Source organism: Ictalurus punctatus, chromosome 3 (genome assembly GCF_001660625.3).
Source record: "Ictalurus punctatus breed USDA103 chromosome 3, Coco_2.0, whole genome shotgun sequence".
Classification (NCBI taxonomy): domain Eukaryota; kingdom Metazoa; phylum Chordata; class Actinopteri; order Siluriformes; family Ictaluridae; genus Ictalurus; species Ictalurus punctatus.
Window position 1 is genome coordinate 7,881,720 of NC_030418.2, and position 72,089 is coordinate 7,953,808.

Consider the following 72,089-nt stretch of genomic DNA (forward strand, 5'->3'; position numbering starts at 1 on the left):
TTCTTTATGTATTGAACACACTTGTGGTTTTGAATGTAGTCTCGTGCTGCAGTCTTGTGATGGGCCTCGAGAAATCCTGCGTCATCGGTGTAGTTCCTGTACTTATCCACTAGAGGGTGTGTTTTCATTATTAATATACTGTATACAGTCGATTTGCCTCAAACTGCGACGTGGAAAGTTTGAAAGTGTATGCTACGTGACAACATCACGAGGGCCTAACGTCCACATTATACATGCTACACGCTGTTCACTGGACCATGTGTGTGAAGAGTAAGACTCTTGAAGTGTATAATAAAGGTTAATGCACTGAAGTACAGGAGAAAGAAGCGGTGAACGCGATGGACGGAGCAGTGGCTGTTCTTTTAATCTCTCTCGCGATGTTTGTGGGATGTTTTCTCCTCGGACTCATTCCATTACTGGTCAACTTTTCCCAGGTAAGTACAAACATGTCAGTCAACATTTCTATCTAAAGCAGTAGTGTTTCTCAGAAGAAGGCGCTGCTGCCGCTGTGGTCTTGTCTATACTTTCATACTAATATGACTTATTATTCAGTGTGCATTTCTGGACACGGTCTTAAATTAAACTTCATCCTCACAAAATAGCAACAATTTTAATGCTTGTGTATTTCACAATAAGAGTGTACTCAAACTCTCGAGGTCTCTAGGCTCACAGGAATTTGGACTTTTGGCTTGGTTTTTTGTTGTTGTTTTTAAATAAAGTTTGTACATGATCTCTAATAATCTATGTAACGATTGGTATATATCTCAGGAAAGAATACAAATTTATATGAATTGATTATAAATATAATGAACGTGCTTAACATTAAAAAAAAAAATGTATCCACACCCTAACAGGAGAAACAGCAGTTTATTACTGTGCTGGGGGCGGGGCTTTTGTGTGGCACCGCCCTCGCGATTATTATTCCGGAGGGGGTGGAGCTACTGGAGGGGTCATCCAGAGGTGAGGAAATTCTACTTGAACTCAACCGCAGATCCAGAATTAATCCAAACTTTTACTCAGGTGCTACTTATTACTGGAAATCCACTTGTACTCGAAGAAAACTGAGAGAAGTCTATATTTTTGCTGCTGCTAAATCAATGTTTTGATCAACCTGTTAAAGTATCGCGTTGATTCATCAGTCATTTGTGCCTGTGTTTAAAACTATCTGATCCCACCTGCGAACTGATACTCAGTATGGTCCTCTATGTGTTGTTCATTGTTATTTCTAGGGATGCATCTGAACTGATGCTGGTATTATTTGTATCAGTCCAGTACTCTGCTAAATTACTCCTACTTTTAAAAAATGCCCCACTATCAACATTTGATACTACATGATACTGTGTGCGTGAGCCTGGTTTACCTTGCAAACTCCATACTGTGGTCTACGATAGAGGTCGACCGATAGTGGGTTTAACCGATACAGAGAACTAAGTCGGGTGGTACCTGCCGATAACCGATTAATCAACTGAAAGTTTTTCAAATTGATTTTATTGCAAATATAAAATTTGTACCATGAAAAGGTATTGTACATGTTTTTTTAAAAGAAAATTATATATATATAATTAATATATATTAAAGTAAATAAAAGATATACACTCAAACTGAACCAAAAAGTAACACTCCAGATAACAAATAAAAATAGACACATCCAAAATGAATTTAAAAAAAAAACGTTTTGAATAACACAATAATATTTGTTAGTGATGGTTTTTATTTTGCCTCTAGAGGCCACTCTCGTACTGTATAATGACAGCGGATCTTCTCAGCCGCAATGGACACCACTGGGAAAAACTATTGGTGTGGATTTTTGCCCATAACTGATAGGTACAGCAATCAGTTATCAGTGCAGATTAATCGGGAAAAACGATCAATCGGTTGACCTCTAATCTACAAAACTATAAAGAGGACCTACTCTAGCATCCTGCAATAGAAGAAACCTTATAAATCATCTTGTGGTGTTTAAACAGTATTTTGTAGAGAGCGTAAGGGAAACCGAGCACTCCGAGCTGTATGAGTGAGCGTGGTCATTTAAAAATTAACACCACGTGACATGAATTGTGTGTACATAAAGTAGGGCTGCATAATTAATCGAATATCAATTGCGATTACATTTTTGACTGCCCACGACTAAATGAACATGATCGACTGCGATATTGATGTTTAAAGTTCGTCCTCTGCTAATAGAAAACTCTGCTGCAGATCAAATCAAGTGCTTCCTACACTTACAGCCAATCACCATAGAGTGGCGCAGGTATGACGTCATTTTGTAGTGCCAAAACCCCGAAACGGAGTTAGCATTTTAGCCCTCAAGCTGCCAGCTTCACCTCGAGCTCCAGCACTTTGTGTGAGGGGAAATCATGACATTAACATGATGTTAAAGTGGCATTATAGAGGTTGTCAGGGACATTAACATCATCACACTGAACAGGAAAAAACTTTGCAGGTAAACTCAGGGCTTTACAGTGCGACCATTTCACTCGCATTTACGACTGAAAAGTATTTTGTGCGACTGTGAATAAATATTTATTCGCACCAGTGCTAGTGACCTGTTCGGAGTTGTATAATACAATCGGAATAAAAACTACAGGAAGTCCAAAATGCATCTACAGTTACTTTCACACTGCTTTTCATCACCTCAGTCAACCGAACAAATATGGAAATACTACAAAGGAGCCATTATGATGACAAGTAACTCTGTACATCATCTGCTTCTCTCAACTTCCCAATCTCACAAACCGCCATCTTTTATTGATCCTGCAAAATGACCTGAACTTGCACCTGCTCATGTAGACACAGCGGCTTCACGCGGAGTAAATTAATAATAAAGCTAACGCTACAAGGTGGGTTTAATTCAAACTCTTCATTAAAAAATTCCTCACCAATCATAAGCAAGAGTAGCAACTGTTCAGTCTGTAAACATACAGTATGCTGCAGCTCTCCTTCACCAACTCTAATTCACTTCATTTAAACTCACGGTTGCCAGATATCACTACAAAAGATTGGTATCTGGATCGGTATCAGCTGTAAAAATCCTGATCGGTGCGTCCCTAATGAACACCATTAAACTAAAGCGCTTTGCATCTGACGGGTAAATGAACTCAACCCAATCACATCCTATATGAGATTATTCAGACATCTACACAATATACACAGAGCGGTTGGAGAACTGACTCCAGCCCAGAACCATGACAGTGGAAAATGTCTAATAGTGTAGCTTTAAATATATTTAAGAGGAGCAAACTTCAAACACTGAACATTGATGTTTATTGTATTTGTTTACAAGGTGGAACAAGTTAACGGTTGTTTTTTGCATACAGTCTGTAAATTAACTGAAAATATTAAATTTAGTTTATCGGAAGGTAAATTAATGTGTCATGGCTCACACTATGTTCCTAAATTCTGTCATAATTGACCAGCTCAAGTTTTCTCATGCCTACTTGTGTGTTATATTGTGACAGGAGAAAACCTAATAAATGTGAAAGTGCAATAAAAATATGTTGTCACTAAAATCAATTAATAATCGTGATAAATAATTGAGATCTCAATATTGATCAAAATAATCAGGATTATCATTTTGACCATAATCGTGCAGTCCTAACACAAAGGCATTCACTAACATAGAGCAGTGAATTGAGCAGACAGAGAACCTGTTGCATGTGAGAGCATTTAACTTCTGCGAGCACTGAGCACCAAGACATGCACTTTTTTCCCCATTCACTTTCCCATCATCTACTCTCAGGGTGCAGTTCATGGCATATTTCACACATTTTAAATGACCATGCTTACAGATTGCGCTTCATGCTCAGGTTGTGTCCTCACGCTCTCTCTTATAGATACTGTTTAAACGTCATGACATCTTGGATAAATCTCAGCATAAGTTCATTGCTAAATAAAATGTTCCATGATGCTCCTGATTGATTAATACTAAGCTATAATATGTCTGTACTGCATCTAGAGCCACCTGCTGCTCCAACTATGCATTATTAATAGTTTATTCATGTTTTTACGGTTTCACCCTGCAGATTCATTTTGCTCGGTTGTAACTGCTAAGCTGAATGCCTCCGATTTGAATTCTACTCTCAAGTCTTCCAGAGAGAAAAGATTGCGTCCGCATGTCTTCATTGGAGCATCACTGGTCCTGGGGTTCACGTTGATGTTTGTGGTTGATCAGATTGCTGACTACTACTCTGCACACGGTAAACAGCACGAGTTACTACTAGTTTCCTACATGTCTGTCATTGAGATTTTTTTTTTTTAAGAAGCTTCTGCTACATATTCATGTTTATCTTGCTATAATACAAGAGCGCTAAGTGATCATTAGGTCATTTTTAATAGGGATGCACCGAAATGAAAATTCTTGGCCGAAACCGAATATAATGAAAAACTTGGCTGAAGGCCGAATACCGAACACGTTTTTTCCCATTAATTTTGCCATTTTTTTCACCATTGCATAAATTAAATAGTCAAAATGTGCTTTTTACTATTTTGCCTTCTTTTCAAAGAAAAAAATTAAATTGCAAAAACTACAATTTCAAAATATTTAACACTGAACATTTTTTTTCATTCCAGCAGGCATAGGCTACCAACAAGGCACAGTATAACTTTAAATAAATAAATGAGTAAAATAAAAATATCTTGATGTGGTCATCTTTGAGCCCCCCTTGAATAGCCTATGTTAGGCCTATAACTGACTGCTGAAAGACTGTAACACTCTGTAACCTACAACAAAAAAGTGCATTGACGAGTGCAGAAAATGGTTCTATCCGGTTCTGTACGGCTGATTACATTGAGGATATATACGGCTCGCGTCCCTGTACACCTCGCGGAGTATTATAGTATATATAGGATTTGTCTGACTGCCCTTAAATAAATACGTCTTTACCTGCTTCCGTACTCTACTCCCTTACGTCTCGCGACGTAACAGAAACAAAACAAACGCACAGTAAACATCCGAAGAGCACGCAGCTCATGCATGCGCGCGCCCCCTCATCGAAGTCGTGACATTTGTGCGTCTCACTCTGGTTGCTAGGCTATTTGGTCGCGTCATCAAACACGTCATTGTTCGGTCAAATTTATTCGGCCTTTTCACTTATTTTCGGCCGAATAATTTCGCTTGCCGAACATTCGGTGCATCCCTAATTTTTAAGCCTGTAAGATCAAATGTATTTAAAATCCTCCTGTATTAGATTTGAGTGAAATGGTTGAACCATTACCTACAGCATCTAAAACATTGAATCAATTTAATAACAGGACATTGTCAATATTTATGTTTTACTAAAAATCAGAGTTGGTTTCCTTAATGTAGTTTCAGTTTGTTTATTCTTGATCCAAATCGTTTGAGAAACCAACAGATAATACAGGCAGTACAAGTATAACAGTATTCCTTCTATGCCTCCCTTTCTAGTTGCCCGTGCAAGTGTATACAGTGGCAGTACCACAGCAACTCTGGGTCTCCTCATTCACGCAGCAGGTACTGTCAACAAATATTTCATTTCCTTTTAGACCTGACAAATAATAATAATAATAATAATAATAATAATAAATAAATAAATAAATAATAATAATAATAATAATAATAATAATAATAATAATAATAATACACTTCCTGATAATATAGCGATTTATATGGACGGTGGGTTGGGTTTCCAGCCTGCGTGTGTTTCTTTGTCCCAGACAGAAAGTTCCAGGCCACAGGAGATAAGCAATCTTCAGAAATCTGACACTTTCTGGATACCAGGACTCGATCTTGCTGAAATATATTCCCTATTTTTGCTTTACATTTATTAACCATATTCTTATTGTGCGCTGATATATCAACCTGGGTTAGAGAGAAATACACCCCAAACAGTCTCGTACTTGTTAGAACATCATGGAAGAAATCCTTATCACTAAAAGTGATACTGATGGAAACGACTTAATTTTTTATATCTCCTTTGTCTTTAACCCGCTACGTACTGTAGAGGAGAAGAAAGCCCAATGAGCTCACCTCCTTTACCCACAGTATGCTACAAGCTATTAGTTATAGCACCTGCATAGAATATAGTTTGCCACAAACAATAATAAATTAAAAAAAAGCAAAATTATGAACTCTTGATATATGTAAATCTTTTATATGTTTATATATTACTTTAATAGGAACACCTGTACACCTGCTCATTTGTGCAATGATCTGATAATGTGCAGCAGCACAATGTATAAAATCATGCAGATACAGGTCAAGAGCTTCAGATGATCTTCACATCCGACATTAGAATGTGGAAAAACGTGACTTTGACCATGGCGTGAGTATTTCAGAAACTGATTTTCATGTACGACTGTCTCTAGACTTTATACTGAATGGTGAAAAAGGCGTCCAGTGAGCAGCGGTTCTGTGGAATTGTTGATGAGAGAGATCCGAGGACAATGGTCAGACTTGTTTGAGTTGACAGGAATTCTATGTTAACTCAAATAAGCACTCTTTACAACTGTAGTGAGCATAAAAGCATCTCAAGAAGCACAACACGCTTGAGGCAGATATGAAAACGACAGCAGAAGATTCGAGTCCTATCAGCGAAGAGTCACTGAAACTGGCCAGCTGAAGATTGGATAAGACCAAGCAACATTTTTCCAGTCTTCATGTCAGATACTCAAACCATGCCACGGTTAAAGTCACTGAGATCACGTTTTTTCCTTCATTCTGATGTTTGGTGTGAACATTACCCGAAGCTCTTGACTTGTATCTTGATGATTTTATGCATTGCGCTGCATCAACATGATTGCCTGCAGGTGTTCCTATTAAAGTGGTCAGTGATTGTATATTTGTAATACGTTACGGACAGGCCAATTTCCAGTTTCAGTGGTTAATGAGGTGTATACCTGTCTGTCTCTCTGTAGCTGATGGTATATCTCTAGGTGCAGCTGTTGCATCGTCTCAAGTGTCAGTTCAGGTCATTGTCTTCTTTGCTGTGATTTTGCACAAGGTAAGACTACCTTAATCATTATGTTCTCCCAGGGGCAAAAAAAAAACTTACAGTTTTAACTACAAATACTTTTTCTTGCTTAATTTCTCAAAAGAACTCAAATACCTATTTTCTATAAACCATATTTACATTTATGCTTCGGGTCATTTAAGCAGAGAGAAAAAGTAATTCATAAATATAGGATTTCCAAATAAATGCTAGGAGATTATTTCTATAAAATGAGAGATGGTGTGAGTCAGCATGACCTGGAAATCAGGACATACTCATACTAGTCACTAAGTAGTGAATAGAACACCAGAGTTTTGGTTTTGTCCATATTGTAAGAATTTCACAAACTCATCTCTACCTTGCTAACAAAGCTTTTCTGTCTTCTGAACTTATTCAGAGTTGAGCTAGTGCTCATAGTGAAACTTTAATACCGAAACTGTGCACATCGCTATTCAGACTTCAGGTGTAACTTTAGAATTAAGTGCAATTCAGAGAGTTACGTACACTGCTTAGAGTTTCTGATGCGCTGGATCAGATCTGTCATACTGAAATTTGTTTTGGACTGTACATGCACTCAAATACTGTGGAATGCCATTTGAGAGTCTATAGAAAATTAAACATTTCAACTTTGTACGACACTTATTCTTTCATTAATAGTGTTGTAAATCACACCGAGGAGACAGCATCTTATCTCAAGGATAAAGAAGTGAATTAACTTGAAATGTAGCAGATGAATGCTTGTTCAGGTCATCCTTCTAACCCTGGTTCCGTTTTCTTTACAGGAGAGTGTATCACGTTAACCATTGACATGACTTGACTACGTTTACATACACATCAATATTCCCATATTAATCGGAATATTAGCAGCATTCGAATTAGTATCGAGTCACGTAAATGCTGCAATCCGATTCAGATTAAGACAACATTAGGATTCCCACACCTGGGATATGTGTGTTTTAATCGGAAATTTGTCGCATGTGAACACCTTATTCAGAAAATCTACTGAAAGGAGATACAGTATCTCACAAAAGTGAGTACACCCCTCACATTTTTGTAAATATTTGATTTCAATCTTTTCATGTGACAACACTGAAGAAATGACACTTTGCTACAATGTAAAGTAGTGAGTGTACAGCTTGTGTAACAGTGTAAATTTGCTGTCCCCTCAAAATAACTCAACACACAGCCATTAATGTCTAAACCGCTGGCAACAAAAGTGAGTACACCCCTAAGTGAAAACGTCCAAATTGGGCCCAAAGTGTCAATATTTTGTGTGGCCACATTATTTTCCAGCACTGCCTTAACCCTCTTGGGCATGGAGTTCACCAGAGCTTCACAGGTTGCCACTGGAGTCCTCTTCCACTCCTCCACGACGACATCACGGAGCTGGTGGATGTTAGAGACCTTGTGCTCCTCCACCTTCCGTTTGAGGATGCCCCACAGATGCTCAATAGGGTTTAGGTCTGGAGACATGCTTGGCCAGTCTCTCACCTTCACCCTCAGCTTCTTTAGCAAGGCAGTGGTCATCTTGGAGGTGTGTTTGGGGTCATTATCATGCTGGAATACTGCCCTGCGGCCCAGTCTCCGAAGGGAGGGGATCGTTCTCTGCTTCAGTATGTCACAGTACATGTTGGCATTCATGGTTCCCTCAATGAACTGTAGCTCCCCAGTGCCGGCAGCACTCATGCAGCCCCAGACCATGACACTCCCACCACCATGCTTGACTGTAGGCAAGACACACTTGTCTTTTACCTGTCTCCTCACCTGGTTGCCGCCACCCACGCTTGACACCATCTGAACCAAATAAGTTTATCTTGGTCTCATCAGACCACAGGACATGGTTCCAGTAATCCATGTCCTTAGTCTGCTTGTCTTTAACTGTTTGCGGGCTTTCTTGTGCATCATCTTTAGAAGAGACTTCCTTCTGGGACGACAGCCATGCAGACCAATTTGATGCAGTGTGCGGCGTATGGTCTGAGCACTGACAGGCTAACCCCCCACCCCTTCAGCCTCTGCAGCAATGCTGGCAGCACTCATACGTCTATTTCCCAAAGACAACCTCTGGATATGACGCTGAGCACGTGCACTCAACTTCTTTGGTCGACCATGGCGAGGCCTGTTCTGAGTGGAACCTGTCCTGTTAAACCGCTGTATGGTCTTGGCCACCGTGCTGCAGCTCAGTGTCAGGGTCTTGGCAATCTTCTTATAGCCTAGGCCATCTTTATGTAGAGCAACAATTCTTTTTTTCAGATCCTCAGAGAGTTCACTGCCATGATGAGGTGCCCTGTTGAACTTCCAGTGACCAGTATGAGGGAGTGTGAGAGCGATGACACCAAATTTAACACACCTGCTCCACATTCACACCTGAGACCTTGTAACACTAACAAGTCACATGACCCCGGGGAGGGGAAATGGCTAACTGGGCCCAATTTGGACATTTTCACTTAGGGGTGTACTCACTTTTGTTGCCAGTGGTTTAGACATTAATGGCTGTGTGTTGAGTTATTTTAAGGGGACAGCAAATTTACACTGTTACACAAGCTGTACACTCACTGCTTTACATTGTAGCAAAGTGTCATTTCTTCAGTATTGTAACATGAAAAGATTGAAATCAAATATTTACAAAAATGTGACGGGTGTATTCACTTTTGTGAGATACTGTATATGCGCACGCTCATTCTGCAAGGAATTGTGGGTGCTAACAAATGCTTAGCTGTAGGCTTGATATTTAGGAATGGCAACATAGGCATACTTATGGCAACAGTGTATACAGGAATATTCTGATCCCCGTACGCATATAAACATCATATTCGAAATATGGCTGCAACTCGAATATAGACCTTAAACGGAATTTGATGTGTATGTAAACGTAGTCATTGACTCAAAATGGGAAATTAAAAGTGTGATTAAATATCCTGTGTGCACATTATATAATTTCACAACCTAAATTTGTATCTCACAGCTTCATTAAGTTGTGCACACAATTAACTGCCAACGCACAATATGCTTAAATAATAAGACGCGCTGGATCGAGTGCTATTTTAGAATCTACCCAGTCATGACGGTGGACGTCACAATTGTTAAACTAAACCAAATTTGCAGTGATTACTGTGAGAATGCAATGTTTATTTCAGTGCTTGCCAACTTCTTATTTATATATCATCTAATTAGTCACTATTTCATCATCTCGTATTCGGTCCTCGTTTACTATCCCTGATAGAATGGTTTAAAGGCATGCGCTTTTGCTCAAATCTGGTGGTTTATGCACTAGTGAAAAACCCCATCTCAGACACCTCTACTCAAGAAAAATCTGGCAACCTCAGAAAGCGTGGATTACACACAGTTTATTTGATGATCTGATCACCGCACCCAGGATGTTGACTTAAAGCGGCTGCGTAACCTGGTGCTGAATACGAGTAACTTTCGGACTTGCACCAACTCGTTCTTCCCTTTCTCTCCAGGCTCCAGCTGCGTTCGGTCTCGTCTCGTTCCTCATGCACGCAGGTTTGGAGAGAAGCACAGTTCAGAAGCATTTGCTGGCGTTTTCATGTGCAGCTCCTCTGACTGCGATCAGCACTTACTTCATCCTGCTTGCGGTAAGACATCTAATGTGGCATTAATATGTTCTGGTGGGGTTTTTTCTACATGTGTAGTCTATGAAGGAGAGCTGGCTTCAGATAAGCAGGTCTTTTGGTATTAGACAGAAATTTAGTTTGTCTTTTGCGATATCTTTAGTTATGTTAGAAATAAATGTATAATATAAGTAGTTTTTCTACATTTTTCCTTTATTCTTTTTATGTGTGGCTCTGCACATAACGCATCATTACCAGTCTAGCTCACGGTGGTGAATAATAATAATAATCTTTTTTGTTTTAACCTGTGTAGTCGGGTGGATCGACAGAGCACCGTCTCAGTGCGACAGGAATTGGCATGCTGGTCTCCGCTGGGACTTTCCTTTACGTGGCTACGGTGCATGTACTGCCTGAGATTAACAGCAGAGGACAGCAGCGATCCAGTCACACTCACCACCATGCAGGCACAGGAATATACCATCACGCAGGACTCGGGTTAATGGAAAGCATCACTCTGGTCGCAGGAGCTGGACTTCCTGTGCTCTTAGCCCTCGGCCTACCTGATGAATGAAGAGTTGTTACGTTGCCAAACGTTATTTCTGGGATGGAATGTGTTTTAAATGCATTTTAGACTTGATAATGCTCAATGAGTATGAATATTTATGATTCTTGTCTTTGGGTTTTTTTCCCCACTTTGCCAATCCCTAAACCAGCATTACAGGAACATGGTACTGAGTTTTTTTTATTTATCAAGTGCACTAGCCCTATTTATTTCCACTATCAAAATCATTTGCACTGTTGTCCAGGAATACAAAAACAATAAACACATTATTCATATTTATTTGTATCCTGCATATTTTACAGGATTGGTCATCATTTAAAACTGTGTAGTGATTCCTGAGTCTTCTTTTACTACTTTTTTTAATTTCACATTAAATTTCCATAGCTGAACTCCGCTCCACAGTGCTATACAAAAGTACAATGAAAGTTTCCTGAAGAGTTAATGTACTGCATTTAATGAAATTAACCAAGAACGAAGAGGCACAGTATGCAGTAGAACACGTGAAAACATTGAGCTTGAACCCAAACACTATAATTGTTTTGTAGATGTTGAAGAACCTTGTTCTGTATAGTATTTCAGCAATATTCTGGACAATTTTGCACAGCTGGGACTGTGTTAATATAAATTATATTTTAAAATCTAATGCAATGATAATACATTATGTTCTTTATGTAAAAAAAAAAAAAAAAAAAAGTTGAATTCATCCATCCAACCATTTTCTGTACCACTTATCCTACAAAGGAACTCCTGGTGCTTATCGCAGGGCCCTCAGCTCACAAGGCAGGGGACACACTAGAGGGGGTTCCAACCCACTGCAGGGCACAATCACACATGTACTACTACAGACAATTTGGAAATTCCGGTCAGCCTACAACATGTCTTTAGACTGGGGAAGCACAGGGGAGAACATGCACACAGGCCAGACGTGGGATTTGAACCCCCAACCCCAGAGCTGCGAGTCAAACGTGCAAACCATTAAGGCACCATACCCCTGTTTAATTCATTTGAATGCTTGAACATTCATTCATCTTCAGTAAATGCTTTTCCAGAACAAAATCTGGAAAAAATGGACATGAGGCAGGAGTACATGCTGGATGGGACATGTAGAAGAGGAAACCCACACGGGGGGAGAGGGCATGGGGACACTGCTGTCTCTAATTCTTCCCCACGTGCAATTTTCATATCAGATAGGGCTCTGTCCTGTCTGCTTTGATTTTGGACTAAACAGTTTGGCCACATAAATGGTTTTGATAGAAAGAAGACTAGATAACCAAAGCACCAGTTTGTATTAAATACATGACTCAAGTATATGGAATAAGGAAGTGTTCAGAATACCGCACTCTTCAGTACACACCACGTAATACAAACAAATAGCCAACTCGGGACAACCTGAGATTTTCTTCAATGCATTCCCATTCATTGTTATTTTTTGTTGTCCCCCCCCTCCCAAGCTTCTCAAACACTGTCTACATTCTAGATAAGTGAGTAAATTTGTCCCACCTACTGGAAGAGCATATGAGATTTTCCTAAATTGTATGACCCAAATAGATGAAAGCTGTTTATTATTACAACTTGATTCATAAGTGTTTACGCTTGCACAGTTCCTCTCTCTGACATCAAGGCTTTCCTTTTCCATGCTTCCTGATTTAGATGCTGCTGGGGCTAAGAGATCAACAACGCATTTGGTGCTTGAATAGTTTCGTGAAACGCTTTCTATTTCCAGCCTGAACATGCACGCCTGTATAACAGCTGTACTACAACCAGCTTTAACATTCACACCATTCATGCACCATGTGAGATTACATCAATAGCTTCAACAGAAAAATGACTGGACAAAAGGTGAGAAGGTTAGGCGTTAATGCAAGGTCAGTTTCTTCAACTATATTCATAATTACTGTACAAGCATAAAGATTTTAGCGCCCTTAAGCCAGGCAAAGTTGTTTTAGGTAATGGGTCACATTACACTTTATCCATCGTCAAGTAGGCTGCAACAAAGAGATTTTATGGATTGAACATACAGTCAGGTCTAAAAATATGTGTACACTGACAAAGGTAATTTTAAATTTAGCTGTCCACCACAGTATATTGGACTGAATGATCAAAACAAATCCATCAGAGAGATGAACACACTCGAGGCGGTAGATGCATCTGTGTCAAAGTCAACAATCAACAGAAGGCTTCACTGGAGGAAGTGCAGAGGGTTTACCTCAAGCTGTAATCCACTGGTAAGCATCAAAATCAGAAAGAAAAAAAAAAAGACTTGTACAACTTGTACCAGAGTGACTTTAAGAGAAGAGTATGGACAAGGGGAGGTTCATGATCTGAAGCATAACGTTATGCATGAGCATGTATCTCTGTCAGTGGAACTGGTTCCCTTGTATTTATTGATGAGCCCAAGACTTATTTAAGGCAAATAAATTTAAGTGGAATGTTCTGCAGTGGCCAAGTCAGTCAACCTGACCTGAATACAACTGACTTGCATTTCAATTGCTGAAGGCAAAATGAGGCCAAGAACGAACCGGAACTGAAGACAGCTGCAGTAAAGACCTGGCAGTGCATCACCAATGAAGTAACCCAGCATCTGGTGAGGTCTGTGGGTTCCAGACAGAGTTCAGGTAGTTACTGACTGCAAAGGATTTGCTACCAAGTATTAAAAATGGCGATTTAATACATCATTATGTTAGTCTGTTCAATTAGTTTTGCTCCCTTAAAAAAATGGAGAACACGCGCACACACACACACACATATATATACATACATACATATATACACATACATACATATACATACATATATATATATATATATATATATATATATATATATATATATATAAGAGAGAGATACATAGTATCTCACAAAAGTGAGTACACCCCTCACATTTTTGTAAATATTTGATTATATCTTTTCATGTGACAACACTGAAGAAATGACACTTTGCTACAGTGTAAAGTAGTGAGTGTACAGCTTGTGTAACAGTGTAAATTTGCTGTCCCCTCAAAATAACTCAACACACAGCCATTAATGTCTAAACCGCTGGCAACAACAGTGCCAGCGGTTATATATAATATATATATAAAATAAAATGACCTCCCTCAGACAGAAAACCAAAGACCCTTTTAGGCTTCCTAATTGCCTGTGTACAATAAACATATCTTCATAATTAACACCTTGTAACTTTTATAGTAATACAAAGCTACATTCAGTTATATATAGATCATATCCACATGCCTGCGTGTGATTACATGGACAGTAAATGGATATTGAAAGCAGCCATCTGTCTCATCGTACCTTAAGCACGGAGTTTGTCTGCACTTTACTACTTCTTCCATTCTATCAAACCCCAGTCACAGCATGACCCCCTGCTGTAAATCTCCAGATGTGGAAAGTTGCTCTGGAAAGGTTTTAATACATCAGCTCTGCTCTTGAAATCTGTTTAACTGCTTAGTTTGAAGGGTTCGAAAAAGATCATAGCTTTCATAACTACACACATCGACATTAATTTAGCAGACAATTCAGCTCAGCTTTTATTGAAGACACTCAGGCCAAGCGCCACCAAAGCAGCATGGCCATCCAGTGTGCTGAATCACTGGCAAGATTAAAATAAAAGTCATTATGACAAAAGTTGTTACATTATCATGCTGACATTTTCACCCTAATCCTCACCCATCACCTCTATAGAGCATGTGTGCACACCACACACAGGAGTACAAGAGAAGAACAGAAACTTTACTCATAATGGCACTTGTTAAACCACTTGTCTCATACGTAACTCCGATTCAAAACAGCAATCTTGGCACGCTAACAATAAAGGTCTGGCAGACATGAGACAGAAGGTCTTACCAAAATAATTTCAGGGAACAAAGTCATTCTGGTTGCTTGCATGCACTTTCCCAAAACTGAGACACTTTCATTTTAACTGTGGTATGCTGACGATGTTGGTAATGCAGAACCAAATGTCCCATCTCTTAAAATTTTATTTACTAATTACATAAATGTATTTACCCCAAACATTACTGATGTAATTGGGGGAAAAAAGAAAAAAGTTCCAGTACTCCGTTAAAGCTTTATGCCCTTCATTACTAAACCAAACAAAAACACCTATACTAAACCAATATGTTATACACGTATAAATTAAAGAAAAAAAAATACAATTTTAAATGCATTAAAAATAAATCTGTGGTTTCAACTGACCACATGCAGTTACAGGACAAATATACATGTTGCCTGTTTCTTCATCAGCACAAGCATGACTCCTGTTAAAAGTAGTGTAAGAAACTACTGATTTGCTTGTATTTCCTCATTTGTAAGTTGCTTTGGATAAAAGCGTCCGCTAAATGAATAAATATAAATGTACTGCCCTTGTTGGGTTTTTTTTTTTAAGCGGGGTTCTACATTAATACCATCACTTCTTAAAAATAACAATGTTAAATATAAAAGACTAAAATACAACGGAACACATTCTATAAAACAAATGATTCCGTGATCCTTCTATTACTATTTCAAACTGAAGAAAAGTACTAAAACCAAAATCGATAACCAACCCCAGGAAGAACGAGTGGAAAAATACAAGCTAATAAATTGCTTTTTTGGCTTACACGATGGCTTTTTGATTGAACACTCTGTGGTGAAAAGTTCTCTTTCCATCACCATGTCTGTCCCAGGTTTCCATGAACACATGGACGCCAAGAACATGTTCTTCTGAATAAGTGATATTTTTCTCTGTATAGGCAGAGCGGTAGTTCTGTTGAACTCCGAAGCTTGGTTAAATTCGAAATCTGCGCGTTTCCAAATGGCAGTTTAGCAGTCTGGTAATGTTTCTGTCCTTCCCCACAGAAAGTGCTATACCGAGTAAAAGGTTCTAGATCATTGCCCTGAAGCCAAAGGACAGCGCAGCTCCCAGCGCCAGACCCAAAGACAGGAAGAAGGCCATGATGGCTCCGGCTGTCTCTGCTTCATGCTGGGCCACTTTCCTGTGGGACAAATTCAAAACAGCAAAATAATTACTACACATTCCACTTCCTGTGTATGTATGTATGTATGTATGTATGTATGGTGCTCTGTGGTGGAAATGGTGTTCCAGGCAGGATGTATTCCCAAGGCCTCACGCCTGGTGTTCCTAGGTGTCTGTCTAGTGTGTAAAACGGCCATTCTGAATTTGAAATCAGATGGCAGTGTGTGATCTATAATTCTAGTATAGTAAAATAAGTAAAGGTGGCCTTTCTTATTGGCCTAACACTTTCTACCAGTACGTTCTTTCTGTCTTGCTGCAGTAACTGCGCCTTCTCTCGGCTGACTGTTCAGACGGCTGTTAAACCTACTTGCCACTATTATATATAAAAGTAATTCAATTATAATTCTAATATTCAGTAGCTCTGACGTGAAAACCAAAGCTTTACTGCATATAACAGTGACGGCAGAAAACAATTACATCCTCAGAATCTTTTACAGCAGTACAGGTCATTACTGCTTTCACAAACGTTTACGTGCAAAAGTCTGCACACCTTTAGGCTACAATAAAACCGAAAACTGTTAGTTTTCACAGGTATTTCCTCATTATCCCAAGTAATAAAACTAGCATCTGCTAGCATATCACTTTTCTCTTTCTGAATGCCTTCTCTAAGAGAGTGTACACCTATTCTTTGCTTTTATAACTGTGTCTATATTTTATGTCCATTGAGCATTTTTTGGATCCTCTCAGCCTGCGGCAAATCACTCCTGCAAACCGAGATGGTCAAAGCAAACCTTTTCATCCCGTCATCGTCGTCGTCGCTATTGTGTTGCAGGATGCACTAGCACTTAATGTTAAAACTTTTTGGAATTGATTTCCCCGAAGATAAATTTGAGGATTTCCATTTGGTAACGAACCACCATTCAGGTCTTTCAGGTGTTGCACACAGCTGAACTACTCTGTGCATAGTAAGTGCCTTGAGATGATGCCTTGAACACTCCTTGAATGTGTACAGACTTGCCTCTGAAGTATCGGTGCTCATGTGGCTCGTTTTTATAAAACGAAAACAATTATGTTTTTGTATAAATAATATAAATATAAATAATTGACTAATAATAGGCACAATATACAAATTTGCCAACATGCAATGTGGCATATATATTAACAGTAAATTAACAGTAAGTAAGTATGTTAACAGTAAGCTTTGGTTGCTAAGCAACATAACAGGAAAAGATTAGGGTAATTTTATGGATAGATCGCTGACTATAGTGTAACTGGTTTTAAAGCCTGGAGCATTAATATAGTATTACCTTATTGTGATGCAGTCACAGGTGTGTCCATCTCGAGGATTTTACAACTGCTTTAAAAACGCAGTTCATCTAATCAGATTTTTGAAACGAAACTATCCGTTTTTGTAAAATAACATTTCTGACCATGAGAGTTCCCCGCAGTCTATAATTTGTTGTCTGTTCTTGTTTGTGTTTTTTTTTTTTTTGTAAGACGCTGCACTAGATCATGTATACGAGATGGTGTGAACTCTGCATACTCACTTAGGTCCAAAGCACATGCACAGGCTGGCCAGATAGCCGTTGCTGAACGAGAAGATGATCATGAAAACAATGTACCACGCGTCATGGGCGAACACAACGGGCAGGTTGCTCCTGGGTTGCACGTTACACAGAATGAAGAAGGGGACGAATACGACACGGAGGATCACCAGCACAGGCAGCAATTTGCTGTCTTTACCAGGCTGAGGAAACGGAGCACACAACCAATATTAAGACCACAGAGACACGGTGCTCTACAAAGTCATGCAAAGTCATCATTGATGCATACAGAATCTCTCGGCATAGAAGAAAATGTGCTCAAATGTTTAACGGACTGGATGAAAGTTATGTTAAAAAAAAAAAAAATTAGATATATTATTTTATTTATTTATTTACAAATCTAGAATAGTACAGAATTATCAAACAATTTTTGGGAAACACAATTACCACCCATTCCATTAAATATCTGAACATATAGTTTTCTCTGCAGTATTATTACAATCTCAACTAGCTTCTAATATTTAACTGAATGTATTTGTCTAACTGAACAAGATTCTACCACTCAAATTTCTTGGATTAAATTACTTTAAATGTCTGTGCAAACTCTACGGTCTGCTCACCATACTATCCATAACGGTTGCTCCTTGCCTGGCATTGGAGCCCTTGTTGTCCACCCCCCTCCGAGCCTTGACGCAGATACATGGCATTGTTTGGTGTGGAGAATAGGGTTTCCCTTTTGAGAAGCAGAGTAAAAGCTTTCCTCTTAACACTGCATCCTTAGTCTGCTCAGCCAAGTATTCTCTTCAGTCCTGCTCCTGGAGGTGTTACGGACTTGGGCATCAATATTACTCGCACATTACTTTATGCCCATTTTGCCCCGTTAATGACCGAAATGATTATCATTTCAGAGGCAGAATAGTCTTTAGTAAATAGAGCTGACCATTAAAAGTGAATATTCTTAAGTGTATCGCCGTGTGTTGTCTTAAGTGTTAGTCACATATGCAAAAGTAATACGTTTACCACCTTAACACACTCGGCTCCACTTTTATGCTATTGGAACAGACCTGGAATTTGCAGCCTTACATTTTTTTGTGTGACGGTGACGCTCTCTGTAACATTGTGTTGTAAATTCAAACTCCCTCACACTAATTTGCTTCATTATTTTCCAAACGTGTCGCTGTGTACTATTCTCATTTGCTTCATTTCTTATTCTTCCTTCTGATTTATCTTGTTTGTTTCCTAAAATTACCCTTTAACTTAAAACGGGTTATATTGGAAATCTAATATCAGGTTTTTTTTTGTTGTTGTTGTTGCCCCCCCCACCAAAAGATTAAATTCCTATCCCTCCTCCCGGACTTGCCTCAACACAACGCAAATGAAAATACTTGATAAAACCTATCTGTCCGATGCCAACTAGCAGATCTTATTCACAAGCTGGAAAGATTCTAGTTAATTACAGTGTGTGCGCTTGTGCCTTGTTTGCTATATTATTTGGGTCGCCTGATTGTCCTTCCACCTGCAAGTTCAGGAACAGCATGCTATCTTGCTCTCCTTTTGGCAAGGTGAAGGTTTTTAATGGTTGGATGTCTGCCACCACACCACTTCATTCCTTCTCCTGAAAGGCTTGGCATGTTTTGTAAATTAAATGAGCTCATAGAGCCAATGCCAAACTAGCAAATCATTTTTCAAAATATTAGTCCTATTGTCCTCGTTGCAGTGCAAAACCAGTGGATCTTTTTCACAAGCTGGAAAGGTTCGATATTTTTAGCTTTTAATTGCAATGTGCACGCTTGTGCTATTATTAGGAGCCACCAGCTGGTCATTCTACCTGCATGTCTGAGAAACAAGATGATATTTTTGAGCTCTACTTTGGGCAAGGTGAGGGATCTTTATTGGTTGGATGCCTGCCACCACTCATCTCATTTTCTCTGAAAAGCTTGGCATTTATTTCTGAATGAGAACATGTTATTTAGTTAGCGAGGGTCTGCTGACCTTTTTTATATTAGTTACTAGCAGTCCTTTATTCATTTGTTTTTAAAAATAAATCTTCCAAGAAAAATCTTTCAAAAAGATTACACCTCCAAAAAACAGTTTGTGGCCAAGACTGACCCCTGCTTCAGTGGATAATAACGTAACATGATTTGTAGGTTTGTACTCAAGAACTACTGCTGTAATCAAAGACTTTCCTGTGTTTATGCCAGGACTCTTATTCACAATGTTTTTATACTAAGCATAATGTCAACGCATTTACACTATAAAATCAGTACTACAGTGTGGCAATGGGGGTGTGGGAGAGAGAGAGAGAGAGAGAGAGAGAGAGAGAGAGAGAGAGAACTGGCTGTAGCCACACTGTGGAGCGTGAACTTGAACTGTGAACACAAGTCAGTGACGGCCTCTTCTGTTGATTTGTGCTTTTTTTGTTGAGTTTTTGAAGGTGCACTGAAAAGCACGGACTGAATAAACACGAGCCCAGAGGCCTGTTTCATGAAGCCAGTTTCGGTGGCTAGCCAGGTACGTTTGCGTTTAGTTTAAAGTCTCAACATGCTGGATTGCTTTTTTGCTTCATCGCCATGGTAGCTTTCACATCACATAAGTCTGACGCATCAAAGTTACTCCTGTAGTGCCTGAAGTGGTGGCTTCACCGTTTGTGGAGAATCCTGAGGAGCGCAATGGGCGGCACTTCGAAGGGAAAGAAGTTTAGGGACAGACACTTTTCCCGATGACCATCTGTACGAAAGATAGCAATTTTCTGCACATGGTACAGTTAATCTCTGTTGGTTTCTCCAGCCGGACATTCAAAATCTGACGCGCCAAAGCCACACTTTGTGTTGCTTTGTGGTTCGTATTTGTGTGCAGTGGCACGATATTTATTTTAGTAATATTTAATTAAAATTATTTACATTTATATTAAATGAAATTACTTGAACGATGTAGGGTTCTAAGTTTTCAATAAAACTGCAGTTGAACTGAAATTTCAGGACTGTCGGCAGAGTTTATGTTTTCTTTCTTTCTCTCTTTCTGTCCTTTCTTTATTATAGTGTGAGTAAAAAGGTGGACTTTTTCCTCCAGGGAACACTATAATAAAGAAAGGACAGCGAGAGAAAGAAAGAAAACAAACTCGGCCGACAGTCCTGAAATTTCAGTTCAACTGCAGCTTTATTTAGAGGGATTATAAATCTTTACTCTTCTACAAAAGTATGTAGAGCCCTGGTGTGTGAGGGTGCAGAAGAGGGGCAGGTGGAAGTTTACCAGATGTGCGCTTTGTACTTACCCATGTGCACTTTGCAGTTAAGCTTCGTCCAGCCCAGTCCATTAAGTTAAAAAGCAAGAAGCAGAACACGGGAATGAAGTATTTCTCTAGGAATACCAGTGAAACAGGAAGACGATGACATGAGAGCACAATTAGCAGTGGAATTTTTAAGAGGCACACTTTCAGAAAATCACTCTTACCCCAAGCACCTCCTTTAGTCGCAGAGGACCTGACCTCCACAGTCACAGCAGGGAATATTCCAATAGTGATGGTAAAAACAAAACACACTGAAAGGGCCATCACCCAAATCTATAGGAGCAGGGGTACAAAAATCAATAGCATGAGTCATTTAGGACATCAGGAACGTCTAGTAAGAGGTTGTCTAGGTGATTGGACTTATAATCATTCATATTTAATCATTTAGCCAGTTTGCCACTGTTGAAGTCCATTAAATAAGTAGCAAAACATTTAACATTATACAAGACCAGTCTGCATGACTTACTTTTACTACTACAACAGTGATCCTTATGGTATGGCTATCAAAAACCTCAAAATGTCGAATACTATACTAGCGGGCTGTGCAGCAGAGCAGAATCCTCAAACAGGAGACACTGGGGAAACTTTTCCCAAAGGTACCTTTTTAAAGATGGCAAACACAGACACGGTATGCGTGGTCTCCTCTTCGGTCAGACTCCCAACTGTCTTCTCCCCAGGGATTTCTGTAACAGCAGCATCTACAACATCAATAACATCATGGCTTTGCTGCTTTCCAGCACAATTCAAAATGAAACATAACTTACAAGTGCAAATCAGGACAAATTGGAAAGAAACATGGAGAATACACAATGCAGGGTCTCAAGAGGCTCTGGCTCTAAAGTAAAACCACTCAAACGCAGCACCAAGAAGAAAGCAGAACAGATATGCCAGATGGTTTGGAGTTTAGAGCAGGATTTAAGAAAGATTTCCTGGAAATTTCTGGGTTGGATTTGAAGCCCTCTGCTTTGAGAACTTTTCTTTTTAGTGGAGTTTTCAAAAGGAGCATGCGTCTGGTTACTAATTACTCTACCTTTGTTCAACAGGTCCATCGTGTTTTCCTCATCACTGGAAGGCTTGGGGCTACTGGTGTCTGCATAATACTTGAAGAATTCCTACAAAGCCATGAAACAAATGAGTAGAAAGGCCAAGTGGGTGTGTGATATTAGGCTGGACATCACTGGATGCATGTTGGCACAACTTCATTGAAGACAGACTTAATTGTGCTCATCTCAGGGCTACACCAAGTTGAGAAATTCTAAGCAGTAAGGCATGAATCCTTGGTTAAGGAGTGACTATCAATACCAGAAAAACACTTTTTTAATTTACTGCATCAGACCTGGCAACCTTGACACGTTTTGTATAGGAGTGCCACATTTTGACAACAAAGTACGCTGGAACATACTCCACGTACATTTTAATCAAGAAAGAATAAATAGGTCTACATGTAATACTTTACAAATAATGTTAATGGGGGGGTGATAACAGAAGAGAGATTATAAACACTGTACACATTAATAACATGGGCCTTGGCATTCTTCTTCTTCAGGATTGTCAGTTCTGCTGTATTATGTGCTAGATCAGTGCTCTTCAACAGTGCTTGAAGTTTGGGGAAAAAAGTGTGTACCCCCCCCCCCCATTTTAGAATAATAATATAATAATAAAGTTATCAAAACTCTGCAGTAACACAAATGGAACTATGGGAATTATGCTGTGATTTAAAAAAAAAAATCTAAAATAATTCTAAATAATAGTAAAAGTAGACACCCTATTTGCCTAGAATTTACAGAAATGTATTCTTGGCATTTTTCTCAACTGATTTCTTGAGGAATCACCCTGAGCTGCTTTTTAAACAGTAATAACGGAGTTCCCACCTACGAGCACTGCTCTTCAATTTTATCTACAAAGAGCCGGTGTAAATGCAGGCTCATTCCAGCCAAATAGGAGGCATACTTGGTAGTTGATTGGAGGCCAAGATGAACTGATTAAACAAGTGGAATCAGGTGCGACTCCTGCTTGGTTGGAATCAAAGCCTGCAGCCACACTGAAACTTTCTAAAGCTATTTTATTCGATTTTATTTTATTATATAATCCAGTTAAAAAATAGGCAGTAAAAGCCCTGGGAAAATTAAGCAGCTAAACTGACAAGCTTGTTTTTGTTGAGTGGGAGGGGGGAACTGAGAAGTAGGCCTCAAGGGGAAAAATCATTGTATCTGTCTGGTCTAATACAAAAAGCATGTGATTCTACTGCTTCACACTGCAACTGCAATATATTAAAACAATACTTTCAGAGGGGCACCTATAGTCCCCTCTGAAAGTATTGGAACAGCAAGGGCAATTCTATTTAAAAAAATAAATAAATAAATAAAAAAAACACACCTAAACATCGGTTGGTGTGCCACCAAAATGTGCCATGTTTTAAGTTGAACATATTTAGATTTAAAAATTAGGAAATGAAAGCTGAAATTCTGTTCCATCATTCATCTTTTTATCTCAATCCCAAATGTCTTCAACGTAAAGGGAAAACAATAGACTTGGCCTTGCTGTCCCAATATTTTTGGTGGGGGATGTATAATTAAAGAACTGCCACAAGAATTTTGTACACAGTGATTATAATGGGACCTAGCCCCAGGAAATTAAAAACCATAATGCTTATGAACTTGGGTCATACCATTTTGGGCAGGGCAACATAAGAAGTGATGGCCAGAAGAATTACAACACAGGCAGTGATGAAGTAGCCAAAAGCACTGTCCTTCAGCGATGAGCCACCTGGGAAAATAAAAATAGGAACAACAAAAGGGTCATGACATGTAAAATCAATAGAATGTGCTGAAAAAAATAAGTCTCAAACAACTGCAGAAACAGAATAATGCGAACCAGCATGAACAGTCAGAGAATCAAGAATCTGCGAGCTAAATCAAATAGAAGAAATACACACTGGCGATTGCACAGATCATGGAAGTGGCTGCAAATGATCCAGCGAACCCCTGGCCACTCATGATAGGAGTGGTATAGGAAGCTGGAAGCAGTCCTGCCAGCCCAAAGAGACTCCCCTGCAAAATGGCACCAAAAGCTAGAGAAAGCAAAATAGCAGAATGGTGAGAAAGGAAGATAAAAACTTCACACATGATACAATGCATCCCCATGGGAATTTCAAAGATTAGTTCCCACAACATATTCTCTTTCTGTTGTCTTTTCCACAGCTAGACTTCCCAAACCAGTGTGTAATAATAACATCAAAGAAGGCTAGTCTGTCATGTTGACCCTAACTCTTTAATGAAAAAAAGTCACGTCACTGCATGGTGGTGGATGGAACAACTTCTCTAAGAGGCGAACCAGAGATATCCAGCAGAGCTACTCACAGTTGATGCAGACGATTTTGATCATGGTGACTGTGAAAAAGGGCACAGGTGCCATGTCCACCTTGACCAACATTGCAGTGATCAGAAATACCACCAGGATCACAGAGAGGCTGCCGGAGATCCTCAATTTCTGAGGAATCCTGCGGTGGAGGAAGGATAGACAGAGAGAAATAGGGGACAAAGATCAACATTCCTTATAGAGGAAGAGGTTTCTTCCTCTTAAAACATCTTAGGGAGTTTTTCCTTGAATAGATGGTCTTCAGTCCGCAAGCTGAAACTCCAACGCAACTGGATTAAGCAACAAGACAATGATCCAAAGCATAGGAGTAAATCCACCTCTGAATGGCTCAAAAAAAGCAAAATTAAAGTTTTGGAGTGGCCTAGTCAAAGTCCTGAATTGAACTCAATTGAGATGCTGTGGCAGGACCTTAAACCGGCAGATCATCCTCGAAAACCCTACAGTGTGGCTGCACCAAAGCAGTTCTTCAAAGAAGAGTGGGCCAAAATTCGACCACAGCACTGTGAAAGACTGATCTTTTTAGTTTTTCACATGCGTGAAATGCTGCATAACTTTTTTTTCCCCTTCAATAAAAAAAATAAATACTGTTTTGTGTGTTTACTCAGGTTGCCTTTGATTTATGTTGTATTTCATTTGAAGATCTAAAACTATTTAGTATGAGATATACACAAAAACAGAACAAATCGGGATACGGATTAATTATTATTATTATTATTATTATTATTATATGAAAGATGAAAAAAGCAAAAAAAAAAGACCAGGAAGAAGCCAACACACTGGAATTTGGAGGCCGAGTGAAAACCTTGAACGCTTGGTCATGTTCCTCAAACCGTTCCTTAACATTTTTTGCAGTGTGACAGGGCGCATTATCCTGCTTAAAAAGGCCACTGCCATTAGGAAATACCATTACCATGAAAGGGTGTACTTGGTCAACAAATTCCCTAGATCTCAATCTGATCGAGCATCTGTGGATTGTGCTAGACAAACAAGTCGGATCCATGGAGGCCCCACCTCGCAACTTGGAGGACTTAAAGAATCTGCTGCTCAAGTCTTGGTGCCAGATACCACAGCACACCTTCAGAGGTGTTGTGGAGTCCATGCCTCGGGGGGTCACACAATACACAATATTAGGCAGGTGGTTTTATTGTTATGGCTAATCGGAGTATATGACCAAATGTATGGAATTTTTTGTCCCACACTGAATTTTGTGAAAGCCTCTTAACTGTAGACACCCTCCAACAAGGGTATAGTTTGACATTTGAAACCTGTGGGCCAAAGGACACTTAGCTTCGCCAACAGTACAAAATGCCTTACAGCGTGTTCAGACAACAGCTCGTCATGATAAATTATCTAGAGTACTTGATTTGAGAACACATGGAAGTAGTGATATGTACCAGAGCTGATTGCATTAGTGAGTCTATTTTATTCATCACTCTTGCTGAAATTCAGCATTTTAGTTCATTTTATTGAAGCAAATATCTCATTGCAATATTGCACCTGTTTTCAGTGGATAGCGCAGCCTGCATGAAAATCTCCTTCAAAGCCCCAACTAGAATCCAGTGACAGTGTGTCTCTGATGAATGGGAGTGAGCAGGTGTGTCTTGCATAGAAAAAAATGTCTCTCAATGTTCATTGGACAGTGCATACTTGTTCCAGATGATGCTGAGGAGATCTCTCAAAGGGGCGGAATCTTATGTCCAACCGCCAATCACTGAATTGCTAATGAACATAAGTGAAATCTAAAACTTCAGCACCAGTCAAACAGTGCTCAGATCTGCAGTAGTTGGTCAATAACCAAACTTTTACTTATTTAAAAAAAATTAAATTAAAAACTGTTGGGGGTGGGGGGGGGGGGGGGGGGGGTAATTATAGTTATCAGAAACATTTTTCATCATTCATGTTCCATACCTGCCCGTTATATAGTTTTAGAAAAGTTATTTTAAAAAAAAAAGTACAAAAACACAAAAGCAAAAAAAAAAAAAAAAAATCTGTATCTATCTATCTATTAAAACAGATTATAGACTAGGAGACTAGGTTATATATAGATAGATTTTATATAGAATAGATAATCATTATACCTGGTCTCCTCGAATATTGTGGGGGGGATGCCACATGATAGGGGAAGCTTGAGGGGGGGCTTTAGTTAAAAAAGGTTGAGAACCTCTGCTGTAAATAAATTGTAAGTATAATTTTTTATTATTTGTGCTGGTTTTTGTTTGTTTATAGGTCTAGATATCCATCTTCTTCCAGGAAATTGAGCTTGATGAAGTAAGTCGGCATTTGAATTTTAGTTATGGGAAGAGGTTTCAGAAATGATCAAGAGAATTGAAACAGGAGGCCAGAACAGATGGAACATAGGACACAGCTATATACATTAATATTAGAATTATAATAATAAACACCTGTGCTTCCCCATTTTAAAAACCACCAGCCGCCACTGACACATACACAACTTATATAGGTTAACTGACCTAATGTATGTGATAGTGGCAAGCACTCTGCAACATGTGTGCATCATATTCACTCAATTTAACTTTGTTCATAGTAAACACTGCATATTTAAAACACTGACATTGCAAGATATAGTATATACTGAAAGAGACAGACACGGACAGACAGACAGAGAGAGAGAGAGAGAGAGAGAGAGAGAGAGAGAGAGAGAGAGAGAGAGAGAGAGAGAGAGAGGTTTAACAATATTGCTTGTGAAGATAAAATGAAATAACTAAAAGGATACAAGCTGCTGGGAAACTGTAATCCCATGAGCACATGTCAAAGGTTATTTTTGAGACAGAAAATGAATCTAATGCTGAATAATTAGCAAGAAATGTGGCATACCAAACTGCCTGCTTGATTTCTTATTGTTGTCACTACAAATAGAATGTTACGGAATCTCGACTTTTTAAGAGGCAGTGAGGATGATGGTATGTCAGATGAGAAACTTCCTGAGTTTAGAGAACTGCAAAGTTCGCCTCACCTCTGATGGATGAAGGAATTAATGCAGGTGAAGAGGAGCAGCGGCACCATGGCACACAGGGTCATCATGTTGTTGAACTTCGATTCCAGGACGCTACGTGTGTCAACTTCTATCCATGTGCCATTGTGGGTATTGTTCAGGGGATCTGCATCTGGAGCAGGATCTCTGAGACGGCTGGTGAAGTACTGTGAAGAAATAATACGACAATCTTCTGACTTCTGAATATCTGCAACACGGTTACAATTTACCATTTTAAGAAGAAAACTACAAATAGACTATGAGTAATACAGTATGTGATTTGTGCAATAGTTCTTAACCAATCAAGGTTAGGGGGAAAAAAAAAAAAGATTTATATTTGTACTGAACCACAGCACACACTCCTGCAAATGAGCCCCCCAAAAAAGTGCATTGTTACCATGGTGGCGGTCATGAAGAAGTTCCATGGCAGAAGCGTTCCCAGCCCCAGGATGAAAAAGATAATCCACACAGCATTATACCTGTCAAGACAAACACAACTGGACACACCTGCAAATTCTCAGCTTCAAGTATGAAGTTAGAAAGAGATGTTACGCACTTGTCTGGTGGTGAATTAATGGCAGTCATTATTTCTTACTGGTGGAAAGTTTACAACTCAGGTGCAAAAGCCGGAAGACTGGAAGAGAACAGAACAATTAAATGCGTCATGTTCAAATGCACGTCAAAACTATTTGTGACAACTGGTCTGTTTAATTGCACGTTCATTAATACAAGCAAACTGCTTTTAAAAAAAAAAAAAAAAAAAACCTGTCAAAAATAACATTCACACTGTTTTAAAAGGCAGACGTAGCAGGTGAATTAGTATTCCAATTGAACTTCGGTTGAAACCAGTGCAGTAACAATTTCATATTTATGAAGTTAGAAAAAACAACTGTCACAAAATCTTAACCTAATTTTTACCCCAAAAGAGATCAGCAGTGCTCAGTGGTGTTACCAAAAAAACTCCACGGTAAGCCTTCACCTTGAAACCTCATAAGGCATTTATTAAAAAGTAGTAATACCCCCTTTGTTTTGATAGGCAGTGAAAAAGGAAGAAAGAAAATCACTAGATTCCTGAGTTTGTAAGCTTTTCATCAAAACAATAATGCCACTATTTTCCCATCAGGGGGTTCTGGGATTTGGGACAGGAAAAGGCTACAAACTCAGGAATCTAGTGATTTTCTTTTAAATAAATAAATAAATAAATAAATAAATAAACAAACAAACAAACAAACAGTAAAAATTCCAACCATCAGAGCTAAATTTCAAAACTAACATTCTAAACAGACAAAAGCTACAGCACTGACAAAACACTGAAAATTATTTATTTAACAATTGCTTTAAGCTTCAGAAGCTGTTTTAGTATGTTTGAATAATCTAATGATTCAAAACATACCAAATATCACAGTAAAGTACATGAAGGATTTCTCCTTGCCCATCATCTGATCATCATTGGTAAATATACCGAGTTTGCAATATCAAGACCTAGCAGAAATCAGTCAGAAGACAAATGCTACAAGAGCAATGGTCAATCAATACCATCAACTATTTGAAATGCAATGCAGAACATGCTGATGCCTTACTGTATTACACTGACCTAAACAACTGCAGACAAAGAGCAACAAATAACTTCCAATATGCAAAGAAAGACTGAATGTTTAAAAAATAAAAAAATAAAAAATTTAAGTCTTACAATGAGTCTCCTTCTGCGCTCCACCAACAGTGCGAACTACAGCGTCAGCTGCCGAACAGAGCTCATCTAATACGTTGAATGCAACAACACAGTGGATTTCTCGGAAAGCAGTTCTCTGACGCCTCACAAATTCACTCCTCCCAAACACTAGAACTCTGGAATTCATTACATAGTTTAGAAAGCATGACTATATGCATTAGGCCTACACATTACTCTATATTTAATATAACTCTGTATTTAATAGAATGGCTATCTATCCTTCCATTTGTCAATCTCTCTCAAGTAATACTAGATAGATAGATAGATAGATAGATAGATAGATAGATAGACACCAATGAGGAGACCGAGTTTTCGTGAGAACCCAAAGTGGCCCCACAAAGACAACAAACGAACAGATAAGGCACTCCAATATCATCCAAACAAAGTGGGACATTCCCAGGCTCAATAAAACAAGCAAAACACATTCGATGCATATACAGAGAACACAAACACAAGCTACAGAGGTCCAAACAGCTGTCAGAAATCTAAGCAACTCCTCCATTAAAGAGATTTACTCGTGGCACTCAATAATTCAACTTTTTGAGAAAGAATAATGAAGGAAGCATAGTTCTCTAGTTCCTTCTCCTAGAGGCAGGTAACTGAATGACTACCAACGCATGAGCAGAATCGGGTACTTGTGACTCAAATCAGACTTGTCAACATGGAAGCTACAATGCAATAATGCAAATGTCGATATCCGATATCAAGCTCATTTACGTAAAAATGTTCCGATATCAACATCCAATACGATGTGATACGATGGGGGCGTGTCAACCGGTTCCCTAGTTCAGCAGTCAGCAATTTTAAGGACTGTCTCAATCGCAAAATCCTTCCAGTGCACTGGAACGTTCGCTCCCTAAAAAACATCCCACAATGCCCCTCAAAAACCAGGGAGCATCGATGCTCACTATGTTCCCTTCCTGGAAATGATGACGTGTTTTCTGAAGCCTCTCAGCTCAAAAAAAAAAAAAAAAAAAAACGAACAAATAACGTGGACGAACTCTCAGCCAACTTTGTCTACAAGTGTAAGTAGCTTGTTAGTGCTGTTGTAACTCACAAATGATTACTTATGTTAGCAATTTTAAAATTTATTTAACGTTCTATATACGGTTTGTTCGAGTCTAATGTCTTGAGTGTTTATTAATTTAGTTTTTTCTTTTTAATCCACTAGCTTTCCCATTATCCTGCTTGACATATTACGGCAGAAATGTGTGCGATTAAGCTAACAAATTTTTATGACATTTAAAATGTAAATATTTCTAAAATTTTCAGTGAAGTTTTACAACACGAGTATGTAGCCATGTCGCCAGAAATTGAGTTATCAGTGTGTCCCAATGTGTAGTAATCCAGGGTCCTTATCAGTACCCAAACTCGTACACCAAATACCGATTCACTACCTACTGAACTAGGGAGCTGGCTGAGACACACCCTATATGACAAGTGTCTAGTGTACACAGTCACACTAATGAACAGAGGACACAAAATGACAGAGATTTTACCATTAATGATGGCAATCGATACAGTTCAGCAACCTACATGAACAGACCTAAATCGGAAATGTTCCATAACGCAATTGTTTAGGTAAAATTAAGTAGGTTACTCACAGTATTGACCGGTAGCAAAAAAAAACATGTACTCGTACTCAGTCTGGATTTGTTTTTTTAAAAATTCATGGTAGAATCTCTAAGCTAGACTACTGAATGTCAGCACTCTCCGCATTAGTACAGGCAAAACTGAACACTGGCTCCCTTTGGAAACCATCTGCACATTTAATATGATCTGAGAGTAAATGAGCTCTAACTGAATTCACATGACAACGCTGGGAAGAGGAATCATGGTCTAAACAGGCAGAGTTCTCCATGGAGCAAGGTTCACACAGCAACGGGAAAATTACTAAATGACCTTTGAATCTATTTTACAGAGAAGTATTAAGATAACAGTTCAGGGCTAAGGGTCTTTTTCAACTGCATCATCAACAGTTGCAGTCTATAGGTATAGAGCTGGAATATGAACGCTGAAATGTCTAATCTGCAGCACAATCCTAACTGTCCATATCAAACTGGTTGAAGTTAGATGTAGCCGCAATACATGAACAAAACTTGCAGCGATTAGCTCATTAGCAGATGTGTGTGAAGCTCTACTCTCAATTTCAATATGATCCATTAGCACTCTATTACACTTGCATTTAACCTAACCTTTAAGCATTCAAATGATCTGCACAATCATGACTAAATTCATACTTTGGGAGCCTTTATAAAAAAATAAATAAATAAATAAATTAAAAAAAAACCACATGCAAAGGAAAGTACTTATCTTGGTCTTAGGCCAGGATGGAAGGATTTGTTTAGAAATCGGTTGTCCGTAAGTTGAAACTCAAGTGCAACCGGATTATGCAGCAAGACAATGATCCATAGCCTAGGAGCAAGTCCTAGTACTTGAAGCAAGTGAAAGACTGATCTCCAGTTATCGGAAACGTTTGGTTTCAGTGAAGGGGCAATTGGTGACAGGTGTTGGACAACTTTTTTTGCTTCAATATAAAAAAGAAATAAAAACTGTATTGTGTGTTTTCTCAGGTTGCATTTGTTTATGTTGTATTTCACGTGTAGCTCTAAAACTATTTAGTACGAGATATACATAAAAGAAAACACAAGAAATCAGGCAAATACTTTTTCACAGCACTGCATTTTCAGAGTACGTGCAAAGTATCCTCCTTTCTGATTCCATTTGGCTCTTTTGTCACTTGAAATATACCACTACTTTAATTTGCATTTGCAACTTTACAGATGGTTTGTATTTTTCCTGCATGTCTATCAAATATGTTTACTCAGGTGTATGTACATTTCATTTAAATTGCCTTCAGTTCTCCAACTTGCAGCCAATTTTACTGAGGACCAAAATGATTCGCAGACCTGGAATAAATTTCATGACAAAATATATGAAGAAATGGTGATCAATGAAGAAACTCATCAAACCATGTTTTCATGGATTTTGTTTAAAACTTTATGAACTTCATGCAGAGTGGCACAGTCATGCTGAAATGGGAAAGGGGCTTCCTCAAACTGTTACCACACAAATCAAGTCTACAATTGACTAAAATGTCTTTGTATGCTGTAACATTAGCATTACACTTTACATTCTCCTGGCATCTGCCAAACCAGATTCATTCATCAGACTGCCAGACAGTGACGTGTGAGACAGAAAACATGTTTCCACAGAGTGCAGAGACGACATGCTTTACTCCACTCCAGCCAATGCTTGGCACTGTGCATCATGATCTTAGGTACAGCTTGTGTATAGCTTCTCGGCCATGGAGACCCATTTCATGAAGTTCTAAACACACATTTCTGGTGCTGATGCTGCTTCCAGAGACAGTTCAAAACTCTGTAGAGAGTGATGCAAAAAAGGATAGGCGATTATGTGCTACATGCTTCAGCACTCTGTGGGCCTGCTCTGTGAGTTTATGTGGTTTGATAACTTTGTGGCTGAGCTGATGTTGTTCCTAGACACTCCCATTTCATAATAATAGCTTTTGCATTTGACTGGGGCAGATCTAGCAGGGCAACAATTTCAGGAATGGGTTTGGGGCAAAGGCAGCATCCTATGACAATAATATGTTTAAAGTCATTGAGCTTCAGTACAACCCATTCTACCATGTTTATTAATGGAGACTGCCTGGCTATGCAGTTGATTTTATGCCTCTGTTAACAGTGGGTGTTGCTGAAACACCTGAATTAAGAAGGATGTCCACATATTTGTAGCCACATAGTGTAGCATTTCAAAGCATATATACTGTCAGATGTGTGCCATTTAAAAATGATTTATGTTTCAAATATCTATGACATTATACGCTGTAGAATTTTATTTATTTTATTTTTTTTACACCAATGCTGCTGAATTAATTATTTATTATTAACACTTTTGCCATAATTAGGAAGCATTAATGAGGAAAATCTTGCATTTTGGGTGAGAAATCTGTCCTTCATGGCTGCATAGATAACTTCTGTATGAAAGTAATGAAACAGGGACTAAGAATTAACTAAGCATGGAAAGTTAAAATTCAGATTTAACTGGCCATTTAAAATGTAATGTTCCCTTTGTTGACACTTATTTCTCCTGAATTTTGCATGGAATCCCTCTTTTGTTTATATAAAATAAAAATCGTGAAATAGTTTTCTTTCTCAGAAAATAGATACAAAAATCCACATGTCCAATGACTGTAGCCTATTTTCTTCCTGAAGCGCTATACAGCCTAATTCTGTTATGACCAATAGAATTACTTTGGGTCAGCCATCACATGTTAGGAGTGTTTGATTGGAGTCATCAAGGTCTTGATCAATCTGCTTTGGTTAGTATTTTACTATTTCCCGCTCAGAAAGGTTATACCTAAAGCAATGTGCATGTTCATATAACACACTGATTTTTTGGGACTGGGGACATCAAACCCAGCTAAAGACATGCTGTGTTAAGAAAAACACCATTGCTTTTTAAAGGCTTGGTAAAGGAGTGTTGAAGAGAAAAGCCGTGTACAGAGGTTCTCCGAATGGAACGCAATTCCATGTATTGAATGATTATCATTTGTTTAAAACCCACATATGACTCAGTCAAATTAAGACATTTTTTAGGAGCAACTGTCAGATAAATGATAATATCAAACCTTAAGCAACATATAATCTCTCCTGGGAGGTGGCAGGTTGGAACAGTTGTTTGGGGAAAATCCGTGCTGGCATATCTCCAGAATTCACTTGTGTGTGAAAGTTCTCTTAATCTTGAACCCTAACCAAAACAGAGTTGGAGAGATGAGGGTATGCCTAAGAGGTATGTTCCCATGCCAGTATATACAGTCTCCTCAAAACATATTGGAAAGGCAAGGCCATTTCTTTTGTTTGTTTTTTTGTTATTCATTGAGCCCAAACTTTGAAATAAAAAAATGAATGAGATAGATCAGAATTTCAGCTTTCATACCCTGATATTTACATTTAGATTTGTTAAACAGCTTAAAACATGGCAGATATTTTTGTGGCATCAAATTAGGATCTCAATTCACTGCCTTAAGACATCCAGGCCGACACTTTGGGATGAACAAAATATACAAGAGAAGCATTTCCGATTCAGATTACTAACAAAAATCCTCAAATTCTATCCCTACTGTAATGGACAGGAAATGGCCACCCTCCAATATTCTCCATCACCAACACTTCCTGTGCTCAGGAAATCATGCTACAACCCCAATTCCGAAAAAGTTGGGACAGTATGGAAAATGCAACCAAAAAAAAAAGGCATTTGAAAAGTCAATTCACCCTGTACTATACTGACAACATATTAACATTTGATTTTTAACTTTGTGAACTTTTTTTTCCCTGTTAAAATATACACTCATTTACAATCTGATGACTGAAACACACTCCAAAAATAGTTGGGACAGTCGACTGTTTACCATTGTGTACCATCGCCTTTTCTTTTAATAACACTTAAGCGTTCGGGTGTGGAAGACACCGGTTGGTTAAGTTTAGCAAGTGGAATTTTCCCCCACCCACCCATTACGCATTTCTTCAGCTGCGAAAATTTATGGGGCCTTCGTTGCCTTCGTTTTATGCTTCATAATGCACCACATATTCTCAACTGGAGACAGGTTAGGACTGCAGGCAGGCCATGCTAGCACCTGCACTCACTGCTTATGCAAACATGCGGTTGTAATCCAGGCAGAATGTGGTTTGGCATTGTCCTACTCTGGATGGCAGCATATGTTGCTCCAAAATGTGTACATATCTTTCTGCATTAATGATGCCCTCATAAATGTGCAAGTTATCCATGCCATGGGCACTGAAATACCCCCATACCATGACAGAAACTGGCTTTTGGACCTGACGCTGATAACAGCTTGGATGATCCTTTTCCTCTTTGGCCCAAAGAACACAACAACTGTTTTATCCAAAAACTACGTCAAATGTTGACTCCTCGGACAACAAAACATGATTCCACTGTGCTACTGATCATCTCAGATGAGACCGAGTCCAGAGAAGGTGGCGGTGGTTCTGGACAGTGTTGATGTATGGCTTCTGCTTTGCACAGTAAAGCTGTAACTTGCATCTGTGGATGCAGCGGCGAATGGTGTTGACTGAAAAAGTTTATCAAAGTATTCCCGAGCCCATGTCAGGATATCCATTACAGACTCATGACGGTTTTTAAGACAGTGAGGTCTGAGGGCTTGGACATTATGTGCATTCAGAAGTGGTTTTCAGTAGGGCTGGGTAAAAAAATATCGATTCTCTGATTTTAATTGACCTTCAATTTTAAAAAAATGATTTGGGAAATCCCCGAATCAATTCTTAATGTGCGTGATTTACTTGAGAGGATATGAATGTTCTCTGTACTTTGCCTCTCATCCTGAAGATGTCACCATCTTTCGAGTTGCTCCACTTAAAACAAAAAAAAAACCCACAGAGGATCATGGCGGAAGTCACGGTAGGCAATTGAAGCCAGCGCTGGTGAAATTAAAGTCTGATGTGTGGAAGTATTTCATGTTCAAAGGCAGTGACGGTAAAGATGAGGTCAACAAAGTTGTTAATGAATTTCACGGTTGCATATTTACAATGTTTTTATTTAATTTTTTTTACAGTAATGTGCATTGTGCAGTTTGTGCTTACCTTGTGTGCATTGTATGCACGTATTCATGATTTCTAGTTAACAATGTTTGTTACTCAAAGTAAAAGGAAAAAGTAATTAAACATAACTGTGTGGTCCCGATTGTTAATGTAAATGTGTATTTCCGTAATACAGCCAAGTAGGAGGGTTTCAGTTAAAAGCATTTATATTAAAATATGGATTCCATGTCTGCAAAACTACCATTTTAAATGAAATATTGATAACTAATCTATACTGAATCAAACAGAAATCGAATCGAATCCATATCAATAAGGATCAAATCGCCAAATTGGTTGCAATACCCAGCATTAGTTTTCAGCCTTGCCCTTTACACACCAAGACTTAAAGATAAAAGGAATTCGGTCAATTATATTGTGCAGAGTAGAAGGTGAACTGCCCCAAATCCTACTGATTTATCTTTGGGGAATGTTATCTCAAAGTGTTGGATTATTCGCTGCCGCATCTGTTGGCAAATTGGTGAGCCTCGACCCATCCTTGCTCTTGAAAGACTGGGCCTTTTCTGAAGGCTCCTTATATACCATGAGTAGACGATTGCCTTCTTACTTCAACTCGTCACATCACTATTAGTCCTAAATTGCCCCTGTCCCAACTTTTTTGGAACATGGTTACATGCATTAATTTAAAAATAAACATAAATCTTTAAATAATCTATGCAGTTGATTAGGTAAAACATCTAATACCTTGTCTTTAACAGTTTTTTTTTTTTTTGTTTAAATACAAGTACATTTACAAATCCCTCCTCTTTGTTTTTAGTAACATTTTCCATACTGTCCCAACTTTTTTGGAATCGGGGTTGTATTTTAGTGACAGGGGCTCCAGGAATAGCCTACTTGGTGGTTTGCTGAGTCTCAAATAAGCAGCAAGTAACCTGAGAAGGTCTATGATGAAGTAAAGGCAGCAGGGCTCGACAATAAGCAGCCTGTGTGTGTGTGTGAATGTGAAACATTATTTAGGGACACCACTTCAAGTGGCTTGACACCTTATTAAAACTCGTCTATGAAACCTAAAAAAAAAACCTCATGTGATGTGTGTATATAACCCATTATCACTATGACGAGTTGCTTTTCCTTCATAAGAGACCTCCTCAGGTTACATGTCTATTGGTGGTTATGACAAGGCTGGCTATTCCTGGAGCCCCCCCGCACTAAAATATTAGGCAAGACTGACTGGAGGCGTGTGTGTGTGCGCGACACTGGATTTTTCAGTATTTCAAACTCCCTTCAAGAAACCAAAAGGTGTTGTTCTTTCACTTGGTAATCAATAACGGTGACTACATTGACACGGATATCAGGTATCGGTCCAATACTGTGCTCATAAAGAATACCAACCTATACTAATATCCGATACCACGTGATATGAAGTTTTGTGCAAGCTGAGATGCTTTTCTTCATCTCACCACGGTTGTAAAGAGTGCTTATGTGAATTACTATATCCTTCCTGGCAGCTCAAACCAATCTGGCCATTTCCCTCTGATCTCTATCAGCAAGGCTTTTCCACCCACCAAACTATCACTCACTCAATGTTGCCGCCCCTAATTATGTGTAAACTCTAAAGACCACTGTGTGTGAAAATCCCAGGAGGTCAGCAGATTCTGAACTGCTGAAACCAGCCCATCTCTTACCAATATCCATGATCAAAGTCACAGAGATCAGACTTTCTCTTCACCCTGCTTGATGTGACTGAAGCGTTTGACCTGAATCTGCATGATTTTTTGCACAAATCATAATAATAGGGTGATTAGATAACCGCATGAATGTGCAGGTGTTCCTAATAAACTGGATAGTGAATATATGTTCATAGTTCCAAATACTTGGGCCATGTCGCAAATGGCATAGTACCGTACTTAACAGCTTGCCAGTATTGCTTAGGCATACTGCTTTGTGCATCATGCAGTGAGTAATGGAGCGTGGACTTCTCTAAATATTGACTCAGAGCCATGATATTTAGAGATTCCTGCACATAGGTGATATGTTAGCACCCCAACCAGGTAAATGAGGACAGCTCAAGTAAATTTGTCTCATCTGTGACAGAAAAAGCAGCATTTTATATATATATATATATATATATATATATATATATATATATATATATATAAATATATATATATATATATATATATATATATATATATATATATATATATATATATATATATATATAAATATATATATATATATATATATATATATATATATATATACACACACACAAATAAATAAATAAATATATATATTTATTTATTTATATATATATATAAATATAAATATATATATATTTATAATTATATATATATATATATATATATATTATATATATTATATATATATATATATATATATATATATATATATATATATATATATATATATATATATATATATATATATATATATATATACACACACACACACACATACATACATATACATACATATATCTCACACCATACAGTGTACACACCCCTTGTTTCCAATTTACCAATGGCATTAACGAAGCTCATGGGGAAAGGGAGCAAGAACGAGCTAGGATCGGACGAGCAGTAAATAAAAGCAATCTCATTCACTCTCTAGAGCTCAAAACATGGGGTGCTTTTAAGGCTAATAGTACCATCAGTCTAAAAACTCTGTTGAGGACGTAATATAGTAAGAAACACACATACAACATTTTTTTAAATAAAGTGCGAATTTTAGTACTTCAGGAAGAGGTAGGTCTTTAGACATTATTTGAAGACTGCCAGTGACTCAGCTGTTTGGACATCTAGGGAAAGTTCATTCCATCACCTAGGTGCCAGAACAGATAAGAGTCTTGATGCATCCTCCCTATAGGATCAGAGGGAGCATGGTGCAGTGGGGGCTGTGATAAGAGCTTTGAGTTAAGTGGGTGTTGGTACATTTTTTGCCTTTATAGGCAAGCATCAGTGTTTTAAAATCACACCCATACGAGGGCCTTACATGAACTGTTGCCTCAAAAGGTGGAGGCATACAATTGTCAAGAATGTTTCTGTATGCTGTAGCTTTAATCAGCCCCTCCAGGATTTTTTTGCAATTTTATGATCGTAGGAAGTAACAAAATCAAGCAGACTCCGCAATATTCAGAGCTTACCATTTTTTTTTAATTACCTCAGATTTTCCACAGATTTGGGCCAAGATGCCTCTTTGATTCACATGTGCTGTACAGCTGAAAGGTCTCAGTTACCGACAAAAGAGACAGTGCAAAACAATTACGTTAAAAAAAAAAAAGCTGCAGCAAAATCAAGCATTTTTGGCTGCAACAATCAGAAAAAAAATCCTGTACAGACCAATTACGATTTCCTTTAACTGGAACTAATGGGCCCAAACCAGTTTCGTCATGGCAATGTTCCTGTGCACAATGGGAAGTCCATGAAAATGCACGGCTTTGGAATGGGCACATATGGGCGTAATGGTCAGGTGCCCACATACTTTTGTCCATATAGTGTAAATTTAAAAAGAGTAACCCCAATGTAAATATTCTAATTAATTATTTGCCTTTCATCTCATTTAGACACAGGATGCTTATTAACTTCCTTTTACTTAATTCTGACAAGACAGAAATACTTCTATTAGGACCAGAGACAGCTAGAAGTAAGCTTTCTGATTACATAGTTACTCTGGATGGCCTTTCTGTTTCATCATGTGCAGCAGTAAAACACCCTGGTGTGATTATTGACTCTAGTCTTTCATTTGACGCTCATGTAGATAATATTACTAGGATAGCCTTCTTTTATCTCAGAAATATTGCTAAGATAAGAAATATAATGTCATTACATGATGCAGAAATATTAGTTCATGCATTCGTCACCACTAGGCTAGATTACTGTAATGCCTTACTGTCTGGATGTTCCAGTAGGGGCATAAACAAACTCCAGTTAGTCCAGAATGCAGCTGCTAGAGTCCTTACTAGAACCAGAAGATACGACCCCATCACCCCGATCTTATCAACACTGCACTGGCTCCCATGAATTCTCACATTGATTATAAAATACTACTATTGACCCATAAAGCACTGAATGGTCTCGCACCACAGTACCTGAGTGAACTTTTGGTCTTTAATGATCTGCCACACCTACATCGATCAAAAGGTGCAGGCTATTTGTTGGTACCTCAAATAGTGAAGGCTACAGTAGGGGGAAGAGCTTTATGGAACAGCATTCCAATTAGTGTTCGGGCCTCTTAGTGTTTAAGTCCAGGCTGAAAATATATTTGTTTAGTCAAGCTATTTGTGAATAGTTTTTCTTTAGTTAAAGGATCAGATCTAGACAGCTCACAGGGATATAGTGTTGTGGTGAACTGGGTGTTTGGATGCTGTCACACACACACACACATTCACCCAGGTTTGTTGATGGTGGAGTGGCTGGCTGCCTTATGTCCCAGGGCACTTTCATGTTTGTGTTCCCTTCTGGCTCTCCCTTTAGTTATGCTGTCATAGCTAGTCTTGCCAGAGTCCTGCTTGCACTCACGCAAAGTACACTGTCCTTAAACATTAGGGGCCATAAGCATACCTAATTATCTCTCCCTCTCTCATTCCCACTCACTTTCTATCGAGCTACACATGATTCTTCTGAGATGCCAGTGATCCTGACCTGCCTGATCCTTCTTGATGCCCTACTTCTGGTTGGAGTTCTCATCAATTGGAAGTTACATGCTGCTGCTGAGGATGGCCCCACATGGTGCATCCTAAAGCTCACTGAGATTACTGAGGATGTTACCACTTAAAACCATAAAGATGGCTTTGGACCTCAACTCATATGAAGAGTTATGCTATGATGGCCAGGACTACAATTGCTATGATAGCTTTAGCACTGCAATTACCACAAACAGATTTGCACTCATCTCAATCAGTGAACAGTGGATAAGTACAACAAAACAGACTTCATGTATAAACTTTAATGAATTTTCCTGGTTACACAACTGCATTATTTGACCATGCAATATTAGTATATTTACAGAAGGGACTTTTTTTTATAATTATGCTATCCGTTGTCATCCAGATTAGTATGGGTTCCCTTTTGAGTCTGGTTCCTCTCAAGGTTTCTTCCTCATATCGTCTCAGGTAGATTTTCCCTTGCTAGAGTCGCCTCTAGTTTGCTCATTAGAGACAAAATTCATGGATTTGAATTTTTAAAAAATTACAGAATTTATACATTTCTGTAAAGCTGCTTTGGGACAATGTCCATTGTTAAAAGCGCTATACAAATAAAAGTGAATTGAATTTGCAGCCACCAATGCAAGAGAAAAAAAACTTCATAGTAGATGATCAACATGAACATATTGGGTAAGAGCTGTTACTTTCACTCGCCTAGGTTTGTATGTAAACATATATATTTTCTCGTATGGTGACCTGCTTTACATGACATCAAGGCTATCTATTCCTCCACCGTGGTTCTTCGAGGTCCTGCAAACCATGGTGGGGAACAGATAGTCCCTTATCTCTTCCCTCAACTTGGTGACCGCCTAAACCTGCTAAATCCGAAGAAGTACCTTAGTCTTTCACAGTTTACGAAAACATGGTGATCATGGTATGCTGATGAAGCATATGTAGCACTAATATGCAACAAACTGCATAAACAGCTGATCAAATTTCATCCCACTATTATAAAGGTCTCTCCTGACATAAATAGAATAGGGTTAGTGCTGTCTACCAAGTACATTCAGCTGCTTTATGAAGGTACGTGTTGTTCCTAACCCTCCTAGATTGGTATGTCGTGTAGTAAGTTGGGCAAATTAATGGGGTTGGATCTGATAGGAACTTAAAAAATAATTATATATTATTTTTAATATATAATTAAAAATATTTTTACTTATTTTTATATATAATTAAATATTATATATAATAATAAATAATTTAAAAAAATTAAGCAACATCATCGTACATATGGTACATCTTGTACTTCTGAACTGTTTACTGTGATTCTTAATTCAGATCTCTCATGCCCCACACAGGTATCTTTCATTTTAAAGACCTCTACACTGGATACAAAAAGTCTACACGCACGTTAAAATGACGGGTTTTTGTGATGGGGGAAAAAATTAAACCAAGATAAATCATGTCAGAACATTCCACCCTCTATGTGAAATTAAAAATGTATAAGAATTGTGAAAAACAAAAACAAATACTTTGTTGAAGCACCTTTCGATTTTATTACACCACTCTTTTTGGCTAAAAGTCTATCAGCATGGCACAACTTCACTTGGCAAAAAAAAAAAAAAAAAAAACTTTCTAGAACATTCTAGATCCATCAGATTGTAAGGGCATTTCCTGTGCACAACCCACATCAGGTCACGCCACAGATTTTTTTTTTGTTGGATTCAGGTCTGGGTTCTGGCTAGGTCATTCAAAATATTCCATTCCTTTGTTGATGTGGATTGGGTCATTGTCAAATTCCTTTTCATCTTCAGCTTACTAGCAGACATCTGAAGGTTTTGCACTAAAATCAACTGGTATTTGTAGCTATTCATGATTCCCTCCACCTTGATAAAATCCCAGTTCTGACTGAAGAAAAGCAGCCCTAAGGCACAATGCTTCCACCACCATGCTTCACCATGGGTATGGTGTTTTCTGATGATGTGCTTTTTTTTGCACTAAACATAGCTTTTGGAATTATTATACCTTTTGTAATTGGTCTTATTAGACTATAACCCATTTTGCCACATGGTTAGGCTGATTTATTTGAGCTTGGGTGTTTTGTTGTTTTTTTGTGTGTGAGAAATGGCTTCGATCTAGCCACCCTACCCCGTAGCCTAGACGTGAAGAATATGAGAGATTATTGTCACATGCAAAGAGTAATCAGTACTTGTCAGATATTTCTGCAGCTCCCATTGTTTTATCAATTTTTGAGGGACATCCTGTTCTTGGTGATGTCACTGTGGTGCTCCATTTCCTCCACTTGTTGCTGATTGCCTTCAGTGTTCCATGGTACATCTTATCTTTTGGATATTTGTTGTACATTTCTCCTGCTCGATAGCTTTCGACAGTGAGACCCTGTACAAGCTCTTTGCAGACCATGGCTTCAGCAGTCAGATGAAACCAAGACGATGTGAAGAAAATCCTACAGAAACAGTTGGTCTTTATTTGGGGTTAATCGGAATCATTTAATTCATGACAGCTGTATGATAATTACTTTTTAACATGATATTGAATGTGATCGGTTCTGAACAGAAACACATCCCCAATTATAAAAAGGGTCTGCACACTTATGAAACCAGGTTATTGTTATGGGTTTTTTTTTGTTTTTTTCCCTAAAATGGTTACTTTTCAAATACATTTTTTTTATACGCTGTAATTTCACATCGAGGGTGGAAAAGTTCTCACATGATTTATCTTGGATTCATTTTTTCACATCACAAAAACCTGTCATTTTAACTGGGGTGTGTAGACTTTTTATAGCCACTGTAAAATCTTAATTTAGTTTGGGGTTTTTTCCAAAAAAAATCTACTTTGAATGTACTCCCAGTTTATTTTTCATTTGTGTTCACAAGAGCTCCTAAAAAACATAAGCCTGAAGCCCTAACATAGAGCTCCAAAAGAACATAGCAGGGTTAAACTTGGAGTGTTCTCTAATGTTAACTTTCCTGAAGCAGAACAGTGTGGAATGAAGAAACAACTTTGCTTGAACTACTTCTAAGAGCCAAGGACATGCTGGTTGCTATGATGCAAACAGTCACCTCATATGTACTTGGACAACATGTTTGGAGTATGAAATGCAGAACACTCTCACTTCAGAAAAGACTTTAGTAAAGGAACCGCAGGCCATGGTTATGGTTAAAGAATTCCCAACTGCAATGAGGCAAAACTCTGGAGTGATGCCCATGTTTTCTACTGCTGTTACTCAAGACTGCAAATACTTAGCCTTGAGTCATCTTGGTGTTTGCTGAAATGAAACTGCTTATGGAACAAACTAAATCAGAAATGATGTCGCTTTCATGCTTAATAAAAGCCTTAGTCAAAAATGCAACATCTGGGATTCCAGTCAAACTACACAAAATGTTCAGCCAATTTTACCACATCACCAACTTGCATAAGGCTACGAGAATGAGGACAACCTGTTCCAGCCTGTTAGTTCAACCTTTAGGACAAGAAGCACTGATCAGTTTTTAGTTGTGGACAAAGCCATTCAAAGAATGAAAAACTGTAAGATCATACAAGTTAAACAGATGTGACATCACCATACTTTGTCTAAAACAAATTATTTTGGAAACCTCTAACGGCAGACAGCTAACAGTATGATGTTATACTGCAATAATGAAATATCCTATAATATGCAATCAGCCACAGGCCTCATCTGGCCCTTGACTTCATTTTCACTAGCCCTTTGGTTTTGAACAGCTAATTGTGACGATGTACTAGTCAATTTTTTCCCCCGTTTCATGTGTGTATAAACATATTGAACATGATTAAAAAATAACTGTTTAAGCCATGGCCTCAGCTCTCGTGTATTATATGGCAGAGAACATCCATTTGGAAAACTGTGTTACAATCTAGAGCACTTTATTACGTTTATAGGCCTCCTTTCAGTCATCTTATAGCCATTCCACGACGCCTCTTCACTCTACCCACATCTAAGTCTAAAATCAATAAGTACTCAGCGCAGCCAGATTATTCGGTGAGAGAAGAAAAAAAAAAAAAAAAAAAAGTTCATGACAAGAAACTCAGTAAAATTTGAATTTGAGTGGCAGTGATTTTCCATGACAGAGTCATTTATTAGTGATGAAGCTGGATGGAGCATTAGTGACATTGCTCCTGGACAGGAGTGTACTGTAAAAGCGTAATTCACCTTTAAATGGGCAAAGGGGACTTTGCATGCATTAATCTCAACCACATGAAATTTTCATACATATACCAGAGATGAGTGACCCCAGATTCAGAGTTTAGAAGAATGTCAGTACATTCTCTTGGAAATCACATTTACATTATGTGAACATTTGGATGTGGTACATCCAGGATTTGCTTTTCCCTTCTTGTTGGATATGACAAATCTGAGCTACCATTCAAGTCAACTAGCTAAATGGTCTTGATACCAGTGAATGATATCAGGCTGCAGTTAATCATTTTGAGAGCGTGGCAGACTAGTAATGGTATTAAAGCCTACCACATGAAACGGTGTTTATCCAAACAAACAACACCTCACATACTATCTTGATGCAATTTGACTAAAGTAAAACATCAACTTTGGTGCTCATGCTAACAGGTAGGAGCAGTCAGACTGAGACTGCTTCTTCACTGAGAACATTGTGTAATAAGAAATTTTTCATTGATGTACACCCCAAACTATTTAGACAGGATAAAAACAACAAAGTGTCTTATTAAGGTGTTAACCTGCCATGAGACAGCATCAAAGTGTCTTGGCACAGATTCTACAAATCTCAGGAACTGTACAGGAGGAATTATACACCATTCTTCCAAGATATTCTCTCTACTAGTGTTTTGATGACGGGAGCAGAGACTGCTATCAAACTCGTTGCTCTTCCACAACTGGTTGAGATTTGGTTACTGTGAAGGGCCATCGTATTTGATTTACATAATAGGTCATACTCGTTAAACCATTCAGTGAGATGACGACACAGTCATCCTGGAAGAGACCACTCCCATCAGGATAGAAATGTTTCATCATAGGATAAAGGTAATCAGTCAGAATAACTGTATTGAGTTCAAGAGTATTGATTTGTAGTGACATTTTCTCTTCCCACATCATAACAGAACCAGCATATAAGCAAAATATTGCAGTGTTTACTGTATAGACCCACTGCCATGCAGCCACAACACGTCACTCTGAGGAATGAGTTTTTAAAAAACATCTAAGAAAGAGGTACAGAAATTTGTGCGTATGCATGTAAGACTTGTTGACTGTGCAGTTCATGTATATAGGGTTGGTTCTGATCATGAGCTTCACACAATAGCAGTAAGTAAGAAACCCTCCACTTCTCTTCCCTTCACTTCTCTATCTGTAGTGCGTGTGCAAGGATATGCCGCTTCTGCTGAGTTAGTGAACATTAATAGACAGAATGTTATACCTATTGAAGCCCATTTCCACCAGATAAAAATGAAAGAAATAGTAGTATGCTGATAGTTCCTCAAACTTTGACTTCTCAAACTGTAATTCATCATATAAAAAGTCTCACTTATTATCAACAACCTGGACTTTATATGTAAAGATTCTGACTTCTCAAACAGACTTATCACACCCTAACCCCATCATGATGGGTATGATGAGTCAAAGTTTGACATGAGTCAAAACGTAGGGTTAGGGTTAAGTGCGATAAATCTCTCTAGCCAATGAGAGTAAATCCAGAACGGCAGAATGGCGAATGGAAACTTGCAGAGCATAAACAAAAAGTTTGAAATTGTAAATGGAAAAAACTGGCAACATGGCATAAACCATGATTAGCGAAAACAAAGCTTAGAAAACTGTTAGAGAATGCTGTTTATTTGAAGACCATGTTTTTCTTCTCTCATTGTATATTTTTGTTCGTTGCTTGAAAAGTTACGTTCAATACTTTTGGAACAAATTTAATTCCATACTTTTCTGCCTGGTTGAAAAGAACACATATACTGATACCACTTATTCACATATGGGTTTTTTTTGGTTGGATGTCAATTTATACAAATTCCCATGATCGATCGTCATTTAAACGAATGATCAATGAATCGATTAATCATTATCCATAATACTGTAAAATGCAACTACTGCAGTGGCAGGGTGTGAAAGCATTACTATAGCATACAACTCGCGGTAATGTTAGACATTCCCATCCCATGGTAACGATAACCTAGCATTACAGCTATTCACCATAATACAAAGAGTGCGTTAATGTTAACTGCATTTTTGCAAGTGTTTTGGACAAGGCAAGCTGTAGTAATTAGCATTAGGAGGATAGGTCAGGGCTGTGTTTATTCATGTATAGCGGGTAGGACTGCACGATTATGGCCAAAATGATAATCCCGATTATTTTGATCAATATTGAGATCTCGATTATCTATCACGATTATTCATTGATTTTAGGGACAACATTTTTATTGTACTTTCACATTTAAATAAACACACCGCTGCTATCACCTCCATGTTTTGCTACATTCCTGCTAATGTACAAATCTTTGCATCAAATTAGACTGATCCTTAGAGATTACAAAAATTAAGGAGCACAGTTGAAGTGTTTTTTTTTTTTTTTTTTTTTTTAAAGAGATGGTAGCGTTAATGTGCCACAATATAACACACAAGTAGGCATGAGAAAACTTGAGCTTGTCAATTATGACAGAATTTAGGATCATAGTGCGTGATCAATAAAAGATGGCGGTTGTGAGATCGGGAAGTTGAGAGAAGCAAACGATGTTCAGTGTTACTCGTCATCATAATGGCTTCCCTGCAGTATTTACACACTTGTTCGGTTGACTGAGGAGATGAAAAGCAGTGTGAAAGTAACTGTTGCACGGTGTAGATGCATTTTGGACTTCCTGTAGTTTTTATTCCGATTGTATTATACAACTCCGAACAGGTCACACAAGGTATTTCAGTCGCAAATGCGAGTGAAATGGTTGCACTGTAGAGCCCCGAGTTTATCTGCAAAGTTTTTTCCTGTTCGGCGTGATGAGGTTTAAGGTCCCCGACAACCCCTGTAGTGTCATTTAGCATCGTGCTAGTGTCGTGATTTCCCCTCGCACAAGCGTTGGAGCTCGCAGAGAAACTGGCAGCTTGAGCGCTAAAATGCTAAACCCGTTTCCGGGTTTTGTTATTACAAAATGACATCAGCCCCACGCCGCTCTACGTGATTGACTAAGTGTAGGAAGCGCTTGATTTGAGTGGAGAAAACAGCGGAGTTTTCTATGAGCGAAGGACGAACTTTAAATGTCAATATCACAGTCTATCATGTTCATTTAATCGTGGGCAGTCAAAATCGTAATCGCGATCGATATCCGATTAATTGTGCAGCCCTAATAGAGGGTATGCATTGATGTCACTTTCCCACCGGAACACGCCCCCCTCTGTCAGACTGAGTGGCAAAACATCCAGTAAAATGGCTGTTTTTTTAGGGGAAGCTAAGAAAACACTAGTATAACTGACAATCATCAGCTTAAATTGAAGGCAGTTGGACTCGACAGTGACCCTTACAACTTGCCCAAGAACCTGTGGTCCATGGACATTGGCATGTGGCCAGAAATCTGTTTTCCTGACCTTTATATGTACCTGAAGCCTGAACGCATACAAAGCCTTGACACTTGGTCCTACTTGGATTCGCTTGGATTTGTTGGAGAAATTAAAAGTGACAAGAACACCAATAAACATTCTGGTTGCATGCGGACAGGTACAGTATATACAAACATTTTTATTTTATCATATCATTTCATCTGGTAAACCGTAAGCTAGCTAGTCCTAGTTTGTTTGTAGCCAACAGTGCTTCCACTTACTAACGTTATATATTTGTGAAGGTAAAACATAGTCAGAGAATGAATGAGCCCCCATTATTCATCACTGGAAATAGGCAGCATTTTAAAAGAAATATGTAGCAAATTATTCATCATTGTACAACATGAATACCATGTGCCAAAACAACTTACACTTACACTGCTTGACTTAGTAAAAAAGAAGTGAATGGTGTTTTTGGCACTCTGTAAAAAGACCGCTCTGAATTCTCGTTGAATCTGTTAGCACAGTCGATTGCACAGCTTTTTCCCATTTTAGACGCCTTTTTTCTGTGTTTTCGCAGAATTCACACTGTACACTAATGCTGCTTCTCAGTCTTTTTGCCACTCAGTGGGTGTGACCACGGTGGGTGGAACTCGCCGTGGTCACACCCACTGAGTGGCAAAAAGACGTCACGGGCGTACCCTCTATTCTGCGAAAGTTAATGCGGGTAACAGGGGCAGACAGTCAGTGGCTAACGGAACTTAGCTAGCTCAGTAATGTCGAGGCCAAAAGTTCTTCACAAGGTTAACATGACCATAATAGAGGATGGGGTTTAGATTGTAATGCTTTCCATTATCCCTGTTAATTAAGTTGTGCAAAAAAACTGGTGGCGAGGTGCTAAATGCAAGAAAATAAATATTCACAAGTCTACAGTGCCATTTTGTTCACTGGGAGAGTGGAGGTCAAGTTTCCAAAATTGCACAGTTTGGGATTCTGTAACGCAATTTCTCAGTTAAAGCCCAGAGGCAAATTTCTGTATTTTGTAGCTAACAACTAGCATTCTTTTACAGCTTTTCAAATGGAAAGCAGTGGGACTCTTGTCTTCCCAGATGGCAGGGAGATTTGTATGAAGATGCATCAACTCCAATTCTTACATCTGTCAAATGTTTTTGATTTTAATAAACATCACATGAATTTCATGCAATTGTTTGTTTATTTTGTGAGCATTTTAGTATACAAACAAATTGCCTTTTAAGCGCTATTCAGACGGGACTAACATCTCAGTGTTTATTACAAAGGTGGGCGTGTCTGTTCTGTACATCGGGGCGTTGAATTAGATCACGTGCTCTGGATGCCTGCAAAAGTACTTTTAAATTTAGCGATTTAGTGGTTAGCACATTCGCCTCACACCTCCAGGGTCGGGGGTTCGATTCCTACTGTGGCCCTGTGTGTGCAGAGTTTGCATGTTCTCCCTGTGTTGCGGGGGTTTCCTCCAGGTACTCCGGTTTCCTCCCCAGTCCAAAGACATGCACGGTAGGCTGATTGGCGTGTCTAAAGTGTCCACAGTGTATGAATGGGTGTGTGAATGTGTATGTGATTGTGCCCTGCGATGGATTGGCACCCTGTCCAGGGTGTACCCCGCCTTGTGCCCGATGCTCCCTGGGATAGGCTCCAGGTTTCCCCGTGACCCTGAAAAGGATTAAGCGGTATAGAAGATGGATGGATGGATGTACTGATATTACAGTGGCCAGGCTTAACAATTTACGCGATTTGGCTGTTCTTGTTGATTCAATTTTTTTTTCTTCTTCGCCGGCTAGCAAAAACATCTACATCCACACTGAACTGCACGCAGCAAGCAGAAAACGCACGTGAGAGCTTCTACGGTAGGTCACGTTGGCCAAAACACACAAGGAAAAGCATTGTGGAAAAATAAAAAAGTTTTCTCTGCAATCACAGACATTCGCAGTCGGATGGGATTAGATTTCTCAAAAGGATCACCTAGTTAGCCAAAAAAAAATAATAATAATAAAAAAAATAAAATAAAATAAAAAATAGTAGGTGATTTAAAAAAAATTTTTTTTTTTAACACAGGTTGTGTGAAAAACACGGACTGGATTAAAATTGTCTGTGAAACACGAATTTCTCCAACATCCCCCTGGAAAACCAGTCCTGTCCGAATAGTGCCAAACACAGACGTGTTTAAAAACAACATACATATACCCACACACACTGCGTTGAAGGCAGCACAAAATGGGTCGTCCTTAACTAGACACGCGGTGTGTTAATGTTTAACAAGTCAGTTTTAAGAATGTATTTGGGAAAAATCAGAGAATACGAAATAAAAAAAGAATGTTTTTACTCATGAATGTCCAGGCCTACTCCAGCCTAGTTATGACTTCAGCGCTCCTGCTTGAAGTTGCGACTTCCATACCTCAGATGGATACCTTTTCATTATGTATACATTAAATGCTCAGAAGCTAAACCTACCCGTTAGATGATCTGAAATTGATCAACTCTCGAAAGCCATTGCCTATCGGTGTCATCAAAGGCCACGTATCATCTGCAGCATGTCGTTTGCGATCATTTCACCCAGTCGTTCAGTTATTCCTAATGCATTTCAAACTAAATCAGGAGCTTGCATATGTAGTTTTACATCCTGTCATCCTGTGTGCTGCTGGATGCACCCTTTATAAATGGTATATCATGCTGCTCGTTGCTGGATTGTATTTTAAAACACAAATCACAATGTTTGCAATTAACACTGCAATCGCCATTTCAACTGAAAGGTTCCCAAATGCATACACTTCGTTTTCCCTCGTGTCTGCTGCACGTGTTTTGCGCACGAGCGGGCACGCGCCTCAAACCTACACACTGTACTGTAATGATGCCCTTGCTTTGAATCGAACCAGTTATTAGAATCATTAGCATCACTTCTTTGGTTTATATTTAGGCTACACATTCGTTCCTGTTTAAGAACTTTGGACCTGCTGAGAGTGGCCGTTGTGAGCCCGTTTATGTGCAGTTTATATATTTATCACCACTGCAGTTGAGATATGAACCATGACAACAGATGTTATTAACCAACATGATTAGATGGACTCCAGATACCATTAAGCCCAAGCCAATCTGAAGGTCCACACTCTCAAACGTTACAAACTGTGATGGTGATAAGACAGAGTTCGCTCAAAGTCTGACTGGACAGGCTTCCTGTTACAGAACATGTGGACTCAATAAATATATTGGTTCGCAATCACATCTTTGATTTTCTACTGACGTGACCATGCGCACGAGCTTCGCTTACACACACACACACATTCTCGCGTGCACACACATCCTGCCCGTTTCCTAGTAGAAACCACGTGTATTTGTCATTTTTCACCCTCAAACATTACTGTCGAATGGAGAGACCCTTTCATAATACCATAATACCGCTGCACACTAACAGTTATTCGTTTTTCACCGTGTGTGAGAATTTGGGTGTCGAGTTTGTTTATATTAAACATAACTACTTAGTTAGACTGATACACAACAACTCATGAGCAACGGTGAGTCTGATATCCAATTATAGTCTCAGTCATAGTTTATTATATATAGCTCGGTTTATAGCTATTTGAAGCTAAATAAACACATTAAAGTTTACACACAGAGAGAGAGAGAGGCGCTTGATAGTCAAACTCCCCCTGAGAGGAACAAAACACATCCCTATACAAAAATAACCGATTTGTTTTCTGTTAGTTGTGTTTCAAATTACCTTTCCGAGGAGTGAAGACAATCTTGTCTTTGTTCTTGTGACTCTGGGGTCTGTTGTTAAAGTGGTCCGCGCGCAAAACTTCACGTGTATCACTGCAGCATGTAATAGCGCCTGTGCTGTTGCCTGTGCTGTTATAACGCATGCGCAGAGTTTGCGTGAACATGACCTAAAACATCGTCAGATTTTCACACAAGCCCTAAAAGTAGACAAAGAGAACCCGTTTAATCACTGATTTATTGAGGAAAATGATCCAATATTACATAGCCTACAGTGAGGGAAAAAAGTATTTGATCCCCTGCTTATTTTGTACGTTTTCCCACTGACAAAGAAATGATCAGTCTATAATTTTAATGGTAGATTTATTTGAACAGTGAGAGACAGAATAACAACAAGAAAATCCAGAAAATTGCATATCAAAAATGTTATAAATTGATTTGCATTTTAATGAGGGTTAGGGAAATAAGTATTTGACCCCCTCTCAATCAGAAAGATTTCTGGCTCCCAGGTGTCTTTTATACAGGTAACGAGCTGAGATTAGGAGCACACGCTTAAAGGGAGTGCTCCTAATCTCAGCTTGTTACCTGTATAAAAGACACCTGTCCACAGAAGCAATCAATCAATCAGATTCCAAACTCTCCACCATGGCCAAGACCAAAGAGCTCTCCAAGGATGTCAGAGACAAGATTGTAGACCTACACAAGTCTGGAATGGGCTACAAGACCATTGCCAAGCAGCTTGGTGAGAAGGTGACAACAGTTGGTGCGATTATTCGCAAATGGAAGAAACACAAAAGAACTGTCAATCTCCCTCGGCCTGGGGCTCCATGCAAGATCTCACCTCGTGGAGTTGCAATGATCATGAGAACAGTGAGGAATCAGCCCAGAACTACATGGGTGGATCTTGTCAATGATCTCAAGGCAGCTGGGACCATAGTCACCAAGAAAACAACTGGTAACACACTACGCCGTGAAGGACTGAAATCCTGCAGCGCCCGCAAGGTCCCCCTGCTCAAGAAAGCACATATACATGCCCATCCGAAGTTTGCCAGTGAACATCTGAATGATTCAGACGACAACTGGGTGAAAGTGTTGTGGTCAGATGAGACCAAAATGGAGCTCTTTGGCATCAACTCAACTCGCCGTGTTTGGAGGAGGAGGAATGCTGCCTATGACCCCAAGAACACCATCCCCACCGTCAAACATGGAGGTGGAAACATTATGCTTTGGGGGTGTTTTCTGCTAAGAGACAGGACAACTTCACCGCATCAAAGGGACGATGGACGGGGCCATGTACCGTCAAATCTTGGGTGAGAACCTCCTTCCCTCAGCCAGGGCATTGAAAATGGGTCGTGGATGGGTATTCCAGCATGACAATGACCCAAAACACACGGCCAAGGCAACAAAGGAGTGGCTCAAGAAGATGCACATTAAGGTCCTGGAGTGGCCTAGCCACTCTCCAGACCTTAATCTCATAGAAAATCTGTGGAGGGAGCTGAAGGTTCGAGTTGCCAAACGTCAGCCTTGAAACCTTAATGACTAGGAGAAGATCTGCAAAGAGGAGTCGGACATAATCCCTCCTGAGATGTGTGCAAACCTGGTGGCCAACTACAAGAAACGTCTGACGTCTGTGATTGCCAACAAGGGTTTTGCCACCAAGTACTAAGTCATATTTTGCAGAGGGGTCAAATACATATTTCCCTCATTAAAATGCAAATCAATTTATAACATCTTTGACATGTGTTTTTCTGGATTTTTTTTGTTGTTATTCTGTCTCTCACTGTTCAAATAAATCTACCATTAAAATTATAGACTGATCATTTCTTTGTCAGTGGGCAAACGTACAAAATCAGCAGGGGATCAAATACTTTTTTCCCCTCACTGTATGTGTGAGTGGCAAAAGTATGTAGAACAGGGGTCTATCAAAATCTGATCTTCACAACACTTCATTGTGCATGAACATGAATTCTGAGGAGCTCAGATAAAGAGTTGTTGATGCTTATCAGGCTGTAAAAGGTTATGAAACCATCTCTAAAGAGTTTGGACCCCACCAATCCACAGTCAGACAGACTGTGTGCAAATGGAGGAAAATTCAAGACCATTGTTACCCTCCCCAGTAGTGGTCGACCAACAAAGATCACTCCAAGAGCAAGACGTGTAATAGTCTGCGAGGTCATAAAGGAACCCACATTGGCCAATGTTCATGAATGTTCATCAGGAGAACACTAAACAACAATGGTGTGCATGGCAGAGTTGCAAAGAGAAAGCCAAAAGTCACTCCTCTCTCAAAAGGACATTGCTGGCCATCTGCAGTTTCCCAAGAGAAGGCTATTGGAAAAATGTTCTGTGTACAGATAAGACCAAAAGATAACTTTTTGGTTTAAATGAGAAGCGTTCTGTTTGGAGAAAGGAAAACACTGCATTCCAGAATAAGCGAGCCACACCGTCCGATGTCCCTCCAAAGTTTCACGTATCAACATACAGTTCATCTTCGTTATGGTACCTAATACAGTTTTGGGTGTTTCATTTTTAATTTTAGGAAAGCTTCAAGTGCAGCTAATTATTTCTCATGCTATACGTGCAAATAGACGACTGCTTGAAGCCACGGGCTGCATCCGAAAGCGCGTACTTTGATTTGATGCACACAAGGGCATTGAACTCTGCTGCATGAATAGAAGTGCTAGCAAACAGTACCAACAGTAGGATTTGTTGGTTTAGTTGGGGTCAAGAGGTGCGTTTCATGTAATATCTGCATGAGTGTAAAGACAACCATGAATGTACCCTGGGCATATCTGATCCACGTGGACCATTCATTTCTGTGTTCTTGCAGCGGCATAACAAATATTATGGGCACATGTCTGCACTAACCATTGATTACGAACATAAGTATCTCTATATACAGTGTGTAGCAACTAGTAATTTTGCTTAGTAATACAGAATGCTTAGCAACTGTTGTTATTGTATGTTTTCACATACGTATTCACAAACTCTAGAGTAGCCTAAGCAAACCCTACACCAATAAGCCTGGAGGAAAGGCTCCCAGAACAAAAGAGTAATAAATGCTGTCCAAGAATTCCCATCTTATACTGAACACATTTTTTTACAAGAAGACTGGTCCAGTACAGTTTCTATGTGTCCAAGCAGCTCTCTGATCTAGTCATAATAGTTTGCGGTGTGAAGGGTATTCCATTAAAAACCCATTCCCATTCCCAGTTTGAGTGCAATCAAATATTCTTAAATCCCTCACATAGGTGGATTGAAATACAATTCATTGAGGGAGTGCCTTAATGTTCTTCAGGGTAAAATTTAAGTGCTTATTGTGATTGCAATAAAGCAAGCCCAGGCAAATCTCTAATGCATTCTACTGGCATCTTTCATAAACAGGGTGGTTGGGTCACTGTGTACAACAGAATGTTGCTTTTTCCCCTGGATAGAACTGTAGTTCTGTAGTATCTGTACTGTAGTTCTGTGTTATTTTCATATTTTTATCCATCCAATTAATCCATCACAGACAATAACTACAGTGTGCATTAAATGATGTGTAACTGAGGGGGACATCTGAGGCTATAGCATTATATTATCATACAAAGGTGGAGCATACCTGTTATATCTGGTTTCCTGACTCTACAATAGAAGGTTGAGTCATGGAAAACGCTAATATTGTGCTCTTTTCTGCGGTTGGAAATGTGCTCTTCTGGCAGGTGAACATACCTGCCATAAAGCCATGTGCAGTTGTGGATGTTTTTCAAGTACATTTATCTGTGGAATCTTTGATTGTGGTTATGTCACTTCTTGTTGTGTGCAAGTCTTCACTGAAAATTGTCATGCCAAATTTAAAGTTTTGCTTAATCCCCCGAAGAGATAAGTGATGACCAAGGCATGAACTTGTCTGTCAATTCCCTTTACCAAGGTGATGTCAGCAGATGTCTCACTGATAGGATGAAGAGTTACATAACAGTCATACGCAATGGGATGCATTTCTTATGCATTTCCAGACTGTGGCAATGTGACACACTTGTTATTCATTGTGAACTGTGGCAAGGGGTGTTGTCTGTGCCAAAAACCACGTCTGACATTTCTGAAGCTAAGTACACAGGATGTGGCAAAACATTTGTACTGCAGCCTGCTGGCTTACACTCTAAAAACAAATGTTTAGGCTCCACAAAAAAAAAAAAAAAAATTAATGCAACAGTTTGCATCAATCATTTTGAGTTATGACAACTTTTAATGAAATTAATTTCAGCCAACGAACTACATTGAGTTAGAGAAATTACCTTTTCCTCTACAATCAAATGTATTTTCAATTAACACTTAATTAATAATTTGTGTAATAAACACAAGTTTTCAAGTTGATTACTCATAAAAATTAAGTTGTTCCAACTAGATTTGTTCACATTATTTAAAAATAATTTAAGTGTTATGCACTTAATTATATATTTATGAACACAAGTTTTTAAGCTGACAATCATTTTAAACATTACGTTGCTCCAATTAGATTTTCTCCAGTAGAATGCAGACTTTTAAACCAGGAAAAATGACTAACTTTAATTTGTATAACAATAGTAATTAAAATCCAGTGTAATTTACAATACAAATATCATACATACCTAACATCTCTGCAGGTTTTATAGACCTAAAAGCACTGAATGAAATGAGCAATATAGACAAAAAATAAGCACTCTGCGTCTACTACTTTTATCTCTCTCATAGAACTATCCATATTCCAAAGGCTGCTAATTCTGCTCAAAGAGTAAACTGACTACAATGGAGCTAGAAGGCTATACCTGTGAAGGACAAAAGTTTTTTATAAAATGTGTCAATACATGAAATTAGATTACACAATGTAGTTGAATTTTACACAAATAAACAGAAATTTAATCATGCTTTTCCTTCGTATAGCACAAATGAAAAGCTTCTCTAGATGAGAAGATTTGTCAAATGAAACTATCATTCTTATCCACTGCTACGGTAAACTAAAGAGTAGATATTCCAATTACACTGCTAAATATGACTAGCATTAGCTACGTGTAGTAGTACAAAATAGTCCATCAACTGTAATAGCAGGTGTAGCCTAACCTATACACGAGTCCACTATTGGTCATATCACAATTGAGAATATACCCAAATTCATTGCTTTAGTAGAATTTATTTGTAAATGAAATGATACTCACATTGAAATGTCCTTTGTATAGTATTTGTTCAGTCTACAGGTTCTCTAACACAGTCTTAAATGTCTGAATTTATCCAGGCATGTTAAATGGGTAGGGGAGGAGACTTGAAATTAGTGACTGGAAGTTATCACGCCAATCTCATTAAGTTACTACAATTTAAATTTTGTTTTAAATCAATTAATGCAGAAATTTCTGTTTAAATTACACACAATATTAAGTTGATGTGATTATCCATCCATCCATCCATCCATCCATCCTCAACCACTTATCTGTAATCGGGTCGCGGGGTGATGTGATTATCAACATTATTATGTCAACACAACTCATCAAAATAATGTTTACAACTTTAAATATTTAATTAAATCAACTAATTGAATTTTTATCTTGCAACCACACATTTAATGAAGTCGTGGTAATATGTCCCCTGAATTACTTTTTAGAGTGTACATGGTGGCTTACAGGCATGAATAAAGGTGTCCTTAACAAAATAAGAGGTACCCTGATGTCCCATGATGTGTTATACCCCCTTCCTTTCCTTCAAGGAGCAGCAGTTATCTGCATAACCATTTTTGTAATTATAAATAATGTTTATTTGGAAGAAGAATGTTTAGTTATGCCATTTATGTACAGTTGTGTGTATAATAGTAAACAGAACAACTATACACCAGTGATAGAACAGATAAGAAGATACAAGCTCTCTACTACTTTATACTCCAAATTCCAATCCACAAAGACAGTCATGTTTGTCTGTTCTAGCAGTACCTGGGACCAAATCTACACTACGGAGACATGGTATAAGACAAAAAATTATTTGCCCAGTGCACTTTTGGCCTGTCAACACAAACTTGTATAAATAAACATAGCATTTGTTTAAACAGCTTTTGAGCACTAGTGGCCTCTGTCACAATGTGAGAGCTCTTGTTTAAAGCTCAAATGGTTGTCAGAAACCCCAGTGTGTGCTAGATGTTACAAAACAATTGCCCCATGCCTCATTTTTTGACTAAAGCATCTGGATTCTTTTTGCATGCCATGTAGACATTTATTACTTTTTTTCCCCCATTTCTAAAAAGGATGAGAACACTCTGAACAATAATGTGTGATGCAGTATATTATTTGGAATTGGTAAGAAAGCTAGAAATCCACCCGACACCAGTCCACTAGTTCCTGCCTTAAAACACATAATTCCTGGGCTGGTGTTTAGCTCTACCCCTCAATACTTTGCCCCTGTTTATTCCAAACTGGCTGAAGTTTTATTTTTCTTATGGTTTTGGCTAAACCAGTGGCTACACAGAGTGTGAAGGCGCTGTTTGCATTCACAGCCAGACCTCTGCGTCTCCACCTCCACCCTGTCTAGTCTAAAATAAGCCTACTGTGGTTAGTGGAAAACACTCAGTAGGCTCCCCATGAAAATAACACACAGACACGGAGATGGAAAGACGACGGTGGGAAAAAGTGAAGGACAGTGTGAGAAAGACATCTCCCAGAGAGAAAAAAAATCTAAAATATTCAGTTTGATTATAGTATAAAAAGTAGTCAATATTAATTTGTTTTTGTACTATGAAACAAAGAAACTGTCCAAGTATAAATATTTATTTCCACAACTTTACAGTGCAAATTCTTAATAGGCCCAGAATGTTTTTTTTCTTCTACTGAGTTCTTTTTCTACTGAGTTCTACAATTTACTATTTATAGATGAGGCCAAAAGTTTACATACACCTAGGCTTAAGATATTCAAACACAGTTTCTCAACTCCACACATTTTATGTTACCATTCATTTCCTGTGTTAAGTCAATTAGGGAGTCTACTTTAGTTCCATAAGAGGTTTTTTCAATATAATAGTTAAGAGAGAGTTTTATTTCAGTTTATTTACTATATCAGCTTTTCAGTGGGTCAAATGTTTATACATTAGTATTTAGTGGCAATGCCTTTTAAATTGCTTAACTTGAATCAAGAGCTTGGGATAGCCTTGCACAAGCTTATCATAATACTTTGCTGGAATTTTTGCTCATTCCTCCAGACAGAACTCAGTCAGTTTGTGGGCCACTCCAATACTTTCACTTTGTTGTCTTTGTGAGGGAAATTATTAATTTTTACTTATTCATAGTTTTGTTCTTGTTCTTTTCAAGTTCATCAGAGGATAACGACTTAGAAGAATACAGAATACAGAATACAGAATCTTTATCTGCTTACAGAGACACAAACATGTTCTTCTGCACACCTTCTAAGACCCTGAAACAAAGCCGGTTTGAACTGCATCAAACTGCTTCTTATCAGTCTACAGAAGTGTGTAATGCTCTACGTTTCATATATATAATAGTGGTTCAGCACAAGCGCTTTAGAGCGCTCTCATTATTCTATCCTGCTTTATTCTATCCTGTATTAACCATCTTTCTGTAATAAACCTTTTTTTACCTTCAGAGGACGGGTCTGCGAGTGTTGTCTAATTTCCACAACAATTTGTGTCTCCTGGCTGGGCTGCGCGAATCTTTTCAGCTTTTCTGGACAACAAGCAAACAGGAGAATGCTCATAGAAAAGTTTCACCCTGAGGTCCGTATTAACATGCAGGCGGTTTGTCCTTTATTGTGCAGAGTGAAAGACTGATGCAACCTTACTGATTGGTAGGTTTCCTGATGAATTTAGAATTAGAATTTTATGAAGTCATTGTGTATTGCTGTCTGTGTTAGCGCTGCACAATTATGGCCAAAATGATAATCCCGATTATTTTGATCAATATTGAGATCTCGATTATTTAATCACGATTATTAATTGATTTTAGTGACAACATATTTTTATTGTACTTTCACATATATTTAGTTTTTTCATGTCACAATATAACACACAAGTAGGCATGAGAAAACTTGAGCTGGTCAATTATGACAGAATTTAGGAACATAGTATGAGCCATGACAAATTAATTTACCTTCTGATAAACTAAATTTAATATTTTTAGTTAATTTTATAGACTGTATGCAAAAATAAATAAATAAATAAATATATTAAATATATTTAAAGCTACACTATTAGACATTTTCCGCTGTCATGGTTCTGGGCTGGAGTCAGTTCTCGAACCGCTCTGTGTATATTGTTTAGATGTCTGAATAATCTCATATAGGATGTGATTGGGTGAGTTAATTTACCCGTCAGATGCAAAGCGCTTTAGTTTAATGGTGTTCATTAGGGACGCATGATCAGGATTTTTACAGCCAATACCGATCCTAATACCAATCTTTTTTGTTTAAACTTTAATCAGGAAGTCTATCATAAACAGTTAAATGTAAGCTCTCTGCTCATGGTCACTGTTAATTGAGTTAAAATAATAGCAGTGAGATACTGTTAGTTAATTGATAAATAAACAAGCATAAAATATTTATTTTTAAATATCTTAAAAACAATAGAGTCCTAATTAAAAGTAGACTAACACAAAAATGCTCCATATTAGGAAAAAGGCTAATAGCTTTCTAAGGAAATAGCGAACCAAGCTTAACGTCAAATTGATATTAAATGCAAACCATAGTGATTAAACATTATTTCATTTCTCATTTTATTTATATTTAATGAAGTTATTATAATATCTATTTTTTATATTAAATGATTTATTTATAAGGGGATATGGTGGCTTAGTGGTTAGCACGTTCGCCTCACACGTCTGGGGTTTGATTCCCGCCGGGGCCATGTGTGAGGAATTTGCATGTTCTCCCTGTGTTGCAGGGGTTTCCTCTGGGTACTCTGGTTTCCTCCCCCAGTCCAAAGACATGCATGGTAGGCTGATTGGCATGTCTGTAGTATATGAATGGGTGTGTATGTGAGTGTACCCTGTGATGGACTGGCACCCTGTCCAGGGTGTACCCCGCTTTATGCCCGATGCTCCCTGGGATAGGCTCCAGGTTCCCCCGCGACCCTGAAGAAGGAGTAAGCGGTAGAATAAGGATGGATGGATTTATTTATAACTAAGCACATTTTCTGTCTTTACATTTTAGTAGTTTTATTTTTGTTTGTTTATCAGTTTTAGATTGGTTCCCCCAGTACAGTGTTGCCATGTCTGCTTATAATATTGTGTTTTGGGGAGATTAAATCAAAACATGGAAACTGGAGTTGACTTTTCTAGTGATATCTGGCAACCGTGAGTTTAAATAAAGTGAATTAGAGTTAGTGAAGGAGAGCGGCAGCATACTGTATGTTTACAGACTGAACAGTTGCTACTCTTGCTTATGATTGATGAGGAATTTTTTAATAAAGAAGTTTGAATTAAACCCAACTTGTAGCGTTAGCATTATTATTCATTTACTCCGCCTAAAGCCACTGTGTCTACACGAGCAGGTGCAATTTCAGGTCATTTTGCAGGATCAATAAAAGATGGCGGTTTGTGAGATCGGGAAGTTGAGAGTACAGATGTTGTACAGAGTTACTCGTCATCATAATGGCTTCTTTTCTGAGGTGATGAAAAGCAGTGTGAAAGTAACTGTTGCACGGTGTAGATGCATTTTGGAATGTAGTTTTTAATCCTGATTGTATTATACAACTCTGAACAGGTCACTTGCACTGGTGTGAATAAATATTTATTCACAGTCGCACAAAATACTTTTCAGTCAAAAATGCGAGTGAATTGGTCGCACTGTAGAGCCCTGAGTTTATCTGCAAAGTTTTTTCCTGTTTGGCATGATGACGTTTAACGTCCTCGACAACCTCTGTTGTGCCATTTAGCATCATGTTAATGTCATAGTTTCCCCTCACGCAAAGCGCTGGATCTCAAAGCGAAGCTGGCAGCTTGAGGGCTAAAATGCTAACTCTGTTTCGGGGTTTTGGCACTACAAAATGATGTCATCCCTACGCCGCTCTATGGTGATTGACTGTAAGTGTAGGAAGCGCTTGATTTGATCTGCAGCGGAGTTAATATAGCAGTATAATGTCAATATAGCAGTAGATCATGTTCATTTAATCGTGGGCAGTCAAAATCGTAATCGCGATCGATATTCGATTAATTGTGCAGCCTTAGTCTGTATGGAAGGGAGTCAATGATATACGAAATGCGTGGATTACATTGAGAGAAGTATTACATGGAGCGATTTCTTATAAGAAGTTCCAGGAACTTCACCTCTGCGACGGCAGAGATATTGGTGTTTCTTAGATCACAGGTTCAAAATTAAGATACATACCGACTGGTATATATAGAGAGAGAGACACAACAACGGTAAAAATATTTGCTAATGGAAAGAGTCCGGTTCGAGCAATAAATAAGTAAAGAGAGTACTTATTAAGAAGCGCAAGAGGTGCAGTATTTTTGCGGCGGGTTATTATCAAGTGGCATGCCCCATTGACTCATTCCATCATATCAGCGGTACATGATACATATGGCAAATTTAACGCACAAATAAATTTTTACTGAGATAAAAAAAAATAATAATAAAAAAAGAAGATATTATTTTAAAAAAAGAAGGGAAGAGAAAACTGTAAGTCCTACCAAATTGCTGTATGTGGACTCACCCTCACAGGTAAACACTTACATTCTTGAGGTTTGCTCTATTGATCCTATAGGTTATATGATTAATTGAATGTCTAGAGATTTGGCACATACTAGAACCTTTTCTGTCTGTGCACGAGAATGCATATTCACTTGATTTTCATAGCAGGTTAAATTGATTAAAACTTTGAAAGTTATAGAAGTTGTAAAATAAATAAATAAATAAATAAATAAATAAATAAATAAATATGGGAAAAACATGTAGCAAAGCACATCTTGAGACACATGCTATGGTATGTACAGGGTGCTCATATGTTGATCCTAATAACACATTTATGCGTGTGAATTATGGTGAAGGATGTTTGAACCAATATGATGTATGAGTTAAAGAATGTGTTTTCCCAGAAAAAGGAAGTTTTAGTCTCAGACAGTTAGAACAACAGAAACTTAATTTGGAGACAAAGGAGATAGAGACCCCTAAAACAAAGAGCAAAGTGCAGTTTTTAGCAGTTTGGAAGGCATTTGCTAAATGGCAGAGCGAGACACATAAAAGAGAGAAAAAATGTCAGGCAGGGTCCTCACCTGTTTCTCAGTGTGCTAAATTGCAGAAAGCTGATCCCGACCTGGACTCCGAGACGCCCACAGCCAGTAAGGATGGAGGAACCTGCATCAGAGGCACCTCCTCACGATGAAGCGGCCCAGCCTACGCCACTCTATCCGAAACTATCAGAACTGAGTCACCAACCCTCACCGAACTATGCGCCAGCCGTCCTATCTTCACCGGTGGCGTTACACACGAGATCCCAATTTATGGGACCAACAACATTGCTACCTGAGGGCTTCAGACCAACAAAATCGGACAGAGAAGGGACAGTGCACACCGTGGTAAATGCCCCAATGCTAGAAGTGGCCGGAGAAGGAGGCCCTATGCTAGTTCACAGACCCTGGACATTGGAAGACATCAGGAGCAGCATGACGCATCTGCCGGCACTCCGCGAAGTACGAGGACGAAAGTTTGGGGATGAACTTCAGATATTCTGCAGAGAATTGAGACCCACCACTCATAAACTATGACGACTGCTCATGGCGAAACTTGTCATGGACTGGGTCAAGGTTTCACGTGAATTGCCAGAGAACGATGTCCACCTGATCAACCTACAGTGGAATGATGGACTCAATGCAAGGTACAGAGCACAAATCACATTGCTCCAGCAGAGGCTGACGAACACCTTTCCTGTGCGACTGGACATGACAAAAATAGCAAAGTGTAAACAACAAGACTCAGAGACTGTATCACAGTCAACATTAGTCCAACATTAGTCAGATTGACAATTTACAAATGTCTGAACCAGTCATGACCCTTAACCTATTAAAGTATAATGCCTCTCCTTTTACACAGTTACCATGTATATCTCTTGTAGTTAATGGACAAAGTGTCACATTTTTGGTAGATTTAGGAGCAACGTATTCAGTAATAAAACACTGTGAATTAAAAGAACCCCCAAAAATGAGTTCACGGTCACTGTGCTCCATGGGTGTGACAGGACATTCGGTATTAGAACATTTCTCTGAACTGCTAGTTTGTGAATGTGAAAATGGGAAAAGTGTAACCCACCAATTTCTAATTTCGTCTTCATGTCCAGTAAATCTACTGGGCAGGGACTTAATGTGTGGTTAACACTTAAATTTTATGTGCTCACCTCAGGGAGTAACAATAACTGATGACTCATCTTTGGGAACTTCATTTGTTAAAGAAACAGAGCTTTGTGTTTATCAATGGTCCATGCATAACAAGCCTAGAGCCTGTGTTCGTTTGTTGTAGTTGGCACATGCTAAGCTGAAGGACAACTATGTTGATTTTATTCTGTCATCTGCCCCTCATTGCACAGCGGAAGTGCATGAAGGAAGAGACTTTAATTTTGAGAAAGAATGGTTTATGGATATCCCATAAAGCGATGAGCTGTACCTATCTTGGCGTGACAAATTTTGTGCATATTCAGTCAAATTGAGTGACACTCAGTTGCATGCACTTTTTGTCCCAGGATCAGCGCCTCACGTCTCATTAGCCAAAATAAAGAACAAACAGTAGAAAGACGTGGGACCATGGATCAGATTATGTGAGAGTGGGAAAATTGGGAACAGAAACCCACCTCCAACATGTGGTACAGCCTGACGCTAAGAGTTTATAAAAAATTCTTTCAGGACATGATTAACCTGGATGTAATAGCTCATGACAAGGGAATGTTTCTGAACCTTGGGACAAACCCCACACCCCTAGAGATGCACCCAAAATTGAAGAAGGTGCCTCTCGGGCTGTGGGCCCAAGGGAAAAATGACGTAGGCCTGATTAGAAGTGCACCACCAGTCGTGACCATGCCACAATCTGACCAGACAATCTCAATACCCTCTTAAATCAGAAGCTATTGAGGGCATTAGACCAGTTTTCAATTCATTATTGAAGGCCGGGGGTTATTGTCCTTGTCCAGATTCACCTGTGCACAGTCCAATATTTCCAGTGAGAGAAGCAAAAAAAAAAAACCCTATAACCTGATGAGCCATTTTGTTGCAACTTTGGAGGTATATTTAGGATAATTGTCCTGCTGGATGTCCTGGGTTGTAACCGGGTTTTAACTTTCTTTCTCACGTCTTGAAGTGTTCATTCACTTTTTTATAGATAATCCTGCTTCCTCATGATACCATTTACTTTCAGAAGTGCACCAGTCCCTTTTTGAGAAAAACACCCTCACAACATGATGATGCCACTCCCATGCTTCACAGTTGTGATGGTGTTCAGATTAAAAGCCTCACCCTTTTTCCTACACACAGCTCGATGATCATTATGACCAAGCAAAGTTAGCAAGTTATTTATTTTTTTCATTCCATGACAGCCTTTCTGGCCATGGTGATATAGGACTGTCTTAAAAGTGGATGGACGTATTTGGTACATGATGCCTCCAACTCCTTCAACAATTTCTTTGTTCTTGTCTTGGGGTTCCATTGAATCTTTCAGACAAGTTCATTTATCCTGGGGAGTTAATTTGTGCTGAATTTGTCCTGAATAATGCAGTGTCTGTGTGGTCCTATGATTTTAATATAAGCATACAATTTTTTGTACAGACGCAAACAAAACAGAAAAAAAGTAAAAGATACAGTACATGCATACATCGATTCATTAAGTGTGTATCCTTTTTATACACTTGGAAAGACTGTATATTTTATGAGTGTATACTTTATATAATTCAGTTTCTCAGTTTTGCAGAATCTTTGTGTAAGACATTTACATTGTCTGTAGGGGTAATACAGCTCTTCTCTCTCTCAGAAAAGTAGATCTATTGGTTAGTTCACAAAACATTTGACTGAAGAGTTTTTGGCATAAATGTTTATTGACCATTGTTCCAACAACTGCCAGTAGACCTCTATTGTAAGCAAGTTTTGTGTAAACAGGTTTTACCTTCATTCAAATTACAGGAAAATTCCTGTCTGATATAATCCCACGTACACTGTAGATGTGATATACTCTACTGTATAGAGATTAGGTTGAGAAAATGCTGGAATATTCCTACATATTCCATAATATTCAGAAGTAAAATGGGATTTAATATAAAGGTTACATAACGGTGCTTCTATTCTTTCGGTTCAGCGTGAACACAAATGCACTAATGAATACAGAAAATATGTCATATACATAATAAACAGAGATGGGTAGGATTATGACTTGATTGCGACTGAATTAAGTTTTTCTTTAAATTATTAAAATATGTAAGGCTTGACATTCCCTGTGCCATATTCACACTTGATTTATTAAGCAGGTAACTTCAGCTTCAACGACTAGTCAATAAACATGATAATAATTTTGCTACATTTCTTCATTCTTCATCTACTTTTTTTTCTTTCTTTTTTATTTTTCTGCAGCAAAGCACTATAACACTATAATTTCTGTCAATAGTCCAAAATTTTCTCAGTGACATGCATCTCTGGTTTAACAAACAAGTTAAGTTTGATCCGCAAATTACAAACTGTGACTTTCGTGGGACTTTCATTTCCCTTTCATTCCACCTGGCTCACCCGAATTTGATAGAACTTAAAGAGACATGAATGTTCCTTTTCACAATAGAAACAAAGCTTCGATTACCTAAAATATCTTGAACATACTGGTATTTGTTCCTTTTAACTGAAATAATATGAGAAATTAATAGATTTTTAAGATCTCAAACTAATATGTAGAGAAAACTCTCTCATATAAGTCTTATGAGAAGATTTGCATCTGGACAAACCTGGCTCATTTGACATTTTAAGAATTTATGAACCATGAATGTTTGATTTAACTTTTTTGGGTCAGTGTACTCCTAAACATAAAAGAAAACTGCTTTAAAATGGATTCAAAGGTAAAGGCAGCAAATCTTCCATTAACATAAGTATATTTGATCGGCCCAGACATATTTGGTGTCTGAAGTCTGCTTTGTTAATTTCACACTGGAGCAGAATCATTCCAGTAATTTTGGTGGCAGGTTAATTTTTATTTTGTTCATGGCTGCTTTTATAATATCATATGATAATATTATATACTCCTAGATATTAAAAATAGAGTTTAATATTTTTGGATTGTGAAATCAAAGTTTTAAAGGGCAACACATTAATATGTTTGTTAGTGGCTTGTTAGTCATGAGTATTTAAAGTTTTGGTTAGAGTAGGTTATTTCTGATTTTACATTTGATTAGGCAAGTTTTATTGTGTTGAATTAATTAATGGAAACTAGTTAGCAGATAAACTGCATTTAAAATGTCAACAATAATACAAAGTAATGCAATCTTAGAGGATTTATATATTGCCGAAACAGTGTTTTAAATTAATTTATATTGTGTAATAATAAGTGTTTCATGTTATATAAATATGTTATGTAATAATATATCTTTTTAAAGTATACTTTTGCGTGCTATGACATATTATAGGGAGTTCCCAACCTGGATATCACAAAAAATGAAAATGGTGATATTTATCGGTTTTCTGTGTTTCTGCTGTGAATGTTGTTGAAGGAATTTTCTTGCTGTTGAACATATTTATATTTCTTCCTTTTAAATGAAATAATATGAGACATTTAATTGGTAACAAGATGTAAAGAAAGCTATCTAATATAAGGTGTAATTCAATGATTTGCTAGTGTGCTTAGGATGATTGTCCTGTTGAAAGGTCCAACTTGGTTCAACTTCAACTTTCAGACAGATGGCCTCGCATTATCTTCAAGCATTCTTTGATATGATGCAGAATTCATAGTTGAATCAATGAATGCAAGCTGTCTAGTCCATGAGGCAGCAAAGCCCCCACAAACCATAACATTTCCAACACTGTGCTTCACAGTTGGTATGAGGTGCTTCTCCTGAAAAGTTGTCTGCGCCAAACATGTCTGCTGTTACTGTGGCCAAACAACTCTATCTTTGATTCGTTCTTCCAGAGCACATTATTCTAAAAGACCTGGTCTTAAAAAAAAATATTATTCTCATTGGCAAACTGTAGTCTTGCAAAGGCTTTTTCCTGGAACGCCTCCCATGCAGGTCAAATTTGTGCAATCTCTTTCTGATTGTAGAAGCAAGACATAAGATCCTGTGATGAAATTGTGGGCTTCTTAGACACTTCATTTTGCATCAGACAGTCTGCTCTTGGGCTGAATTTGCTGGGATGGCTGGTCCTGGACACGTTGGCAGTAGTTTGAAATCTGCACCATTTATAGATGATTTTCCTTACAGTGGAATGATGTATTTCAAATAATTTGGAGATCTTTTTAAATCCCTTGCCAGACTAATAGGCATCCACAACCTTTTTCTGAAGGCCTTACAGAACTCTTTAGATCTTGGCATGATGACACCACACACTTCAATAGCAAAGGCAACACCAGACACTAGATATGAGAGGGGTATAAATAGGACGGCTTCCACCTGCACTCCCTGAGCAGATTCTAATCACTGCACCCAATCTTGAACACCTGATTCTAATTTGATGGAATTGAATGTGTGATAAATGTAGGGGTGTACTTACTTTTTCCATGTATATAGACAAAAATGCTATAGTCTAATTAGACTGAAAAAGATGAGTGCTCTTAGGCTGGATTTATGAAAAACAGAGTACATACTCATGTACATATGGGAAAAGACAGAGTCATGTTTATACTGATTAATTTGGCCCTGTTTGCATGAAACATTTTTTGTGACTGAAATAGCAAATGATATTCACAAGTGTGTTCTAACACACGTCTAATATTCAATGTAATGCAATAATCTACTAAATGTTTATATCAGTTTTAAATACATTATTAACTAAGTGCTGAAAATTGTGATGCTTACTTTGGTAATGTTGTTCTGACAAATATCTGGGACAGTTATCTCTTGTGCCTCAGAAAGCTTACTTTAAAAAGGAAGCTTAAAATGGGATTACTTTTGAGCCTGTGAAAACAGAGGGACTATGTTGAAAAACTGTAATTCCTAGACAGTTAATGCAATAACCCCTTGAATTAAAGCTGAAAGTCTACACTTTAATCACATCTTGATTGTTTTATTTCAAATCCATTGTGGTGGTGTACAGAGGCAACATTCCAAAAAATTTTTCACAGTTCCAATTCTTATAGACCAGACTGTGTGTGTGTGTGTGTGTGTGTGTGTGTGTGTGTGTGTGTGTGTGTGTGTGTGTGTGTGTGTGTTCACTTTGGTAAATTCTGGATATCAGAATCTTGATAAAACCTACATATAGAGTGCTCTAGGGTTGACATATTTTTGTAGGCCAACACGGAAGTTATCACCCTGGTTCACTCTACAAAAATTTTTCCATTGGCTTTTGGATCAGAAAATAAGCACTGTGAATAAAAAAGTTTATGATTCTTACACGTTTTGTTCAAGATAATCTTTACAGAGGAACACAAATGTTATGAATTTTGAAGCCTAAATACAATCGTCAAAAGTGAAAAGCTAAACAAACTACACCACGGTCACATGACTTCAACGTCACCACCACTAAGCTTCCGACAACTCTTTCAATCTTTATTTAAAAAACACTACAATTAGAAAATACTATAAATTGATAAATGTACAAGTTGGAACATTTGAGTCGGAATAGTTTGCAAGAGCACGAGTATAAACACAACATGGCTGTAATAGAGGAGTTTTCCTGTTTGGCCTGATGAAGTTTAATGTCCCTGACAACCTCTGTAGTCCCATTTAGCCACTTGTTAGCAACCGCCTTTTTCAAGACACATAAAAGCTTAACTGGGTGTTACTGAGAATATCCTGAGCGGGTGCCCGATGGCTTAATGGTTAGCACGTTCGCCTCACACCTCCAGGGTCCGGGGTTTGATTTCCACCGGGGCCATGTGTGTGCAGAGTTTGCATGTTCTCCCCGTGCTGCGGGGGTTTCCTCCGGGTACTCCGTTTTCCTCCCCCAGTCCAAAGACATGCATGGTAGGCTGATTGGTGTGTCTAAAGTGTCCATAGTGTATGAATGGGTGTGTGAGAGTGTATGTGATTGTGCCCTGTGATGGACTGGCACCCTGTCCAGGGTGTACCCCGCCTTGTGCCCGATGCTCCCTGGGATAGGCAGCGCGACCCTGAAAAGGAGTAAGCGGGTGAAGATGGATGGATGGAATATCCTGAGCTTGTGATAACCACAGACCTTATATCAAGCATTTAACCAAAAGCCCATTCGAAAAACCGCAGTGATTTTGGGACGATGGAACCGGAACTCATTTCCGGGTTTTAGGTCACACTGCTGCACCACTCTATAGCTACATTTTAACATAGAGGGGAAATAGGAAGTCAACATCACTTCTGTTAAAATATTTCTCCTGTTTAGATAGGGAGTTAATGAAGCTATTGTGTTTCGGTTTCCTTTTGTCTTTTCAGAGGCTTGGTGGCACACTCACGTTCGCAGAGAGTTTTAGATTTTGTTTGTTATTTTGGCCTGGTCAGTCTCTGAAGCCAATCTCCTCTACTTGGAAAATAAAACAAACATTCTATTCCAACCCAAATGGGTCACCTATTACTATTTTTGTATATTATGGACCAAGACCAGGTCAAAACACACACTGCAGAGACAATACTTTTACTAGATAGTCTGCCAAATATGTGTTTCATTGGAAATACACTAATTCATTCCTTCAACATCTGTAATCACTTTATCTTAGTGAATGTTGTACTGGATATAATTCTCTGTAAAGTGTAACTGAAAAGCCTTCTATATCTATCACCATGAATGAATGCTTTTACTGAGGAGATAATAGGTTCACATAATAATTAAGGCAATGTATGGATAAAGCTTTATTGCACAATTTTCTCTCTAAGCAGGCAACTTGGGAGTTTGTTCAGACCTTCATCACCCTGAAGCTTTACTAATGCAACTGTCTGCATTATATTTAAAACCCTGATACTTGCCTATAGTGCCAAAAATAAAATTGTGGAATGAACTCCCACTGGTTGTCCGAACAGTTGAACTGCCTTCAAATGCAGATTGAAAAACTTACAGTGCCTTGCGAAAGTATTCAATCCTCTTGGAATTTTACTGTTTTGTTGCCTCACAACCTGGAATTAAGATGGATTTTTTGGGAGGTTTTTATCATTTGATTTACACAACTTGGTGTGTAGAGCCATCTTTTGCAGCAATTACTGCTGCAAGTCTCTTGGAGTACATCTATATAAGCTTGGCACATCTAGCCACTGGGATTTTTGCCCATTTTTCAAAGCAAAACTGCTCCAGCTCCTTCAAGTCGACACTTCTTTATCCATCCATCCATCTTCTACCACTTACTCCTTCTTCAGGGTCACGGGGAACCTGCAGCCTATCCCAGGGAGCATCGGGCACAAGGCGGGGTACACCCTGGACAGGGTGCCAGTCCATCGCAGGGCACAATCACATACACACTCACACACCCATTCATACACTACGGACACTTTAGACATGCCAATCAGCCTAACATGCATGTCTTAGGACTGGGGGAGGAAAACGGAGTACCCGAACGTGCTAACCACTAAGCCACCGTGCTGACACTTCTTTATATTTATGTAATAATAGTAAAGGTAATAACTATAATAAGAAGAAGACATGTATAAAAAGATATTTTTAAAAAAAATATTTTAAATTTTCTCTGGCACTTTAAAGAAAAAAAAAATCATAAATTTTTCTTGGCTTTTATGGCTCTGCCAGATGAAAAGGTTCCCGACCTCTGGGGGACTATAAGACTATGCTGGGAAAAGGTTTTTTTTTTTTTTTTTTAGTTTATTTTGCTATAACAGACTGTGATATCACTTTGCATGAAGTGAACAAGACAAGACTTGTTAGTTTAGAGTCATATAAGTATTGCATGTCACCTCAAAGAGGCCAATCCAGACTAGTTTTCAAACACTACTGCAGCTGGAGTTGACCATGACATTAAAACCTCCCAGATGCTACTGCAGGCATCATTTCCTACATCCATCATTAAACTATAAAGAGTTTCTCCTCTCAGTTAATCAGTGATTTCAGCTGAGCCACCGCTGATTCACGAAAATGCATTCTAAGAACCTGTACATCCTTAAATAGTATAACAGGATGCATAGATTTATTATTTTGTACATTTATTGCACATTTATTTGCTTTTATCATTAACAGTGTAGCCTAAAATGTCATTTGTAGCCTGTGTATGGCATGCAGTTTAAAATGGCCCAAAATAGTTCAACTTTGAAAAACTTTTTGAAAGCCTTGTCTCTGTTTATAAAGTTATAAAGTTCCCTGCATTCTTGACTCCAGCACAAATAGATTGTGCAAGGAGGAGAGTGGTGGAGAACTTTTTACAAGGACATAAAATCTGATCTATCAAAACAAGAGTCAGCACTGGGTTGCTCTGATTACATCACACATACTGCATCCAATATCCATATTCGCTGCATTTGGAAAGCACCAAGACTGTTATCAGAATATGATTTAGAGAATTTT

The 72,089-nt window shown here is 38.5% G+C and overlaps 2 protein-coding genes across 9 annotated transcripts; one reads left to right on the forward strand and one right to left on the reverse strand.

Moving 5' to 3' along the window:
• The first annotated feature begins 258 nt into the window (after positions 1-258).
• On the forward strand, positions 259-11,357 carry s39a9 (zinc transporter zip9). Its single transcript, NM_001200431.2, is given in 7 exon segments — positions 259-434; positions 855-960; positions 4,023-4,196; positions 5,405-5,470; positions 6,874-6,959; positions 10,409-10,543; positions 10,833-11,357. Coding segments are annotated over 7 exon segments (921 nt in total). The 5' UTR covers positions 259-338; the 3' UTR covers positions 11,091-11,357.
• A 3,226-nt stretch (positions 11,358-14,583) lies between these two features.
• Positions 14,584-59,267, reverse strand: slc29a1a (solute carrier family 29 member 1a). Of its 8 annotated transcripts, none has more exons than XM_053679506.1 (14): positions 59,095-59,267; positions 27,792-27,869; positions 27,633-27,714; positions 27,218-27,402; positions 24,225-24,364; positions 23,801-23,935; positions 23,534-23,631; positions 21,896-21,977; positions 21,466-21,563; positions 21,030-21,138; positions 20,851-20,936; positions 18,200-18,265; positions 17,583-17,782; positions 14,584-16,054 (listed from the first exon to the last, which is right to left on the reverse strand). In XM_053679506.1, exons 2-14 carry the CDS (start codon positions 27,818-27,820, stop codon positions 15,943-15,945), a joined length of 1,422 nt encoding a protein of 473 aa, XP_053535481.1. In that variant the 5' UTR covers positions 27,821-27,869; positions 59,095-59,267; the 3' UTR covers positions 14,584-15,942. The 8 variants fall into 8 exon arrangements, with proteins under 8 accessions (XP_053535481.1, XP_047010303.1, XP_047010300.1 ...); XM_047154347.2 differs by lacking the exon at positions 59,095-59,267 and adding an exon at positions 51,515-51,673 and having other exon boundaries at positions 21,466-21,548; XM_047154344.2 differs by lacking the exon at positions 59,095-59,267 and adding an exon at positions 51,515-51,673.
• Between the last annotated feature and the right edge of the window lie 12,822 nt (positions 59,268-72,089).

What these genes read in the sequence shown, in the direction of transcription:
- slc29a1a (XM_053679506.1), bottom strand. Translation starts at nt 27,820, where the DNA reads ATGACTGCCATTAATTCACCACCAGACAA. An exon ending in TAACTGCAAAGTGCACATGG is followed by an intron (nt 18,266 to 20,850) that starts GTAAGTACAAAG and finishes ATCTGCGTCAAG; the next exon opens with GCTCGGAGGGGGGTGGACAA. An exon ending in CAACCGTTATGGATAGTATG is followed by an intron (nt 17,783 to 18,199) that starts GTGAGCAGACCG and finishes CCGTTTCCTCAG; the next exon opens with CCTGGTAAAGACAGCAAATT.